Genomic DNA, 72,089 nt, shown 5'->3' with positions numbered 1-72,089 from the left:
AAAATACATTACAACATAAATAGAATGATATTTTTCACAATAATGCTAGGTATTTCTATACAGTCATTTTCCTTCGGGCTTGTTAGTTATGCTATCTAGGAAATATAACGAGCCTATAGATACTGGGCAAATTAAATACCTATGGAGCAGGGGTTACTCTCGATTCTAATTTATTGGTAGGGGGTCCAGTAAGCTCACCGCTTATATTTTACACCTTCATCCTGTTCTCTCAGAGGGAAGTATCATATTATTATTATTTTTTTTTTTTATTATTTTTTTTTTTATACTAGTCCTTTATATATTTGATTTTGCATTTCCCTATTATGGGTTTTTATATAATAGTCCCATTTATTTAGGAATGCCATCTTCCTGTTCTTTGTATCTCCCAATGCGTCATATTTTTCTATTACTAATTGCTGCCATATTTTGTTCTTAAGTGTGGCAATCCCCGGGGATTTTTTCTCTATCCATAATTTCGTGATTAGATTCCTTGCTAATAGTATCACCATAGCTATGTATAATTTAATTTCTCTCTTCTCAATGAGAGGGTTATATAAAAGAATTACTGTTTGTTTATCTATTTTAAAGTCAATACCAATTGTTTTTGAGATCCAAAATCCTATCTGATTCCAATATTGGATAATCTTTGGGCAGTTCCAAAAATAGTGTGTCAAGTCTGGAAATGGAAATGAACATTTTGGACCATTTATATCTTTTTGTCACTTTTATATAGTCTTTATGTATTATTCTATACTGGGATTCTCTTAGCTCACTAGCCTTAGTCGTTTGTTTAGCTAGTTTTATACTATACTTTAGTTGTTCCTTTAAATTGTCTATACATATCTCCCAGTTATTTTCCTCTATAATTTTACTACAGTTCCTCTCGGATGGCATATTTATTAATTTATTATAGATGAGGGTCATTTTATAGTTCCCTTTCTCATAATTCTTACATAGATCGGTTATTTGATTTTCACAGCAGTTATTTTTTGAATTTCTCTGTACTTTTTTTATATATGATTTTATCTGATGATAATAGAAGTAATTATCGCTTTTAACTTTATATTTATCATAAAGCTCTTGGCTCGAATAAATCTTGTTGTGTTGACTATATAGTATATCCCCAATTTTCTTAATTCCCTGTTGCCCCCAAGTCCTAAATGGATAAGCATTTCCCCTTTGAAATTTAAGATTGCCGCTAATGGGTAGATACCGGGTATACTTATAATTTACACCTAGGGTTCTACTTATCAATTTCCATGTTGCCAGTGAATCTCGGAATATAATATGGTTTTTAATTTCCCTAGGGATTTCATCTGTATCTGCATGCACCAAGTAAGCAGTTGCCATAGGTTTAATCATTGCTTGTTCAATTTCCATATTGGTGTATTTCTCTACTCCCATTAGCCATTCTAGATTATATCTTGCTAAAGCCGCCCAATTATAATACTTAATACTTGGGAGACCCCAACCCAGTTTTTTTGTTGGCATTTGTAGCTTTGCCATACTTATTCTTGATTTATTCCCTTTCCATAGAAAGTCTCTAATAGCTTTATCTAATAGTTTAAGGTCTTTAGATGGAATTCTTAATGGGAGCATATGTATAGGGTATAATAGCTTTGGAATAATGGACATTTTAATAATATGAATTCTACCCGTTAAGTTTAGATTGAGGTTAGTCCATAGTTTAAGATCTTTTAGTATATTTCTAATCACTATTGAAAAATTAAGTGTATATATTCTATTGGGGTCATTAGATATTTTAATTCCTAAATATGTCATAGAATCTATGACTTCGTCAAACATGTATTTTTTTTCCTTCCCCCCTTTACGGAGCCATAATATCTGTGACTTTTGTATATTTATTTTATACCCTGAATTATATCCAAATAGATTGATTTTCTCTAGGATCTGATCTATATATATTTCATGGTTTGATACATATAACAACAGGTCATCTGCGAACAAAGCAATCTGCAGGTGGGTTTTCCCTATCTGTATACCAGGTGATGTCTTTTTTAATAGGCGAATGAGAGGTTCGAGGGCTATGTTGAAAAGATGTGGGGAGAGGGGGCATCCCTGTCGTGTACCTCTATATAATTGGATCGATGATGATGTGTTACCGTTAATACAAATATAAGCGTCTGTTGGCGTATAGATAGCTGTGATGAATTCAGCAAATTTTCCCTCAATATTACCCTTTTCCATGGTATTAAACAAATGGCCCCACTCAACTCTGTCGAAGGCCTTCTCAGCATCTAATGACAATAAGAAGGCCTCCGACAGTTCCGCCTGCCCCTCTCTCTGCCAGTATGTCTGGATAACATGTAAGATATTTCTTATGTGTTTGATGTTCTCCCAGTCATGAAACCCACCTGCTCCTCCGATATGATAGACGGCAAGACTATCTTAAGTCTATCAGCAAGAATTTTCATCATAATCTTATAATCTACATTTGTTAGTGATATTGGGCGGTATGATTTGGTCTCTAATTGATTTTTCCCCGGTTTAGGAATAACTATCATATTGACTGTTTTGAAATTTGGTGATAGACTCTCTTGTCCCTCAAATATTGCTTCATAGAGTTGATGAAGCGGATTTAAGATTTTAGCTATTAATACCTTGTAGTATTCGGCTGGTAAGCCGTCTGGGCCAGATGCTTTAGATAAAGATAGGTTGTTTATAGCTTTCTCAATTTCTTTTTTTGTTATTTTTTCATTTAATATCATCTTTTGGTCTTCACTAATTTGGGGTAAATTAATCTGGTTCCATAGTTCTTGTCGTTTTAATTGGTTATCTCCCTTCGATTTATAAAGATTTTGATAATAGTTCTTAAAGCAATTAATGATTTTCCCTGTATCTTGATAAATTTGATCTTTATCCTTAATTGCCGCAATATAATTTTGTAGTTTTGGCTCCCTTAATAAATTTGCTAGCATCTTTCCTGATCTGTTACCCCATCTATAATATCTTGCTGCTCTCTTTTTTAGTTCTTCCTGAGCTTTCTCCAAATTCATTATATCTCTTTCTTTTTTTATGTTAAAATATAGATCTTTATTCTGGTTTGTTGGATTAATTCTATATTGTAGAAAAGCCTGTGCAACCTGATTGTTAATCCTATCCTCCTCTTTTCGTTTTTTATTTTTAATAAACTTCAATTGCTTTATCATTTCTGCCTTCATAACCACTTTAGAGGTCTCCCAGAAGAGTTGTGTATTTATTGCATGCTGTGTATTATTTATTTCAAAGTCGCTCCATTTTTCCTCTAAAAATTTTGTCCACTGTTCTGACTGATACAGATATTTTGGGTATCTAAAGTTATTAACATTACCGTAATTTTTCCCGTTTTTTAATATTAATATTACCGGTGTATGGTCAGATATTCCAAATTGTAATATTTTGATATCTTCTATATGGGCCTTGATTCTATGGGATATAAGAAAATAGTCAATCCTTGACATTGCTTTATTTGATCGTGCCACATGTGTGTATTCATATTCATCTGGGTTTTTGGCCCGCCATAGGTCGACCAATCCCAAGCTCTGGCACAGTTTCTGAATAGTCTTTTTTTCATAGTTAAACCTTGTTTTATCCTTTTTTACCGTTTTGTCTGTTCTTCTATCGATTATGGGGTTTGGGGTGATGTTATAATCCCCCATCATCACTATCTCATATTTAGCTTTATTCTGTATTAACCTCTGTATCTTATTCCAGAATTTATTTTCCTGCTTATTCGGGCCGTAGATATTACATATTGTGAATTTTTGTTCATTAATTGTTAAGTTAATAACAATGTATCTACCCAGTTTATCTTTATATACATTCTCAATATGATATTGCAGTCTTCTATGGAATAGAATGGCTACCCCACAAGATGAGCTATTATATGATGAAAATATTATTTCCTTAACCCAATCTGTTTTTAATTTGAGATGCTCTTTATCTGTTAAGTGGGTTTCTTGTATACATGCAATGTCTGCTTTTAGTTTTTTAAGGTGACTTAGTATTGCTTTCCTCTTAATAGGGGAGTTAATTCCCCCCACATTCCAAGTGATGATTTTTACCATTCTATCTCTATCTGAGGAGGGTGCCTATTTCGGGTTTTCTTTATTTGGGCCTTAAATAGTTCTAGTAAGATAGATCTAAACCCTCTTTTTGCTTTAATTCCTATTCCCCCTGCTCCTCTTGATATTAGAGGATATACTACAATATTTAGCCCACTAAATCTCATGGTGATCCCTAAGACTATATTCACTCCAACATAACAATGTAAGGTACAACAACTTATGCTATATATCAACAATTTTCCTCTAAAATGTTTCACTCTTCTTATAGTGTCTAGATTATACCTAGTACTTATAAATTTTTGCTTTGTGCATCTATACACCTCTATTATTTTATAATACATTTCTTCACATTCAATTCTTTGTAGACATTCTATATTATACATTTTTGCGTCCTTCTTATAGTGTTTAAGACCTTTTTCAGGAACATATAAAAACATTGTGGTTCTATGTGAGTTAGTGTTCTTATATTTTTGAAATTCTTCAACAATCATAACACTAAAAACCCCAAACACTTATGTGACTTATAACTTAGTGTACTTTCTATCACTCTGTGGATCTTCCACCATTCTACCTAATAGTAAGGATCTCAAACAGTGTCTAATGTTTTGTCTTATATATGTGAGTTCCCTCCGATAATATTTCATACTTCTAAAAAACCTTACTTTAATCCTTAGTGCCCTTTAAATTAATTTGTGTAACTTGTGTCTTAATCCTAATGTAGTTGCTTAATTCTTCCCTTACGTATATTTTTAAGTCTACAATCAACATTCTAAAGTGGGTTATAACAACATTGTGTTCCCTCCTCTGAAAATGCTCTTTTCCTACGTGTCTACTAAGCCTGTGCATCCTATTATTTATTGTGAATGGCATGTTTTACTGCCTTATATACTCTCATAGTTACAATTATTAAAATTATCATTCTATAATCACATAAGTCAAAATCTCTAAATAAATCTTCCATATTAATATAGTAAATCAGACTATTTATTCCTGTCAGGAATATGATAATAATGTTGTTGGAGAGATAGCAAGTCCATCTTATGTTCTTAATTGATAGGGGGTTAAATACTTGACAGTTCATCCTTCTGTATTATGTACCCCTTGATCAATGAACCGTATTGCCTCCTCTGGAGTAAAAAAATAATGCGACACCTCTCCTTGCTGTATTTTCAATTTTGCTGGGTATAATAGTGCAAATGATCTTTTTTCCTTTACCAGTCTCTGGCATACATCTGAGAATTGTTTCCTGCGCCTTGATAGATCTGCAGAATAATCTTGGAATATTAAGATTCTTTTTCCTTCAAATAATGCATTCTGTGAACTTCTAAATGCTCTCAGAATCTTAAGCTTTGCCTGGAAAGAGAGATATTTAATTATGACCACTCGTGCTTTATATTGATTTTGGGGATTAGGGTTGTGAGCCCCTATGCGGTGTGCCCTTTCAACTTGGAATAATTGAGCGTTGTTCTCTATGCCCAGAATTAGTGGTAAGGTTTTTTCAGCAAATTCTATCAGTTGTGCAGATGTAACTGACTCAGGCAACCCCACTACCCTTAAATTGTTCCTCCTTGAGTGGTTTTCAATTTCGTCAAGTTTATCTCTTAATTTCACATTTTCTTGTTCAACAACTTTTACTCTATTTTGCAATATATTTTGAGTGTCCTCAGTATCTGATATTCGTTGTTCTATAGCTGATAGTCTAATTGTTGTTTGTTGCATCTCTTGAACCACTTTATCTAGGCTTTTTTGTACATTGTCTATTTTTTGGATAAGGTTATTAAGCTGTTCAGACAAAGAGTTCATATTACTATTGCCTTGCATATGCTCAAACATATTATCCTCATTTGTGTGCATAGAAACATTGCTTAGGTTACTTAGGGTACTAACATTCCCCTTGGCTTGTTGTTGTTTTTCCACCCCTTTTGCTTTTGGAGCCATTTTGGCAGGGTTTAAGTATTTTTCCATTAAATTTAGGTCTTGCTGGTATTGACCTTTTTTAAGCTCAGTAATAAGTCGCTGCAGTCATAGATGCACTATATGGGAATGGTTTAATGTAGTTCATCTGCTCCCAGCTTAAAATGTTTTCTTAAGTTCAGCATAAGTGAATTCTTTAAGTTATAGCAGTGTGTCTATGTGGGGGGAGGTGCAATAGTATTGTACTGTTAGTTTCCCTTTTAATTTACCTTTGTATCCTCTTTCAAGTGTGTATTATGGAGTGCTACCTTCCACTGGCCTTTTAACCCCTTAGGGACCAGACTTCGTTCTATTCGAAGTATTGTGAATGTTATTTTCACCCTTCTCTTCTCCTGCAGCTAGGGTATAAAGCCCCTCGTTCCACCATAAACACACTCCTTTCCTCTATCACAGCCGCAGTTGATTTTTACAGCGCAGTATAATAATAATAGAAGACATAAAGGTTGTATGCGCTTACCGTTTTCCGGCGACACTAGTTGCTACTCTCCCCCCAAGTTCTGATGCTCTTCTCCCCTTGTTGGTGCTCTGTGGCGGTGGACGCTAGTACTGGCGTCTAAACACTCTAGGCGATCCTGTAGCGTATGGCAGCAAACAAGGAAACAGCTGTCCTGTTGTTATCCTTCCGGTCGTACAACTTTACCAATAGATCCGCTTCTCCTTTAGCCTAGGTGTCCCTGTCTCAAGCCTTATCTGCGGGGTCTTCCTCGGAGACTGTTTGATCCGTGCAGCTCACTCCAGCTCCGTGAGCCGCTCGTGCTCCTAGCTCCGCCTCTCTGGAAATCACTTTTGGAAGAAGAACTACAGGCAGAAAGATATAAGCAGGTTGATAATTCCAAGGAAGCGACAACGCGTCCACTGCTCCCGCCTGAGGATCCCTGGATCTGGACAGATACCTGGGAAGTTTCTTGTTTAGATGAAAGGCCATCAGATCTATTTCTGGAAGTCCCCAGATTTGAACAATCTGAAGAAATACCTCTGGGTGAAGAGACCATTCACCCGGATGTAACATCTCACGACTGAGATAATCCGCTTCCCAATTGTCTACACCTGGGATGTGAACCGCGGAGATTAGACAGGAGCTGGATTCCGCCCATAGAAGTATCCGAGATACTTCTTTCATAGTCTGAGGACTGCGAGTCCCACCTTGATGATTGACATACGCCACGGTTGTGACATTGTCTATCTGAAAACAAATAAACGATTCTCTCTTCAGAAGAGGCCAGAACTGAAGAGCTCTGAAAATCGCACGGAGTTCCAAAATGTTGATTGGGAATCTCGCCTCCTGAAATTCCCAAACCCCCTGCGCTGTCAGAGATCCCCATACAGCTCCCCAACATGAAAGACTCGCATCTGTTGAGATCACAGTCCAGGTTGGACAAACAAAAGAGGCCCCTTGAATTAAATGATGGTGATTCAACCACCAAGTCAGAGAAGATCGAACATTGGGATTTAAGGATATTAATTGTGATATCTTTGTATAATCCCTGCACCACTGGTTCAGCATACAAAGCTGGAGAGGTCTCATGTGAAAATGAGCAAAAGGGATCGCGTCCGATGCAGCAGTCATGAGACCTAGAATTTCCATGCACAAAGCTACCGAAGGGAATGACTGAGACTGAAGGTTTCGACAAGCTGAAACCAACTTCAGACGTCTCTTTTCTGTTAGAGACAAAGTCATGGACACTGAATCTATTTGAAAACCCAAAAAGGATACCTTTGTCTGAGGAATCAAGGAACTCTTTGGTAAATTGATCCTCCAACCATGTCTTTGAAGAAACAACACAAGTTGATTCGTATGAGATTCTGCAGAATGTAAAGACTGAGCAAGTACCAAGATATCGTCCAAATAAGGAAATACCGCAATACCCTGTTCTCTGATTACAGAGAGAAGGGCACAGAGAAACTTTGGAGCTGTTGCTAGGCCAAATGGAAGGGCAACAAACTGGTAATGCTTGTCTAGAAAAGAGAATCTCAGGAACTGATAGTGATCTGGATGAATTGGAATATGAAGATATGCATCCTGTAAGTCTATTGTAGACATATAATGCCCTTGCTGAACAAAAGGCAGAATAGTCCTTATAGTCACCATTTTGAATGTTGGTATCCTTACATAACGATTCAATATTTTTAGATCCAGAACTGGTCTGAAGGAATTCTCCTTCTTTGGTACAATGAATAGATTTGAGTAAAACCCCAGACCCCGTTCCAGAACTGGAACTGGCACAATTACCCCAGCCAACGCTAGGTCTGAAACACATTTCAGAAACACCTGAGCCTTCACTGGGTTTACTGGAATGCGTGAGAGAAAAAATCTTCTCACAGGCGGCCTTACCTTGAAACCTATTCTGTACCCTTGTGAAACAATGTTCTGAATCCAAAGACTGTGAATCGAATTGATCCAAATATCTTTGAAAAATCGTAACCTGCCCCCTACCAGCTGTCCTGGAATGAGGGCTGCACCTTCATGCGGATTTGGGAGCTGGTTTTGACTTTCTAAAAGGCTTGGATTTATTCCAGACTGGAGAAGGTTTCCAAACGGAAACCGTTCCTTTAGGGGAAGGGTCAGGCTTCTGTTCCTTATTCTGATGAAAGGAACGAAAATGATTAACAGCCCTATATTTACCTTTAGATTTTTTGTCCTGAGGCAAAAAGGTTCCTTTCCCCCCAGTAACAGTTGAAATTATAGAATCCAACTGTGAACCAAATAATTTATTACCTTGGAAAGAAAGAGAAAGCAATGTTGACTTAAAAGTCATATCTGCATTCCAAGATTTAAGCCATAAAGCTCTTCTAGCTAAAATAGCTAAAGACATATACCTGACATCAATTCTAATGATATCAAAAATGGCATCACAAACAAAGTTATTAGCATGTTAAAGAAGTTTAACAATGCTATAAGCATTATGGTCTGACACTTGTTGCGCTAAAGCCTCCAACCAGAAAGTGGAACATCAGCCAAAGAAATAGCAGGTCTGAGAAGATTAACTGAACATAAATAAGCCTTCCTTAGAAAGGATTCAAGCTTCCTATCTAAAGGATCCTTAAACGAAGTACTATCTGCCATAGGAATAGTAGTATATTTAGTAGAGATAGCCCCATCAACTTTGGGGATTTTCTCCCAAGACTCTAATCTATCAGATGGCAAAGGGTACAATTTCTTAAACCTTGGAGAAGGAGTAAATGAAGTACCCAGACTATTCCATTCACTAGAAATTACTTCTGAAATAGCATCAAGAACTGGAAAAACTTCTGGAATAACTACATGAGGTTTAAAAAACGAATTTAAACGCTTAGTAGATTTAGTATCAAGAGGACTAGGCTCCTTCATATCTAATGCAATCAACATTTCTTTAAGCAAAGAACGAATAAACTCCATCTTAAATAAATATGAAGATTTATCAGTGTCAATATCTGAAGCAGAATCTTCTGAACCAGATAGATCCTCATCAGAAACAGATAAGTCAGAATGATGGCGGTCACTTAAAAATTCATCTGAAATATGAGAAGTTTGAAAAGACCTTTTACGTTTACTGGAAGGAGGAATAACAGACAGAGCCTTCCTAATAGAATTAGAAAAAAATTATTTTACATTAACAGGGACATCCTGAACATTAGATATTGAAGGAAAAACAACAGGTAAAGGATTATTACTAATGGAGACATTACCTGCATTAGAAAGTTTATCATGACAACTAACACAAACTACAGCCGGAGGAACAGTTACCAAAAGATTACAACAAATGCACTTAACTTTGGTAGAACCAGCATCAGGCAGCGTCTTTCCAGAAGTAAATTCTGATCCAGGGTCAGGTTGTGACATCTTGCAATATGTAATAGAAAAAACAACATATAAAGCAAAATTATCAAATTCCTTAAATGACAGTTTCATGAATGGGAAAAAATGCAAAATAAACAAGCCTCTAGCAACCAGAAGCAATGAAAAAGTGAGACTTAAAAATGTGAAAAAAGGTGGAGACAAGTATGATGCCCACATTTTTGGCGCCAAGAATGACGCCCACATTATTGGCGCCAAGTACAACGCCCATTTTTTTTGGCGCCAAGTATGACGCCACATCCTCTGGCGCCGAAAACGACGCCCACATTTTTCGGTGCAAAAAAAAACGTCTGTAACACACATACGTCAAAAAATGACGCAACCGTGAACAAACTTCCGGCGTCAACTATGGCGCCGGAAATGACAAAATTTTGCGCCAAAAAAGTTTGCGCCAAGAATGACGCAATAAATTGAAGCATTTTCTTTTTTTAAGGTAAGAAAAAAATATTTATTCATATGCATTATCCCAAATAATGAAACTGACAGTCTGAATGAAGGAATACTGATTATCCTGAATCATGGCAAATATAAGTTTAAACACATATATTTAGAACTTTACATATAAAGTGCCCAACCATAGCTTAGAGTGTCATAAATAAAATAAGACTTACCCTAAGATACTCATCTACATATAGTAGATTGCCAAACCAGTACTGAAACGAGAATCAGTAGAGGTAATGGTATATAAGAGTATATCGTCGATCTGAAAAGGGAGGTAGGAGAAGAAATCTCTACGACCGATAGAGAACCTATCAAATAGATCCCCTAGAGGAAGACCATTGTATTCAAATAGCCAATACTCTCTTCACATCCCTCTGACATTCACTGCACTCTGAGAGGAAAACCGGGCTTCAGCCTGCTGCGAAGCGCATATCAACGTAGAATCTAGCACAAACTTACTTCACCACCTCCACGGGAGGCAAAGTTTGTAAAACTGAATTGTGGGTGTGGTGAGGGGTGTATTTATAGGCATTTTGAGGTTTGGGAAACTTTGCCCCTCCTGGTAGGAATGTATATCCCATACGTCACTAGCTTATGGACTCTTGCTAATTACATGAAAGAAATAGTAATTATCACTTACTTGGCAATCAAATGTTAGATCACAAACACCCCCTTGAAGATTCTCAATATGCATCCTGGGGTGTTGGAGACAAAATTCTGCACTATTTTAAGACAAGTTAACAGAATTTCAAGATATTATGAGCTAACAGACACATGTGATAATTTAACACAATGGCTCACTGGATTTCCTTTGAAGACTAGATATACATTAGGCTGCCTAACATAAACACATGTTTTGCATTGCAACTTTGAAATTCATTTTAAAGTACAACTTATGTTTAATTTTCAGTGGTATACCTCAGTATTGCATAAAAATGTATATTTGTGGATATAAGAAGAAATCAATGTAAATTGTTTAATCAACTTGTTTCAAAATGGATAACATATTCTTATATTTTTCAAGCATCAAATAAGTACATATATAATTGGTGCTTTAAATAATATCATATGTTTTATACACTCAGCAAGAGATATACAGATATGAAATATTTATATGGGATAATAAACCAATATAGATATAATTATATGAAACTACATCTGATTGCTGAACTCAAGGTATGTATGTGATATTAAGATGATAACTGAGAAAGTAATTGAGTCCATGATGAAGGTATTATAATCCTTTTAAATCTTTTCATAGAAAATATGATTTTTAAATGCATTTTTAAGATATTATAAGTGGAGTATATTCATATTTAATCTTGAATTCCTCAGAATAAATGATATTAAATGGACCATATATGGAACATATAAATATTAAAACTAGGAGATTAAAAGTATATAAAAACAGGCATTTGATAAAAATATATATAAGAACTGTATTTACTGTATAGCAGTGTTGAAAATGAAACTGTTTGTCTTTGTCTGCTGCCCCCAATGGCCTAAATCCAGAATTATAACCAAAAGGAATTTGGCTTTTAAAAAATGGCATTTCCCAGTAGCCAATCAGAGAAGAGGGCGTATCCAAATCTATTGAATGATTAAGAAATGGGGAGTATAGACATATTTGGATATTAACTGAATTCTCAAACTGGTGAACTGGTAAAGTATAAGCAATTGTATATTTAATATTTTAAACAAAGGGTATTCTAAAGTTTTAGCTAGATTGTAGTAAGTATACTGGTATTAAATATTAATGTTTAGAAAGAATTTTGTATTTTAATATCATAACATAATTACAGTTATTGCTACATATATATTTTAGAATTTGCCTTATTGCAGCTAAATAAGAGGTTATTTCAGTTCAGATAAATTGGCATATCAATTGGATGTTAAAGTATTTTGTTATATTGTGTAGCTAAGCATTGTTAAAGTTAATGGTCCATACTCTGGTATTTTATTGTGGTATTTTAATGCAATTATTGTAAGTAAAGTTAATTTTAAGGGTATATCTTTTATGATCTTAGTAAAGAATATTATAACAGCATAAGCATGCATAATTTGATTCATAATCTGGTCTCTATATAAATATATTGCAATCTGTATATAAATTTTAACTAATCTAAAGAATTTAGGAATAAAAATTAATTTCAATTGTTTTGTATATATATTTTAATTGGAGGTTATTTTAAAGTATAAATAAATTGTATTATAACCCTGGTATATACTGACAGGATCATAAAAAAAACAACTATCCTCTATAGGAATAGTAGTTCTTTTAGCTAGAGTAAAGATAGATCCTTCTACTTTAGGCACAGTGCGCCATGAGTAACGAATGAAGTCAGCAATAGGAAACAGGGGAAGGGGAAAAAGAAACCCCCGGCTTATCCCATTCCTGAGCTATAATTTCAGACATCTTGTCTGGAACAGGAAAAACATCCACAGATCAGAGAGAATCATAAACTCTATTAAGTTTAGTAGATTTTTTAGGATTGACAGCAACCAAAAGTTCAGAGTCGTCCAAAGTAGCTAGAACCTCCTTCAGAAGCAACCAGAGATGTTCAAGCTTAAATATGAAATTAACTTCTTCCGATTCTAAAGAACCCCCCATCATGTCAGAGTCTGAGATCTCACCTTCAGAAGCTACTGAAGTATCCTCCTCATCAGACATTTGGGAAAGGTTGATCAGGGCAGATTTAGAGGGGTCAGAAACCTTACTAGCAGAAATATGTTTGGATTTCCTCCGATGTAGGGAAAGCAGATAAAGCTGCAGACACAGCAGAAGTTATCTGCGCAGCAAAATCCCCTGGCAAAAAAAACACCCCCAGGAGGTTGAGAGGAACCACTGGGCACTGCATGTGAAACTACCATAGCTTGGGACGTCTGAGGAGAAAGCTGAGGCATATCCTGAACAGCATTGTCCTGAGCGACATATGGCTCAGAAGGGAGTAATTTGTCTTTAAACTTTAAGGTCTTAGATAAGCAAGTGACACAGAATTGCACAGGGGGTACAAACTGAGCCTCCAGACAAAGTAAACATTTAGCAAAGGAAATAGATGTCTTTTGGTCTGAGTCCATAATAACAGAGCTGATTCACAAATGAATAAATATATAAAAATATATACAATTTTAATATTACAAGTACGGTATATAGAGCAGACACTATTTGCAGCAAAAAGTAAAAGAATCTTTTAACAAAGTTTTCCTCACACCTTTATACCTCAGCTAGCTGAGGAGTCTTACTGCACCAGGACCAGAGCTCACTAGAAACTGTAAAGGAGACTCCTAGATTCAGATCCGCTTTCAGAGATAGTAGTCAAACTTGGAGAGCAGAGAGATTAAAAAGATCCTGTTGATCAGACTAGTAGCCGACACAGATGAAAACAACGTAATCGCTACACTGCCTAACTCGCTCCGCTCTATATGAACTAAAACGGAAGAGCGAATGAGTCACATGATTGGAGCAAGAAAAGAAACTGTGCCACAGTAAAAGCGCGTGTTTCTGACCGATCTAAGAAAAATAAGTTAATCACTCTTTTAATCCCATCATGATTACTACACTGATTTACTCTGCAGAATAAATAAATAAATAATTAAATAATGCATATCTACTCGACCTATTAACCCTTCAGCCAGCCTCTCATAAATGTTAAGGGTAAAAAATTTAACCCCTTAATGTTTCACATGCCAGTGCCTGCCAAAAAAAACTGCCCAAAGGGTAACCCATCTATAAGGTTAAAACTTGTCCCAGATGTTGATCAACAAGAGGATTTAACCTCCCAAGTGCTGTCCTTCAATACCTAGAAGGCAAAGGCACTTACCTGTGGATACAGCTGCAGGTGTGATAGATAATCCACTCTCTATCAAAGACAACCTTGCCGCTTTCTAACTGCTAATAGCCACCATTCCTCTTACTAAAGAAATTGACATAGACACAGCATAACCCCAATCCTTGCTTGCAGTGAAAAGTACCCATAAAAGGATGTAATATCTTCAGACACCATCTTCGCACATCCTCCATTGACAGAGGCAAAGAGAATGACTGGGGATTATGGGTACGAGAAGTGACACTTAACAGCTCTGCTGGGGTGCTCTTTGCCTCCTCCTGCTGGCCAGGAGTTGAATATCCCACTAGTAATTGAAATGAAGTCGTGGACTCTCCATGCCATAAGAAAGAAATAGAGCATACAAAGTAAACATGATACGTTTGGTTAGACCAATTCTTAAGGGATAGGAAAGATTCAGCTAAACTGTCAAGGATGATATTTACATCCCATAAAAACTAAATACTTGGATCTTCGGAAAATGAAGAAATGGAAATGTAAGGGTTTTCTCCACATTTTTGCTCCATTGACTTCCATTAGGGAATAAGTTAGTGAATGCGTGATATTGTTAGTAAGCTAATTGCGCGTGTGGGGTTAGCGCGAGAGCGATAACCTTTTAGTTCCAACTCGTAATACCAGCGCAACCAACATGCGCAAAAAGCTTACTTCTAGCGCAATTAGCGCTCTAGCGAAAGTGCTAAATATTGCTCCACTCATAATATGGCCCTAAATAAATATATAATAATGAACATGCCATTGCAAAGTTATTTCACTATGCATAATTAAAATGTGTTTTTCTTTTAGAAGAAAAAAAAAGTTAGTTTACTGTCCCTTTAAGTTCCCAATTAAACAAAAGAAAGCATGGAAAATCCAAAATTCAACTGCACAATAGTTATTATATTATTTTCTGCGGTACTAGAGTTTAAATTTAGAATTTCAATGCTTTGTAACTTTTGAATGGGAGATTAAACTCTGATATTAAAAGGAGAGAAACATTGTTTTTGTTTCTTTTTTAAAATAAATTACAGTTTTTTTGTAAAACAGATTTTCCAGTACTGAGGAAAAACAATTTTGTTTACATGCTTGTAAGGTTTCCCAGTGTCCACCAATAAAGCAGTGGGTATATCCTGCTTATTGGCAGTTGAGCAAACACTCCTTAAAATGAAGGTACATTTTCATGAATGTGTGTCCAGTTTTAAAAAAAATACTATTAAAAACAGGGGCACTTTCATTCATGAAAGTTTATATTGCAGCAGTTTTTAGTCAATTTGAAAAAAGACTATACCCCAGGTAAGAAAAATATTTCCTAAATATGTTTTTTCTCAAATATGAAACTGACAGTCTGCAGAAGGAAATACATGAACTTGACTCATGGCAAATATAAGTACAATACATATATTTAGAACTTTATATTAATGCATAAAGTGCCAAACCATAGCTGAGAGTGTCTTAAGTAAATGAAAACATACTTACCGAAAGACACCCATCCACATATAGCAGATAGCCAAACCAGTAAACGGTTATCAGTAGAGGTAATGGAATATGAGAGTATATTGTCGATCTGAAAAGGGAGGTAGGAGATGAATCTCTACGACCGATAACAGAGAACCTATGCATTAGATCTCCCGTGAGGAAAGCCATTGCATTCAATAGGTGATACTCTCAGTCCCTTTACGTCCCTCTGACATTTACTGTACTCTGAGAGGAATCGGGCTTCAAAATGCTGAGAAGCGCATATCAGTGTAGAAATCTTAGCACAAACTTACTTCACCACCTCCATAGGAGGCAAAGTTTGTAAAACGGAATTGTGGGTGTGGTGAGGGGTGTATTTATAGGCATTTTGAGGTTTGGGAAACTTTGCCCCTCCTGGTAGGATTGTATATCCCATATGTCACTAGCTCATGGACTCTTGCCAATTACATGAAAGAAACTTACCTTTTTCTTCTTCCAAGCCGGGCCAGTGCTCCCCCGCCTGCTTCTTCCTGCTGTTCTTACACAGCAATGACGAAACCGGCTTCCTCCAATCACGGAATGGCCTTAGGAAATGTTTGCTCTGGGGGGGAAGCCATGATTGGAGGAAGCCGGATTTGTCATTGCTGACGTAAGTACAGAGCAGCTGCGGCGGGAGATCGCCAGCCTGGCTTGGAAGAAGAAAAAGGTATTTTAACAAAACCGCTGCAATGTAAACTTTCTTGAATGAAAGTGCCCCTGTTTTTAATAGTATTTTTAAAAACCGGGCACTCATTCATGAAAAATTACCTTCACTTTAAAGTGAATGTCAATTTTGATGCTAAAGTACTCGGTTTTTAAAAATTCGATTAAAAACAGGGGCACTTTAATTCATCAAAATTTACATTTCACTCCTGTTGAAAAAAAAACAACTTACCTTTAAATCTTCACAGCAGCTCCAGCTTCCTCCGGTCGTTGCAAGCCATTTCTGACGTCAGAAATGATGGATAGGTCATCCTCCAATCACGGCTCCCCCCCCGGGGGAATCAGTGTCTGATTCAACGATGTGATTGGAGGAAGCCGGATTCCTCATTTTAGACCCAGGAAGAGGCTTTGCGACAGGTGGAGGAAGTGAAATGTAAATTTTGATGAATTAAAGTGCCCCTGTTTTTAATCGAATTTTTAAAAAACGGGCACTTTAGCATCAAAATTGACATTCACTTTAAGGACTAGATCTACACACTAAATAAAGCATTCCCTGCAAGCTTCCAAATACAAATGAAAGCATTAGCTTAAAGTGAGAGTAAAAACTTTGTGATTAGACAATCCTTCTACAGCTGTGTAATAAATTAATACATTAGGAACATCCTGCAGGATTCTAATGGGCTGGGAGGTATGGTCCTCTATTTGCTTACAGACCCTCAAGTGCCCAAGTTTGAAGAGACTGGCTGAACCGTGCCCACAACCCACCTACAACTCACCCATAACTCTGCTCCTCCCTGCGTGACTGCATCCCTCCCACACCAGCTCTTTAACCCCTCCCCAATCCCAGAAAAAAGCATGTGGCAAATGTTGGAAGGCATGTGTTAGGTAAGTATGAAAGTTTTTTAAATAGACTAATACTATGTTAATGAGATTGTTATCCAAGACCCAACTCCTCCTACCATTTGCCTTATTTGGAGGAGTTAGGACTTGTTATCGGAGAAGACACTGCTAGCCACAGTAATTTTGTTACCAAAACATTCTTTGTTTTATAACTATTATCACTGCTGATGCCATTTATGGACGGACATGTGGCAAGGTAAGGTTTGTGAATCCAGCCATGTTCATTGAATTCGTAGAAATGGTAAACTCAGACTTTATTTGATTAAATAGAGCATGAAATTTTAAACAACTTTCCAATTTACTTCTAGTTATCAATTTTGCTTAGTTCTCTTGGTATCCTTTGTTAAAGAGTAATTTTAGGTGAGCTCAGGAGTGTGCATGTGTCTCTAGCCATCTGGCAGCAGTGTTTATACATAGATACAAACACTGCTGCCATAGACTGCTAAAGACATGTGCACGCTCCTGAGCTACTATCAAGCTACCTAGCTTTACTCTTCAACAAATTATATGAAACGAACAAAGCAAATAAGTAAATTTGAAAATTGTTTTAAATCACATGCTCTATCTGAATCATGAAAATGTTATGTTGACTCTAGTTTCCCTTAAAATTACAAGAAAAGGAGGCAAAATACATAAATGTATACTGCAAAGCTGAATAATTAAACATTTTATTTTACATTCTCAATGTGTTTACCGTCTCCTTTGCCTTCTTTTCATGCAAAATTTTAAACATGTTTAAATAGTGCTCTTTCCTATACATTTTAGACATTTTTGGGGTTTACTGTTCCTTTAATTTTTTATTAAATCAGCTCTCATTGGGTGTACCCCTTAAAAGTCATAGACGCAGCAATGAAGCAAATGGAAAGCAAAACTATTCTTTTTATTTGTCCCTTTTGGACTAGCTAGATGATATAAGAAGTAGTGTGCTGTTTTTGGTAGAAATTAAAAATAATATATAAAATTATTAAATTTAAAAATATAAAAAACAGTTTCTTATTGTAACAGTAACAAACACGGTGGTGGACAATGAGGAGGGGGGTTAAGAGAGCTGTTTGAATGTTTGTCTATAAAATTCCCGGTAGAGGAGTTGATGATTTGTAAGAAAAAAATGAACAAAGGTTTGGAGATCACATGTAGCATTATGTCAGTTTGTGAGCATTTAGTAACTATACACAGAATCAATAAAGATTTTACATTATACGTGAGCAAGGTGTGGGCCATAATTGGAGGCGCTACATCGTCAAGGACTGAAGTTAGATGGAAATTGTACTTAGGTGTCACACACACCAATATCTTAAACAACAAAAAGTATAAAAATCCCACAATGTGACACAAACTAATAAATCAAGTTTTACAAAAAAAACTCAGTATTACACGGACACACAGGGCAACAATACCACACATAAAACACACGAGTACACAAGTCTGACTGTGCTTCATGGCAATAACATATGTAAAATATACAGCCCATTCTGTGTCTATTGGAGCTTCTTTGATGTGCAGATAGCAGTGACACACAATGTACCCAGCATTTAGTTCACACTGAAAATAACATTTAGGTTGCGGGCTAATCTGTAATCTGTGCCTATTGATTAGAGATAAGAAATGCAAATATATTTCTTAGCATGAGATATTCTTGGAGGAAAAATACATCTAAATTTTAATTAAGTTACCATGACAAATCACAAAGAAATTAAGTCACAAACGTTTTCTAAACTTGCTGTATTTTTATAAGTAAAAAAAAAAAAAACTGCAGGAAGGAGGTATCTGGCATATGTCTTTTATCTTGTGTAGTCTGTTTTAAAGATATATGTTGCCAATCGGATTTATATGTGTTGCTTCTCACAGATTTAATGGAAAATAAAAGTCACATACTATTTAAATAATATTTAATATGGTCTTATTCATAAAAAAGCAACTTTTGTTTCACATTCTTTTTGAAATTTTATATTTTATATAAAATTTCATAGACAGACATTGATTGTGTTAATAAAACATATTTATTTAATAAACAATAGTGATTTATAATATATATATATATTAAAAACATATAACCCGACAAAAAGCGTTTACTCAGTGTTTCTTCTTTGAGGTCTAAATTAATTAAGCTGCACAGTCACATACAAATTTTTTTTATTTCTTTTTGAAGTATTTCATTATAAATGAAGATATTATGTCCTTGAAGGGAGTATCCGAATCAGACTTGGTCCTTGGTATGTGGCACAGACGGCGAAGGGTTGGAGATCGAAGAAGCAGATTGTGTGCCAGACCCACACAGCTAGATGAGAACCAGTAAAGTGCCATGGACTGCAGGACACAAGAAAAAAAAAACAGAAAATCAGAAGAGTTAAATATTAGTTATGTGACCAGATTAAATAACACATTCTAACATTTTCTGTGCTACAAAGTCTTTTCCACTCAAAAGCTGGACTGTTTTTTTGGAGAGTCAAAGCTGTCTCACTTAAATAATAACTTATACTTATATCCTTATTCAAGGTGAGGTGTTTTTAATCATGTTTTTAACCCCTTCACCCAAATAGACGTATATATACGTCTTGCGGTACTTTGCTCATCGTACCGCAAGACGTATATATACGTCTGAGCTTCAGAAAGCTCCAGCAGTCTTGGCTGTTAAATTATAGTTGAGAGCTGGAGTTCCTGAGCTCCAGGCATCTGCCCGCATATGGAACCGGAGTGTGATCGGTGCTCCGTTTCCATATGAGGGCAAATGCCTGATAGTTACACAAAGTGAGTAAGCGATCAGCTGTTGATGCCGGGGGGAGGGAATACGGGAGGCGGGTGGGTGACCCAGAAGCGGAGCGGGGAGGTATTGGGAGGGCCTTACACCGCAGAAGAAAAACAAATTAAGGGACAGGGAGGGATGGGGCAGCAACACTACAGAAAAAGGGGTGTGGGGGGGTCCCTAACTTGCGGGCATGGGTGGGAAGAAGTTGTGGGACCACTACACTACAGAAAAAAAAAAAAAAAAAACAGCTACCAGAACCTAAGATGGCAGCACTAGTTAAAGGGTAGGGTTAGAGAGCTGTTTGGGAGAGATCAGGGAGGTGGGAGGGTAAGGGGGGATTCTACACAGCAGAAAAAATAAAAGAAAACAATTTTTTTTTTTTAAAAGCCATAAATTTGTATATTGGCAGACTGCCAGTATTTAAGATGGGTGGGGGGGACCAGTGGGGGGTGAGGGATCAGGTAGGGATCAGGGGAGGGACGTGTCAGGTAGAAGGGTAATCTCTACACTAAAGCTAAAAATGAACCTTACAAGCTACCTAATTAATGCCAGGTATAATAGAAGTGTGGAGAACAGCTGCAATTAGCAGCCTTCTAATTACCAAAAAGCAATGGAAAAGCCATGTATGTCTGCTATTTCTGAACAAAGGGGAACCCAGAGAAGCATTTACAACCATTTGTGCCATGATTATACATGTGGTATGTATATAATTTCAGTGAGAAACCCAAAGTTTGTGAAAAAATTAACAATATTTTTTTATTTGATTGCATTTGGCGGTGAAATGGTGGCATGAAATATACCAAAATGGACCTAGATCAATACCTTTGAATGTCTACTTAAAATTTTATATATATAGAAAAGTAATTATTTTTTTTAAAAAAGCTCTATTTCTGTTTAAAAGGAGTGATAGAAAAAATGCTAAACAAATTCCGGAATTTTGGGCAAGTTTTTCTCTGAAAGTCCCGGTAGTGAAGGGGTTAAATTAAGTAAAAGTATCAATTAAAAAAAAACATAATTTATGCTTACCTGATAAATTTATTTCTCTTGTGATGTATCAAGTCCACGGATTCATCCTTACTTGTGGGATATTCTCCTCCCCTACAGGAAGTGGCAAAGAGAGCACCCACAGCAGAGCTGCCTATATAGCTCCCCCCTTAGCTCTACCCCCCAGTCATTCGACCGAAGGCTAGGAAGAAAAAGGAGAAACCATAGGGTGCAGTGGTGACTGAAAGTTTAAAAATAAAAATATATATGCCTGTCTTAAAAAACAGGGCGGGCCGTGGACTTGATACATCACAAGAGAAATAAATTTATCAGGTAAGCATAAATTATGTTTTCTCTTGTAAGATGTATCGAGTCCACAGATTCATCCTTACTTGTGGGATACCAATACCAAAGCTTTAGGACATGGATGAAGGGAGGGACAAGACAGGAACCTTAAACGGAAGGCACCACTGCTTGTAGAACCTTTCTCCCAAAAATACCCTCCGAAGATGCAAAAGTATCGAATTTGGAAAATTTGGAAAAAGTATGAAGCGAAGACCAAGTCGCCGCATTACAAATCTGTTCAACAGAAGCCTCATTTTTAAAAGCCCATGTGGAAGCCACAGCTCTAGTAGAATGAGCAGTAATCCTTTCAGGAGGCTGCCGTCCAGCAGTCTCATAGGCCAAACGGATGATGCTTTTCAACCAAAAGGAAATAGAGGTAGCCGTAGCCCTTTGACCTCTCCGCTTACCAGAATAAACAACAAACAAAGAAGATGTTTGACGGAAATCTTTAGTTGCTTGTAAGTAGAATTTTAAAGCACAAACCACATCAAGATTGTGTAACAGACGTTCCTTCTTAGATGAAGGATTAGGACACAAAGAAGGAACCACAATCTCTTGATTGATATTCTTATTAGAAACAACCTTAGGAAGAAACCCAGGTTTGGTACGTAAAACCACCTTATCTGCATGGAAAACAAGGTAAGGGGAATCACATTGTAAAGCAGATAGCTCAGAAACTCTTCGAGCCGAAGAGATAGATACTAAAAACAAAACTTTCCAAGATAGAAGCTTAATATCTATGGAATGCATAGGTTCAAACGGAACCCCTTGAAGAACTTTAGGAACTAAATTTAGGCTCCATGGTGGAGCAACAGGTTTAAATACAGGCTTGATTCTGACCAAAGCCTGACTAAATGCTTTAATATCTGGGACATCTGCCAGACGTTTGTGAAGTAGAATAGACAAAGCAGATATTTGACCTTTAAGAGAACTAGCAGATAATCCCTTCTCCAAATCATCTTGGAGAAAAGACAATATTCTAGGAATCCTAATCTTACTCCACGAGTAACCTTTGGATTCACACCAATAAAGATATTTGCACCAAATCTTATGATAAATCTTTCTGGTGACAGGCTTTCTAGCCTGAATCAGGGTATCAATGACCAATTCAGAGAAACCACACTTTGATAAAATCATGCGTTCAATCTCCAAGCAGTCAGACGCAGAGAAATTAGATTTGGATGCGTGAACGGCCCTTGAATTAGAAGGTCCCACCTCATTGGCAGAGTCCACGGTGGAATCGAGGACATGTCCACTAGGTCTGCATACCAAGTCCTGCGTGGCCACGCAGGAGCTATCAGAATTACCGAAGCTCTCTCCTGCTTGATTCTGGCAACCAGACGTGGGAGGAGAGGAAACAGTGGAAATACATAAGCCAGATTGAAGGACCAAGGCACTGCTAGAGCATCTATCAGTACCGCCTTGGGATCCCGAGACCTGGACCCGTAACGAGGAAGTTTGGCATTCTGACGAGACGCCATCAGATCCAATTCTGGTGTGCCCCATAGCTGAATCAGCTGGGCGAATACCTCCGGATGGAGTTCCCACTCCCCCGGATGAAGAGCCTGACGACTTAGAAAATCCGCCTCCCAGTTCTCTACTCCTGGGATGTGGATTGCTGAGAGATGGCAAGAGTGATCCTCTGCTCACCGGATTATTTTGGTTACCTCCATCATCGCTAGAGAACTCCTTGTTCCTCCCTGATGATTGATATAAGCTACAGTTGTGATGTTGTCCGACTGAAACCTGATGAATTTGGCCACAGCAACCTGAGGCCACGCCTGAAGCGCATTGAAAATCGCTCTCAGTTCTAAAATGTTTATCGAGACCATAAGCCCTGTGCTTTCAGGGAGTTCCAGACTGCACCCCAGCCTAGCAGGCTGGCATCTGTCGTTACAATCAGCCACTCTGGCCTGCGGAAGCACATTCCCTGAGACAGGTGGTCCTGAGACAACCACCAGAGAAGAGAATCTCTGGTCTCCTGGTCCAGATGCAGTTGAGGAGATAAGTCTGCATAATCCCCATTCCACTGTTTGAGCATGCATAGTTGCAGTGGTCTGAGGTGTAGACGGGCAAAAGGAACTATGTCCATTGCCGCTACCATGAGTCCGATTACCTCCATACACTGAGCCACTGATGGCCGAGGAATGGAATGAAGAGCTCGGCAAGTGGATAAGAGTTTTAACTTTCTGACCTCCGTCAGAAATATTTTCATTTCTACCGAGTCTATCAGAGTCCCTAGGAAGGAAACTCTAGTAAGAGGGAAGAGAGAACTCTTTTTTATGTTCACCTTCCACCCGTGAGATGTCAGAAAAGCCAACACAATGTCTGTATGAGACTTGGCTAGCTGGAAAGTCGACACCTGAATTACGATGTCATCTAGATAAGGCGCCACTGCTATGCCCCGTGGTCGTAGAACCGCCAGAAGGGACCCTAGCACTTTTGTGAAAATTCTGGGAGCCGTGGCCAACCCGAAAGGAAGGGCCACAAACTGGTAATGCCTGTTTAGAAAGGCGAATCTTAGGAATTGATGATGATCTCTGTGAATAGGTATGTGTAGATATGCATCCTTCAAGTCCACGGTAGTCATATATTGACCCTCCTGGATCAGAGGTAGAATAGTCCGAATAGTCTCCATCTTGAATGATGGAACTTTGAGGAACTTGTTTAGAATTTTGAGATCCAAAATTGGTCTGAAAGTTCCCTCTTTCTTGGGAACCACAAACAGGTTTGAATAAAACCCTAGCCCCTGTTCCTCCTTTGGGACTGGGCGAATCACCCCCATGGTATGTAGGTCTTCTACACAGCGTAAGAACGCCTCTCTCTTTGTCTGGTTTACAGACAATCGAGAAATGTGAAATCTCCGCCTTGGAAGGGAGCCCTTGAATTCCAGAAGATATCCCTGGGACACAATTTCTAAAGCCCAGGGATCCTGAACATCTCTTGCCAAAGCCTGAGCGAAGAGAGAGAGTCTGCCCCCTACTAGATCCGGTCCCGGATCGGGGGCTACCCCTTCATGCTGTCTTAGAGGCAGCTGCAGGCTTCTTGGCCTGTTTACCCTTGTTCCAAGCCTGGTTAGGTCTCCAGACTGACTTGGATTGGGCAAAATTCCCCTCTTGCTTTGTAGCAGAGGAAGCTGAAGCGGGACCACTCTTAAAGTTCCGAAAGTAACGAAAATTATTTTGTTTGGCCCTCATCTTATTTGATCTATCCTGAGGGAGGGCATGACCTTTCCCTCCAGTAATGTCTGAAATAATCTCCTTCAGTTCAGGCCCGAATAGGGTCTTACCTTTGAAAGGAATGTTCAAAAGTTTAGATTTAGATGACACATCAGCAGACCAGGACTTAAGCCATAACGCCCTGCGTGCTAAAATGGCAAAACCTGAATTCTTTGCCGCTAATTTAGCCAGTTGAAAAGCGGCATCTGTAATAAAAGAATTAGCCAACTTAAGTGCCTTAATTCTGTCCATAATTTCCTCTAATGGAGTCTCCATTTGAAGAGCCTCTTCTAGAGCCTCAAACCAGCAAGCAGCTGCAGTCGTTACAGGAACAATGCACGCAATAGGTTGGAGAGAAAAACCTTGATGAACAAAAATTTTCTTCAGGAGACCCTCTAATTTTTTATCCATAGGATCTTTGAAAGCACAACTGTCCTCGATAGGTATAGTTGTACGCTTAGACAGAGTAGAAATAGCTCCCTCCACCTTAGGAACTGTCTGCCATGAGTCCCTTATGGTATCAAATATGGGAAACATTTTCTTAAAAACAGGAGGGGGAGTGAACAGAATACCTGGTCTATCCCACTCCTTAGCAATAATATTAACAATCCTCTTAGGGACTGGAAAAACTGTGTAAACAGGAACCTCTAAGTATCTATCCATTTTACACAATTTCTCTGGGACCACTATAGGGTCACAATCATCTAGAGTTGCTAATACCTCCCTAAGCAATAAGCGGAGGTGTTCAAGCTTAATTTAAAGGCCGTCATATCAGAATCTGTCTGAGGAAGCGTCTTTCCTGAATCAGAAATTTCTCCCTCAGATAACAAATCCCTCGCCCCTTCAGAGCATTGTGAGGGCATATCAGAAACGGCTACTAAAGCGTGAGACGGCTCAGCATTTTTCCTTAACCCAGAGCTGTCCCGCTTTCCTTGTAAACCAGGCAGTTTGGATAAAACCTCAGTGAGGGTTGTATTCATAACTGTGGCCATGTCTTGTAAAGTAAATGAATGTGACGCACTAGAGGTACTTGGCGTCACTTGTGCGGGCGTTACTGGTTGTGACACTTGGGGAGAGCTAGATGGCGAACCCTCATTTACTTCTGACTGAGAATCATCTATTGCTCTATTTTTAAGTGCTAATATATGTTCTTTATAATTTATAGACATATCAGTACATTTGGGACACATTCTAAGAGGGGGTTCCACAATGGTTTCCAAACATACTGAACAAGGATTTTCCTTGGTATCAGACATGTTAAACAGGCTAGTAATGTAACAAGCAAGCTTGGAAAACACTGTAATCAAAGTAAATAACACTTAGAAATAAAATGGTACTGTGCCTTTAAGAGAAAAAAAGCTGCACAAGTTCTGCAAAACAGTGTAAAAAAGCAGTAAACTTAACAAAATGTTTACAGTAGTATCTTACAGCCTTAGTAACTTTGCACAACTATGCAAATAAACAATTAACCCCTTAATGGCAAAACCGGATTGAAAAAACATCAAAACCGGTAAAAAAGACTTTCAAGCACCTTGCCACAGCTCTGCTGTGGCGCCTACCTGCCCTTCAGAACGATTTATGGGGAAAAAACCTCCTTTACAGCCTTCAAACACAGCAGGAACCTCTAGAAAAGCAGTTGGATGACTCTTAAGGAAAAGAAAATGCGCAACTGAGGCGCGAAAATAGGCTCCTCCCACCTAACTCAATGTTTTGAGGCCTATTAGAAAAACACCTGAGTGTCTCTTAATAGACCATGTGCGTTAAAAAACCCTAACACAAGCCACAATGACCCCTTCAGAAAACGTTATAATTGCATCATTTACTGAACAAACAAAAAACGGTTTTTCCTAAAAGTGTCCCCAGTAACAAATGAGCCCTTCAAGCAAGCTGAAATTCCTATCCAAGTGTCTGAATACAGCTTACCCTTTCCCCATGGGGATATTGCCAGCCTTTTCTAGAATAAACACAGTCTGTCTAGAAAAACATAGACTGAACATACCTTAATGCAGTTTAGCCTGCAAACCATTCCCCCAACTGAAGTTTTCCTGTACTCTTCAGCCCTTGTGAGAACAGCAGTGGATCTTAGTTACAAAGTGCTAAGATCATAATCCTCCTTGCAGAAATCTTTATCTCTTTTTCTGCCAAAGAGTAAATAGTACACACCGGCACCATTTAAAATAACAAACTTTTGCTTGACAAATAAAAAACTAACATTTTTGTCACCACACTTGCGCTCTGCACTTCCTAGTTACTAGGAAGAGTAGGCAAAGAGAATGACTGGGGGGTGGAACTAAGGGGGGAGCTATATAGGCAGCTCTGCTTTGGGTGCTCTCTTTGCCACTTCCTGTAGGGGAGGAGAATATCCCACAAGTAAGGATGAATCCGTGGACTCGATACATCTTGCAAGAGAAATAAAGGTTTTCTTCTCCCCATGTATTTTTATACCACCAGGAACTGAATGATTTAGCATATAAAATACAGGTACTTACCGAAGGTACACTAGCAGCAATTGGAATCATTAATACAGAGATTCCTCGAATAAAATTGGTTATAATCTTCTGAAATCTTGACAGTTCTACTTTCCGCAAAGCAAAAATCTGGTAGAACAATGAGAAAGATAAAATAAACAAAAAAACACTAAAACTGTGGATCGCTATCTACATGAGCATTTTTACTAATATTAGCAACTTTCAACACTAAATAACGGATTCATACACCTAGCCAGGAACCGGCAATATGAAGTGGTGGGGAAAAAACAGAAACTAATCAAAAAAGTCAAAATGAAAAAAATTATTAAGCTTTTGGTAGAAAAATATACAAAAATATGCATTGTTTCCATTTTTTTTAAAAAAAAAAACCCAGATTTGTCATCAAGTCCATAACAAAAACAAGGCGTCCCCCTTTTTATAGGTGGGAACATGTGTTGATTTGTGAAGAACTTTCCTGTTCCTCCTTTATGACAGGGACTACACCTTTATTTATCTATACTAATAGAGTAAATGTCAGGGCCTTGTTAAGGCTATTCAAGATATCAAAAATATGTTGAAGGATTTTTCTTTAAAAGATGCTGAATCATCAAATGCCTCTACCAGGCTGATCTTCCTTACACGCTGCTCCTCATTTGCTGCACCTCTCTGCCAGTCCCTTCAGTGGCTTCCTCTAACCTCCAGAATAAAACACAAAATCTTGAATCTGACATTCAAAGCTGTTAATTGCACTGCTCCCCCTATATCTCTGACCTTGTCTCACTCTCTAGACACTCTCCCTCTCGCCCCTTCGCTCTGCTCATGAGCTCCTTCTTACCCCTTCTCTGACTACCTCCTCACATTCCAGTCTACAATAATTCTCCAGATTGGCCCCTATCGTGTGTAATGCTCTGCACTTTCAAGTGCTCCTTAAAGACTGTACTGTTCAGGGATGCATACAATATACACTAACATTTATATCTCAGGTCATCTCCTCTTTTTGTCATCCCCTTGAACTATGGTTTCCACCTCGGCCATGTTTTCCTGGACACTTATGAGTTATGCATGCTGCAGGGTAAGCGGCGGGAACATATATTGGGCCTCTAGACATCACATGCTTAGTGCTGATGAACAGCACAATACATTTCCCTCCCTCCCTGCATGTGTAACTCATAAGTGTCCAGGAAAACATGGCAGAGGTGGCAATCCTACCTTAAACCCTCTTAGCATGTAAGCCTACAAGCCCAACTGTTTGTAGATCACCTTCATGAGAGCTGATTTACAACAGTGCAACTCTTGGCAGGGCCCTTTATCCATTTGTCTCCCATAATTGTAACCTTGCATATTAGACCCATGTTTACAGCACTGCGGAATCTGTTGGCACTGTACTACAATAATAATAATAATAATAATAATAATAGTACTGTTATGCATTTTCTAGAGATTAAGCTAAAAAAAACAAGGGGTTGATTACAATCCTTTGCACAAAATGTTTTCTAATTATTTTTATACAAAATTCCCCATTAAAGTCTATGAGATTTTTATTATATCATTTGATAAGCTTTTCTAAAAGATTGTGATCGCACCCCAAGTGTCTTACCAGGATGCTTCACGAAAAAGGTAAAAAATGGAATATTAACCTGTGTCATTGTTGTGCTGGTGAAGAGCACTTTCTCAAAACACATTCACTCTATGGCAGGGCTTTTCAAACCTGTCCCCTGGCCTCCTTAACAGGCCAGATGTTCAGGATATCTGAATAGGAGCACATGTAAAATATTTAGCCAATTAGTAAACATGGTTATTAACCTGCTCTCACCCAAGATTATCCTGAAAATCTGGCCTTCATTAATTTTAATGTAACTACTGTGTGACATATCCACAATGCATATTCAAATGTCTTGTACTTATTCAATGTTCCAATGAAACCTTTAGTATAGCTAAGCCTTGCCTTATGAAACAATAGCAATCAGGATATCAACATACATGGTTATCTTTTCACTTGGCTTTGCCCATATGTAACCCAGGGTATATCAAAGGTATTAATCCTCAGCAACTATTCTACTTGTAGACATCAGAAGAGCATGTAACTTGCTATCTTGTGCCTTAATATCAATATATATTTTATTTTTTTGGGGGGAGGGGGATGTTGTGATTGGCAATTTAAGCTAATTGGCTTTACAAAATCTCTCAAAAAAGCCATGTTAATTTTAGGCTCAAGCCTTTCACCACCCAATTCAGCTCACACCTTTTTCAAGCTCATTCCTTTTCTCTAATTTACGTATCAGTCCTGGTAAGCTGGGTTGTGGTGTTCACAGTGAAGGGTAAGGGTCTGAAGAGAGTCCAAAGTAGACAGTTTTTAACGTCAAGGCCCCAAAGTCATTCAGCTTTCTCCTAATATGCACCTTAATGCTGAGATTTTAGATGGTGCTTACGTCGCAATGTCTCAGGAGATCCCATACTGAATGGCAAAGATGTTGATGTCAGGCAGATATGCTTCTGTCCTTTTTAGTTTGTAAAGAAGCACGTTAGCATAGTAAGGAACAAACAAGAATTTCTTAGACACTTGGTTGTTTTTACAGTTACCCACTGGAAGCCTTTGCACCTTGCCATGTCCTTCCAGCCAAGTTTCTGCCTACTCTATGTATTACATCCATCAACTGCATACTTTGCCATAGCATATTTAAGTACTTCCCAGTGTTGTTTCCATAGTGTGACCACTGGCTGTAGTGGACTCAATTGTGATCTGATTTATCTCTTACCACTTCTTATGCTCCCTCCCTGGCTTCATCCTATCTAGGTCTGTTATATACAAGTATTACGGACATGTCTCTGTGATTTTTTTATTTACGTTGATAATATATTCAGTAGTAATTTGAGCAGTTTGCTTAATCCCATTATAAGAAAAAGGAGATTAGGGTACTAAATGAACAGTTAGCCATAATTAAATCATCATAGACTAATACAGTTCAAAGGTAGAGTCCAGCACCCCTATGTCACAGTAAACGCTGTAAGAGGACCGCCACCCCCACTAATTCAACAATAGCACCGAAACAGCAGCACATTTAGATAATTTCTTCACTTTATTATCAAAAGACTCATACCACAACGTTTCGGGAGTCACCCCTTAGTCATGTGAATACAAAATCATCACACCTGTATCACTATTTATACTCTGCAGGTGTCCACCTCACCTATACTACTCTAACACCCTCCACTGATAACAAATAGAACTACAATCACCTATACATCATTTAATTCACTCTATAAAAATCACTTGACTTTCTAATCAATTCATATATTATTACATAGTTAAAAAAATACTGACCAATCCAAATCCTGATTTAGGCCCTTAGGCTCGAGTGCCTCAGTCAGGGTTTGGATTGGTCAGTATTTTCTTAACATTTAGGGTTCAAAGTAATAATATATGAAATGATATATTAAATGATGCATAGGTGATTGTAGTTCTATTTGTTATCAGAGTAGTATAGGTGAGGTGGGTGTGTACACCTGCCGAGTATAAATAGTGGTACAGGTGTGATGATTTTGTATTCACATGACTAAGGGGTGAAATGTTGTAGTGTGTCTCTTTTGATAATAAACTAAAGATATTTTCTACATGTGCTGCTGTTTCATTGCTATTCTCATCATAGACTAGTCCTAATATCAGTACCATCATGTACACAATGTACTCAAGACTTGTTGAGCATGTTGCCTTCTCCAATTTTCAACAAAATAAAAATCAGTTTATTCTTGCAACCTTTACATTTCATCTAAATTCTCTAGGCAACTCTTAAAGGAACATTAAACCCAATTTTTTTCCTTTCATGATTCAGATAGAGAATACAATTTTAAACAACTTTCTAATTTACTTCTATTATCTAACTTGCTTCATTCTCTTGATATTCTTTCCTGAAAAGCATATCTAGATAGGCCCAGTAGCTTCTGATTGGTGGCTGCACATAGATGCCTTATGTGATTGGCTCACCTGTGTGCATTGATATTTCTTTAACTAAGGATATCTAAAGAATGAAGCAAATTAGATAATAGAAGTAAATTGGAATGTTGTTTAAAATGATATTCTCTGTCTGAATTATGAAAGAAAAAGTTTGGGTTTAATATCCCTTTAAATGCCCCTTCCTGCTTTTCTATTAAAGGGATAGAAAGGCCAAAACTAAAATGCAGGTGCATGTTGATTTTGAATAGTAACTTTTTTATAATATACTTCCATTGGCAAAACTGCTTCTAGTAAAAGTTAATATTGATTTTCAGTGGCATATACACATATGCTGCGAGCACCTTGTGCACCAGCATTAAAAACACCACACCTTCTAAGAGACTCAGTGGTGGTTTGTATGACACAAATTTGAGGGTTAGTGAAAATAACTTGAATATCTGAACGGTATATTACCTCTACGATCAGCAAGTTGAGGATCCCTAATGAAATGGGAAGTATCCAGGTAGAATCTGGCATTGTAAGATCAGGAAACCAGAGTGTTCCGCCTTCTGCCAGATGGTTGTGCACAGCCTCACCTGTGAGTACAATATTTAGTACACAGTTGACTGACAAACTTTTTAAAAAAATACACGTTAATTTACCTCTGGGTCATTGTAAAACAATAGATTAGCTTCTACAAAACACCCCAAAATTTAAACGAAATTTAGTTTTTAGTAATTAAAATACAAAAGCAATAACTCAGCAATATCATATTCCCCCATAACCCATCTTTATCCTCATAGAAAAAAGCTTTATATTGCAACTCATGAACAAGCAAATACCACTGTAGTTATGTTATGTTAAGGGGAGAGTTAACACCTTGAGATTTTAATATAAAATGTTTAGTTATGCTGTGCATAGAACAACCATGCAATATACTTATTTGTCCCCATTCTCATTTAATTAAGCGCTGACAATTTTAGTCATTCTTGAAATGCACACTAAAGACTTATCAAAGTTAACCCTGCTACATATCTTTCCCTAATTGGTAACAATTTTGAAATAATGAACCCTGGCTAGCCTTGTTGTCTGCAGACTCAAACCTTGATTGGCTCCTCAAAATAAGGCAAGTAGTGGGTGGAGTTTAGTTATTGAAAAACAAATGCAACAAACAAGATGTTCATTTGTTTTAAAAATCTTTAGACAATTCATTTCTGTAGCAAGACAACAGAAATGTCTTCTAATGACAAGATATGTACTTGTCCCTTTAACATGAGTTACATTTTTAGATACTAACATAACTCCTCTTGAACGCGGAAAGATAGGCAAATATTTAAACAAAGCTAGAGAAAAAACTGCAGTTAGATGGAGCATATGGGGAAATCTACTATTTTCTTGGTTTTGAAGAAAAGAATACATTGATGTGTTTTAAAGACGTAAAGCAAGGTTAGGCATGCACGCATGGCGAGAGAAATATGGAACTTTAAGTACTGGATCCTTATAACTTTCATATCAATGTTCTAGTAAAATTCTAGATTGTAATATTTTAATTGATTTAAAAATGTTACGATGATCTAAACAAAAATCTGTTGATTTTTAATTCAAAACAACAACAAAACACTGCTATTGTTGTATTTTTAAAAATATCTCAGCTTTCCTTTTCACATATATCACCAAAGGGTACTTAACCATTTCGGGGGGGGGGGGGGGGGGGGTCCTATTGTGCTATCCTGGTGTCTAGTGGCAGAGGAGGAACTGCTATGTATCCAGCCAACACACCCAGAAGACTTTAACAATGATCTGACCCATACTTAATGTATCCAGACAGGGAGACTTGCAACACTGCATGTCTTAGTACTTATGGGACTTCATAAAGGAATTCAAGAATGCCTGAGATATGCCTAAGGCTACCCTTATAATAATAATAAAGCTTCAGGAACAAATATGGGCAACATTATGGTTCTTTTCAAACTACAAAATCTGTTTTAGTTTTTCAGAACTTCTGTCAACCCTGTTTTCTCCCTTCCCTCTTCCCCTCCACCCATTTGTGGCAATTCTTAATTAATGATAGGAGTCAACATTCAGCATAACATTGCATCTTCAGCAAGGACTTGAATTTGCGCCGTTTAGCATTTAGTTGTGAAAGTAAGCTCTCATCACACAATCATTTTGGGCACTGGATGTCTAATTTTCTCTACCCCCTTACTCATGCACACAAGTCATTCAGGGTCATTAAAGTGCCATAAAACATGTTGAGATCTGTGCATATCCTAAAAAGGGCTAATTAAGTAAAAATAGTTTGCATAAAAAAATGTCTAAAAATTGCTGGCAAGTATTTTGAAATCATTTTCAAAAATAAGTAACAATACTTAAATAGCCATGCAGTCTGGAGCTGTCTGCTCCACCACCTCTTATCAGTGTTTAGACACAGGCATTGCATTTCAACTGAGTTCACAGCTTCTAGCCATGCTCCATCAGATAATCGCTGTGCACTTTGGCATTCTACCAAAACAACAATGGATATAGATACAGCCATAGAAGGAAATGTGTGGGGGGAGTTAGAGCTGTACAATTCACAAACTAAAAAGAAAGGGTTAATGGTGAGGCACTGCAGTATTAATTTGCATGTAAAGTAATTAAAGTACATATATTTTTGTCTCTGTCCCAACTTGTTTATGTCCATTTCAGGTAATTAATCATATGCCCCAGGAGTTCAAAATGTATCAGCCTAAGATGAGTCACTATCCTTTACTGGAATCTACAACAGATTTTTTTGGGCACATGGTGGGGTCTTTTCAGTGGACAAACTGAGTTTCTGAGAACAGGACACTCTTAATTTGTGAAATAATAACTGTTCTACTTCCAAATATATTTGCTATTTATATTCATTATTTAACCAAAAGTGATTCCCTAATGAAACTGACATTTCTTAGACTTGGAGCAAGTTCACCCTCTTTGCACTTGTAGTTTATTTAAAACCAGACATGTGAATATACAGATGACAAATGAAAGTACCCAAGGACTTGGTCGTCATGTTCAAAGTTTATACCACAAAATTGTATCATTTACCTGAACTGGAACCTGCCCCATATAAACTTAAATTCCGCAGAGCAATGGAAACAAAGACCCACATAGGGATCTGGATCCAGATTAGTAGACTGGCTTTAAATGGATGACAATTGTCTCTCACATACAGCCCTGAGATAATTCGTTGCAGGTTCTTCCTGAAATAAAATCTGGAAAAAAATAATTAAACACATATTTTAGAATATGCTCATTTTATACTGGCACTACAACAGCTACAACACAAGCTTTGCCTTACGATAACTAGCCTCTACAAAACAACATACTGAAACAATAACATCATTTATGTAAGAACTTACCTGATAAATTAATTTATTTCATAGTGGCAAGAGTCCATGAGCTAATGACATATGGGATATACATTCCTACCAGGAGGGGGCAAAGTTTCCCAAACCTCAAAATGCCTATAAATACACCTCCCACCACACTCATACCTTAGTTTAACGTTTAGCCAAGTAGTGAGGTGTAAAAAGGAGTAAAAAAGCATACAAAAAGAGGAACTGGAAAAAAGAATGTGCTTTTATACAAAAGAAATCATAACCACCAAAAAATAGGGTGGGTCTCATGGACTTTTGCCACTATGAAAGAAATTAATTTATCAAGTAAGATCTTACATACATGATGTTTTCTTTCATGTAAGTGGCAAGAGTCCATAAGCTAGTGACATATGGGATATAATACCCAAGATGTGGAAATCCACAGAGTCACTAGAGAGGGAGGAATAAAATAAAAACAGCTATTTCCGCTGAGAAATTAAATCCAAATAATAAATAAGTTTTCTTTAAAAATTTCAAAAAACTCAAATCATAGGCGGTAGAATCAAACAGACAGCTGCCTGAGTAATATTTCTACCAAAGACTACTTCTGAAGAAGCAAATACATCAACATTGTGAAATTTAGTAAAATGTATGCAAAGAAGACCAAGTTGCTGCTTTGCAAATCTGATCAACTAAAGCTTCATTCTTGAAAGCCCAAGAAGTGGAAACTGATCTAGTAGAATGAGCTGTAATTCTCTGAGGCGGAGACTGCCCCGCCTCCAAATAAGCCTTGTGAATCAAAAGAAATGGCAGAGGCTTTCTGACCTTTCCTGGAACCATAGAAAATAACAAATAGACTAGAAGTCTTTCTGAAATCCTTAGTAGCCTCAACATATTTCAAAGCTCTTACCACATCCAAAGAATTCTTAGGATTAGAACACAAGGAAGGAACAACAATTTCCCTACTAATGTTGTTAGAATCGACAATTTAGGCAAAAGTTTAAACAAAGTCGTAAAACAGCTTTATCTTGATGGAAAATCAGATCAGGAGACTCACAAGAGAGAGCTGACAACTCAAACTCTAGCAGAAAAGATAGCCAAAAGAAATAACACTTTCCAAGAAAGTAGTTTAATATCCAAAAGAATGCATAGGCTCAAAAGGAGGAGCCTGCAAAATCCTTAAAACCAAACTGAGACTCCAAGGAGGAGAAATAGATTTAATAACAGCTTTGATACAAACCAAAGCCTTAACAAAACAGTGAATATCAGGAAGTTTAGCAATCTTTCTATGAAATAAGACAGAAAGAGCAAAGATTTGTCCCTTCAAAGTATTTGCAGACAAACCCTTATTCAAACCATCCAGAAGAAACTGTAAAATATTAGGAATTCTAAAAGAATGGCAAGAAAAATTATGAGAGGAGCACCATGAAATATAGGTTTTCCAAACCAGATAATAAATCTTCCTCAAAACAGACTTACAAGCCTGTAACATAGTGTTAATCACTGAGTCAGAGAAACCTCTATGACTAAGAACTAAGCATTCAATTTCCATACCTTCAAATTTAGAGATTTGAGATCCTGATGGAAAAATGGCCCTTGAGACAAAAGGTCTGGCCTTAACCGAAGTGGCCAAGGCTGGCAGCTGGACATCCGGACAAGATCCGCATACCAAAACCTGTGAGGCCATGCTGGCGCTATCAGAAAAACATGAGATTGTTCCATTATGATCTTGGAGATTACCCTTGGAAGAAGAACTAGAGGCAGAAAAATGTAAGCAGGTTGGTAAAATCAAGGAACTGCTAAAGCATCCACCATCTCCGCCTGAGGATCCTTGGATCTGGAAAGATATCTGGGAAGTTTCTTGTTCAAACGGGAGGTCATCAGATCTATTTCTGGAAGACCCCACATCTGCAAAATCTGATGAAACAAATCTGAATGGAGAGACCACTCCCCGGATGCAAAGTCTGATGACTGAGATAATCCGCTTCCCAATTGTCTACACCTGGAATATGAATCACAGAAATTAGACAAGAATTGGACTCCGCCCAAGAAAGTATTTGAGATACTTCTTTCATTGCTAAAGAGCTGCGAGTCCCTATCTGAGTATAATCCCTGCACCATTGATCCAGCATGCAAAGCTGCAGAGGTCTCATATGAAAACGAGCAAAGGGGATCACGTCCGATGCTGCAGTCATAAGACCTAAAACCTCCATGCACATAACCACTGAAGGGAATGATCGAGACTGAAGGTTCAGACAAGCTAAAACCAATTTCATTCGCCTCTTGTCTGTTAAAGACAGAGTCATGGACACTGAATCTATCTGGAAAGCTAAAAAGGTGACTCTTGTTTAAGGAATCAATAAACTCTTTTGTAAATTGATCCTCCAACCATGCCTTTGAAGAAACCACAATAGTTGTTTCGTGTGAGATTCTGCTAAATGAAAAGACTGAGCTAGTACCAAGACACCGTAAAAATAAGGAAACACTGCAATACCCTGCTCTCTGATTACAGATAGAAGGGCACCAAGAACCTTCAAAAAGATTCTTGGAGCTGTCGCTAGGCCAAATAAAAGAGCGACAAATTGGTAATGCTTGTCTAGAAAAGAGAATCTCAGAAACCGATAGTGGTCTGGATGAATTGGAATATGAAGATAAGCATCCTGCAAGTCTATTGTGGACATAAAATGCCCTTGCTGAACAAAAAGCAGAATAGTCCTTATAGTCACCATCTTGAAAGTTGTGACTCTTACAAAACGATATAAAAACTTCAGATCCAGAACTGGTCTGAAAGAATTCTATTTCTTTCGGACAATGAATAGATTTGAATATAAACCCAAACCCTGTTCCTGGAGAGGAACTGGTACAAACACCCCTGAAAGCTCTAGATCTGAAACACATTTCAGAAAAGCCTGAGCCTTCACAGGATTTGTTGGAACATGAGAAAGAAAAAATCTTCCCACGGGAGGTCTTATTCTGAAACCTATTCGATACCCTTGAGACACAATATTTTGAATCCACTGATTCTGAACAGAACCTGTCCAAATTTCCTGAAATAATTTCAATCTGCCCCCCATCAGCTGAACTGGATTAAGGGCCGTACCTTCATGCAGTCTTGGGGGCTGGATTTGGGGGTTTTTAAGGCTTGGCCTTATTCCAATTTGAAGATGATCTCCAATTGAAAATAGAGGCCTTAGGGGAACGAGTGTTTTTTTGTTCTTAATTCTGACGAAAGGAACGAAAACGATTAGAAGCCTTAAATTTACCCTTAGACTTTTAATCTTGGGGTAAAAAAAACTCCCTTCCCCCCAGTGATAGTGGAAATAAAAGAATCCAATTGAGAACCACATAAATTCTTACCCTGGAAAGATAGAGATAGTAATCTAGATTTAGACACCATTCAGCATTCTAAGATTTAAGCCATAAAACTCTTCTACCTAAAATAGCTAAAGATATAGATTTAACATCAATCTTAATAATGTCAAATATAGCATCACAAATGAAATGATAAGCATGTTGAAGCAGAAGAACAATGCTAGACAAATCAGAATCTTCTACCTGACGAGCTAAACTGTCCAACCAAAAAGTTGAAGCAGCAGCCATATCAGTCATAGAAATAATAGGTCCAAGAATATAACCAGAATGTAAAAAAGCTTTTCTGAGATAAGTTTCAATCTTTCTGTCTAAAGGATCCTTAAAAGAAGTAATATCTTCCATAGGGATAGTAGTAGGTTTGGCAAGAAGTAGAAATAGCCCCATCAACTTTAGGGACTTTTTCCAAAAACTCTAAATTAGCCACAGGTAAAGGATACAAATTCTTAAACCTAGAAGAAGGATTAAAAGAAGAACCAGGATTAGACCATTCCTTAGTAATCATATCAGAAACAGCATCTGGAATAGAAAAAACCTCAGGAGCAACCTTTGAAGGTTTAAAAACAGAATTTAAACATTTACTGGCTTTGTTATCAAGAGGACTAGACTCTTCAATACCCAAAAGTAACCAACACTTCCTTTAACAAAGAACGAATATAATCAATATTAAACAGATATAAAGATTTGTCAAATTCAGAGTCTGATTCAGGATTCAGCAGAGGATATTTCAGTATGTTGTCGGTCAATACAAACTTCATCAGATTTATGAGAAGTTTTCTAAAAGACCTTTTACGTTTATTTGAAGGCGGAATAGCAGACATAGCCTTTTCTATAGCTGCCGCAATATAATTCTTTATATCTGCAGAAATATCAGGTACATTAGATGTTGAAGGAACAACAGAAGATGTATTTGTACTAATAGAAACATTATCAGCATTCAACAGCTTGTCATGACAAATGCCACATAATTGAGCTGAAGAAATAACTTTAGCTAATTTACAACAGACACACTTAGCTTTGGTAGAACTGTGTTCAGGCAGCATCAGACTGAGACATCTTGCAAAATGTACAAAGAAAAAAAAACAACATTTAAACAAAATATCCAATTTCCTCATATAGCAGTTTCAGGAATGGGAAAAAATGCTTATGCTAAAGTAAGATGCAGAAAAATAAGCATCATAGCTCTTAAAAATATAAAGAGAACCAAAAGCATTAAAGGAAGAGGGATTATATACAAAATAATTTTGGCGCCAAGTATGACGCATGACGCAAAAGGAAGTGAAACATTTTTGTCGCCAAAGCTAACACCAGGAAATTATGCAATTTGCTTCATAACAAGTGCGACTTTGCACCAAAAGAACTAACGTCAACAAAGATACAGGAAATGACGAGACTTGCGTCACCATAGACGCAACTTCGCACCAAAAAAAAAAATTTCGGGCCAAGAATGACGTCATAAAAAAACGGCATTTTGCGTCCTCGCGTGCCTAGTTTGCCCACAAAAATTTTTGAAAAACAAAGTCAATATGAAAGGACTGGAACCCCAGGTAAGAAAAAATTAAAATAATCATCCCAAACATAATTTCCATACTGAAACTGAAAGTCTGCAAAGAAGGGAAATATACATAGACCTGACTTATGGCAAATATAAGCAAACACATATATTTAAAACTTTACAATATAATATAAAGCACCAAAAATAGCTGAGAGTGTCTTAAAAAATGATACATACTTACCAGAAGACACCTATCCACATATAGCAGACAGCCAAACCAGTACTGAAAAATATCAGCAGAGGTAATGGTATAGTAGTATAAAGTTGATCTGAAAAGGGAGGCAGGGGATGAATCACTGCGACCGATAACAGAGAGCCTTTGAATAGATTTCCCATGGGTGAAACCATAAAATCAATAGGCGATATTCCCCTCACATCCCTGTGACAAACACTGTACTTTGAGAGGAATTGGGCTTCAGAATGCTTAGAAGCACCTATCACAGAAGAAATTAAGCACAACTAACTTCACCACCTCCATAGGAGGCAAAATTTGTAAAACTAAGGTATTAGTGTGGTGGGAGGTGTATTTATAGGCATTTTGAGGTTTGGGAAACTTTGCCCCCTCCTGGTAGGAATGTATATCCCATATGTCAATAGCACATGGACTCTTGCCACTTACATGAAAGAAAAGTAAATGCACTCCATATATTTTTTTACCAGGAGCAAACAATTTAATTCCGTTGTCCAGTGGAAAAATTTTGAGGGTGCTGTAATATTGTTTTTTTTTTCCTTTCAGAAAGGGACATGAGACAAAACGTTCTCATTCTATTGCAGATTCACGTGTATGTTCCTGGCTTTGCTAGGAACACTTTGGGCCTTTTGAAATTATTTAGTTAATGAAATACACGATTAAAATAAATAATGTGAACTTATTATAGAGAAAGTTACATAGGATAGTTGATCTAAAGCTCTCCTCTCTTGCTAGGTTAAGAATTCTTGTCAGTACTGCAAAGTCCCATAATGAATTTAAAGGGATAGAAAGGTCAAACATGAAATGTGCATGGATGCATTCCAGCTTGAAATAGAAGAGTTTATGCCATATACTTTCATCAGTAAAAAAAAATTATTATTGTTTTTCAGTCGTATAGGCACGTTTCCTGTGAAGGCCTGTGCACCTGTATTCAAAAACTACATTTTCTCAGAGTCAGCAGTGACTTGAATGTCACACATGATGTCTTCAGAAGCAATACACACCACCTATAAAAGCTCTCTAAGAAAATGTAGTATTTCAATACTGGTGCACAGGCCCCCACAGGATATGTGCACATGCCACTGAACAGTAATAACTTTTACTAGAAGCATTTTAGCTAATGAAAGTATACTGCAAAAATGCTTCTATTTCAAATTCACCTGTGCACATTTCATATTTGACCATTCTATCCCTTTAATAAAGGCAAACTTTAGCTTGAAAACGGTTTATCTCCCTATGAAGAGTTCTGGATGTGAAGGAGAGATCCATGTTGCAATATATAGCTCAAAAAAGCCCCCAAACATTTTGTGCGATTTCTCTCCATGTAGACGAGTTTTTGATCATCAAGCCCATAATCTTTCAAGAGGGAATATGTTCACTGAATCCTATATTGGTAAAATTGTCATCCTTTTTACCCTTAGCCCTAATTTTACGTGACACATTCAGCTAAGTGCTTAACACACTAAGCTGTCCCAACATCCTCGTAGAGAATCAAGTTATTCATTAACTCTTGTGCACCTTGTGTTTAACCCCTTAATGACCGAGGACGTGCAGGGTACGTCCTCAGAAAAAAGGCAGTTAACGCCTGAGGACGTACCCTGCACGTCCTCGGTGTGGAAAGCAGCTGGAAGCGATCCTGCTCGCTTCCAGCTGCTTTCCGGTTATTGCAGTGATGCCTCGATATGGAGGCATCCTGCAATAACCTTAGATGGCCATCCGATGCAGAGAGAGCCACTCTGTGGCCCTCTCTGCACCGGACATCGATGGCCGGTATCGTTGGTGGGGTGGGAGCCGGTGTGGGAGGTGGGTGGCGGCCATCGATGGCCCTGGTCTTGTGGAGGGGGGCGGGATCGTGGGCGTGGAAGTCCGGGCGCGCGCCGGGGCAGGGACCGGGTGGGGACCGCTGCACTACAGAAAAAAATGTGTCCCAAAATAAAAGTGGGACCAATAATTAAAAAAAAAAAAACCCTTAGGCGTTATTTAGGTGGTGGGGGTTGATCTATTGGGGGGGGGAAATAACACAACAGAAAAAATAAAAAAATAAAATAAACATTTAATTGTGCAAACTGGGTACTGGCAGACAGCTGCCAGTACCCAAGATGGCCCCCAATAAGGCAGAGGGGGAGGCTTAGAGAGCTGTTTTGGGGGGATCAGGGAGGTTGGGGGCTAAGGGGGGATCCTAAACACAGCATATGTAAATATGCTTTTTTTTCCTTTAACCCCTTAAGGACCAAGGCCATTTTTCAATTTCTTTCCCTGAAGGACCAGGGCTATTTTTAAATTTCTGCGGTGTTTGTGTTTAGCTGTAATTTTCCTCTTACTCATTTACTGTACCCATACATATTATATACCGTTTTTCTCGCCATTAAATGGACTTTCTAAAGATACCATTTTTTTCATCATATCTTATCATTTACTTTAAAAAAATGATAAAATATTAGGAAAAAATGGAAAAAAAACACACGTTTTCTAACTTTGACCCCCACAATCTGTTACACATCTACAATCACCAAAAAACACCCATGCTAAATAGTTTCTAAATTTTGTCCTGAGTTTAGAAATACCCAATGTTTACATGTTCTTTGCTTTTTTTGCAACTTATAGGGCCATAAATACAAGTAGCACTTTGCTATTTCCAAACCACTTTTTTTCAAAATTAGCGCTAGTTACATTGGAACACTGATATCTTTCAGGAATCCCTGATTAACCCTTGACATGTATATATTTTTTTTTAGAAGACATCCCAAAGTATTGATCTAGGCCCATTTTGGTATATTTCATGCCACCATTTCACCACCAAATGCAATCAAATAAAAAAAATTGTTCACTTTTTCCCAAATATTTTCACAAACTTTAGGTTTCTCACTGAAATTATTTACAAACAACTTGTGCAATTATGGCATAAAATGGTTGTAAATGCTTCTCTGGGATCCCCTTTGTTCAGAAATAGCAGACATATATGACTTTGGCGTTGCTTTTTGGTAATTAGAAGGCCGCTAAATGCCACTGCGCATCACACGTGTATTATGCCCAGCAATGAAGGGGTTAATTAGGGAGCATGTAGGGAGCGTCTAGGGTTAATTTTAGCTTTAGTGTAGTGTAGTAGACAACCCCAAGTATTGATCTAGGCCCATCATGGTATATTTCATGCTACCATTTCACCGCTAAATGAGATCAAATAAAAAAAAAAACGTAAAATTTTTCACAATTTTAGGTTTCTCACTGAAATTATTTACAAACAACTTTTCAAAGTATGGCATAAATGATTGTAAATGCTTCTCTGGGATCCCCTTTGTTCAGAAATAGCAGACATATATGACTTTGGCGTTGCTTTTTGGTAATTAGAAGGCCGCTAAATGCCACTGGCGCATCACACGTGTATTATGCCCAGCAGTGAAGGGGTTAATTAGGGAGCATGTAGGGAGCGTCTAGGGTTAATTTTAGCTTTAGTGTAGTGTAGTAGACAACCCCAAGTATTGATCTAGGCCCATCATGGTATATTTCATGCTACCATTTCACCGCTAAATGCGATCAAATTAAAAAAAACGTAAAATTTTTCACAATTTTAGGTTTCTCACTGAAATTATTTACAAACAACTTTTCAAAGTATGGCATAAATGATTGTAAATGCTTCTCTGGGATCCCCTTTGTTCAGAAATAGCAGACATATATGGCTTTGGTGTTGCTTTTTGGTAATTATAAAGGCCGCTAAATGCTGCTGCGCATCACATGTGTATTATGGCTAGCAGTTAAGGGGTTAATTAGGGAGCTTGTAGGGAGCTTGCAGGGTTAATTTTAGCTTTAGTGTAGAGATCAGCCTCCCACCTGACACATCAGACCCCCTGATCCCTCCCAAACAGCTCCCTTCCCTTCCCTCCCCCACAATTGTCCCCGCCATCTTAAGTACTGGCAGAAAGTCTGCCAGTACTAAAATAAAAGGTATATTTAAAATTAAAAAAAAAAATTGTATTGCATATTTACATATGCAGCTGTGTAGGACCCCCCGTTAGCCCCCAACCTCCCTGATCCCCCCAAACAGCTAACCCTTCACCTCTACCTTACTGGGAGCCATCTTGGTTACTGGCAGCTGTCTGCCAGTACCCCTGTTTTCAAATACAAATGTGTTTTTTTTTAATTTTTTTTATTATTTTTTTATTTTTTCTGTAGTGTAGCTTCCCCCCCCCACACAGACCAATTACCCACCCGCTCCCAGATCCCTTAGATTTACTTTTGTTGGGGATTTTATCCCCCCTTACTGCCACTCATATAGCATGTATTGCTGTAGTGTAGCGGTTCCCACCCGCTCCCTCCCCGTGCACGCGCCCGTCCGCCACCCCCTGTGCACGCCGCTGCATCCCCGTGCGCGCTCCCGACTATCCCGCCCCCCGATCCCGCGCCCCTCTCTCTTCAGTTTTTCATCGATGGCCGCCCACCCCGCCTCCCACGGTCAGCTCCCACCCACCAACGATTGCGGCCATCGATGCCGGTGCAGAGAGGGCCACAGAGTGGCTCTCTCTGCATCGGATGGGGGAAAAAGGTTATTGCAGGATGCCTCGATATCGAGGGCATCACTGCAATAACCGTAAAAGCGGCTGGAAGCGATCAGGATTGCTTCCAGCCGCTTTAATCCCCAAAGTCGTACAGGGTACGTCGCTGGTCTTTAAAGACCAGGTTGTGTGCGACGTACCCTGTACGACTCGTGTCGTTAAGGGGGTTAAAAAAAAAAAAAATCTTTATTTTAGTACTGGCAGACTTTCTGCCAGTACTTAAGATGGCGGGGACAATAGTGGGGTGGGGGCGGCAAGGGCGCTGTTGGGGAGGGATCAGGGGGGGGGATGTGTCAGGTGGGAGGCTGAACTCTACACTAAAGCTAAAATTAACCCTGCAAGCTCCCTACACACTACCTAATTAACCCCTTCACTGCTAGCCATAATACATGTGTGATGCGCAGCAGCATTTAGCGACTTTCTAATTACCAAAAAGCAACGCCAAAGTCATATATGTCTGCTATTTCTGAACAAAGGGCATCCCAGAGAAGCATTTACAACCATTTGTGCCATAATTGCACAAGCTGTTTGTAAATAATTTCAGTGAGAAACCTAAAATTGTGAAAAAATTAACGTTTTTTTTAATTCGATTCGCATTTGGCGGTGAAATGGGTGGCATGAAATATACCAAAATGGGCCTAGATCAATACTTGGGGTTGTCTACTACACTACACTAAAGCTAAAATTAACCCTAGAAGCTCCCTACATGCTCCCTAATTAACCCCTTCACTGCTGGGCATAATACACGTATTTTGCGCAGGGGGGCATTTAGCAGCCTTCTAATTACCAAAAAGCAAAGCCAAAGCCATATATGTCTGCTATTTCTGAACAAAGGGGATCCCAGAGAAGCATTTACAACCATTTATGCTATAATTGCATAAGTTGTTTGTAAATAATTTCAGTGAGAAACCTAAAGTTTGTGAAAATATTTGTGAAAAAGTGAACAATTTTTTTTATTTGATCGCATTTGGCGGTGAAATGGTGGCATGAAATATACCAAAATGGGCCTAGATCAATACTTTGGGATGTCTACTAAAAATAAATATTTACATGTCAATGGATATTCAGGAATTCCTGAAAGATATTAGTGTTCCAATGTAACTAGCGCTAATTTTGAAAAAAAGTGGTTTGGAAATAGCAAAGTGCTACTTGTATTTATGGCCCTATAACTTGCAAAAAAAGCAAAGAACGTATAAACATTGGGTATTTCTAAACTCAGGACAAAATTTAGAAACTATTTAGCATGGGTGTTTTTTGGTGGTTGTAGATGTGTAACAGATTTTGGGGGTCAAAGTTAGAAAAAATGTGTTTTTTTTTCCATTTTTTTCCTCATATTTTATAATGTTTTTTTATAGTAAATTATAAGATATGATGAAAATTATGGTATCTTTTGAAAGTCAATTTAATGGCGAGAAAAACGGTATATAATATATGTGGTTACAGTAAATGAGTAAGAGGAAAATTACAGCTAAACACAAACACCGCAACAATGTAAAAATAGCCTTGGTCCCAAACGGACAGAAAATGGAAAAGTGCTGCGGTCATTAAGGGGTTAATAAACAGCATATGTATTGATTCTTCTATGGGATATCTACTTTTAAAAGGTCCCACAGATTCAACATTTTTACCAATTTTTATACTTGCAATATCTGAAAGCACACACACAGACATAAGATTCATCTGTTTATTTTTGTATAGCAGAACAAGGCAATTACTAAAGGTCAGCACAGTCACTTTGACTTACAAGGATGAGTTTTAAATGTTAAACAAAAAAAAAATCTAATAACTCGGAGAGCATTCAATTTGTGGTATGCTTGTCCAATAGTGGAAAATTAAAAAGAAATAAGCAAAAAGAACGTTGTGGGACTTTTTGTTTTTACGAACAAGACATCCGTCACTTAGGGATAAAGGAAGGGAAGGTACATCAAAACACATTCTGATATATACGACTCTCAGGGCATTTTTTCTGGTTTGTGACTATACCTAAAGAAGTTACCGTTTGATTTTAAGGTGTAAAACAGAACTTACTTAGCAACTTTATCAGACCAGCCATGTTGCTTTCCATAAACAGCCACTTCATAGCGGAGTTGTTTTGCTAAGCTGTCTATTTCAGTCTGCAAATTTTCCACCTAGCTGGGGCCAAAACAAAAAAAGGTTAGAGAATGACAATAGACTTGAATTTGTTCGTTTGGAAAAGTGGTCAGAATTGTAAGTGTTCTAGCGCTCATATAAACAGAACACATGCACATTAGTATTAGTAATGCATAAATGCATGCTCTGACAAATTAAAAAAACAAACCCAAAAATAATATGTTGCTTCGGCACAGTAAATACTGATGGATTGAAACCAGGGTCCTTGTTGTTGGCTTCATTTAATAATCATATCCATCCTATCCTATTCTGAGATCACAATTTAGTAAGAATAAATTAATAATCTTTTTTTTTTAAATGCAAATCTTTATTGATAAACTCAAAATAGTTACAGATATAGGTACAAAGTAAACTGTATATATCAAGTCCTTCAAGAGAGTCTCTGATGGCATAACTAGTGATCTTGAATTTGCAAATGTCTCTGAGACAGTGAGTTGCCATCCCTCCGATGGAGGGGAAGATTGTCTCCAGCAGGACGTATAGTTCATTTAGGTCTTGAGGGGTTTTTTTTGCATTTGTTTTAACATTTTTTAACTATAGTTCTAAACAAACAATGTAGAACAGTTTGAAAAAGAACACATTTATCTTATAACATTCACAATCTGTTTCTTTTAAAGGGTAGAGGGGTAGGGCTAAGGGTAACCAGGGGTGGTTTCAGTTCTAGAGGGGGGGAGGCATTAAGGAGAAATGGGGGCAAGCCGTTCTCTAGGGGAGAGGGTGAATAGGGAAAAAGAGGGTTGTTGGGTATGTAGTGTGTCGGGGAGTGTTGCTGTGTCTCTCTGGTTATTGAATTAAATTAAAGCGAAATGCCTTCCCATGTAAGAAACATTTGTGTAGATCAGGTTTTCCTATCTTAAAATAATGGTATCTTTCAAGTTAAAGCTGAGTAGTGATTAATTTCCTCCAGTCTGAAAGACTAGGGATAAAGTCTCCATCTTTTGGGAATCAGTGTCATTGCTCCATTTAGCATTATAATGAAGAGTGATTTATCTTGTATGCTATTGAATTTTGGAAGACCATGGTAGAGCAGTAGTGCTGAATTGATATTTCTAATTTTTTGTTAATTTCAGCGAAGACCTCTCTCCAGAAGCCCTCTAGCTTGGGGCAGCTCCACCAAACATGTAGCATTGATCCCTCACATCCGCAGCCCCTCCAGCACTTCCCCATCGTGTTGGGGTATATCTTTTTTTCTCTTTGGGGGGTTAGGTACCATCTGCTCAGAAATTTGTACTGAGCTTCTTGGGTTCTGGCTGAGATTGAGCATTTTTTAGTGATATCGAAGATTTTACTCCACATTTTAGGTTCAAATTCTTGTCCCAGCTCCTTATGCCAGCCCTGCACATACGAGGGGAGGTTGTTGAGACAATTATGTTGGAGCAGATCATAGATGTGTGAGATAAGGTGTTTTGGCGGGATGATTATATGCAAAGGGTTTCAAATGGTGTCAGTGGTCTGAGGATCAAGGGTTTGTGTCTATGTGAGGCAATATAATGTGAAAGTTGAGCACAGTGAAACTAGGAGGTAAAAAGGCTAGGTTCCAATCTTTGAGGTCTTGTTGTGTTTTTTAGTTTATTCTGGGCCAATACATTGCAGATGGCTATTCTGCTTAATGGTAGTGTATGCTTAGCTAGTGTTGCAGGGGTTTGAACGCCCATAGTCGGGTTATCACGTATCGGGATTAGAGGGGAAATTGGGGATGAAATGTTGCTCTGTGTAGCAGAGATTTTGTCCCAAATTGTTACAGTCTCTTTTATTAGTGGGTAGGAGGCAGGTAAGGGAGGTCTATGTTTCTGTGGGATCCAGGCTAGGGAACCCAAACTGCAACAGTTTAGAATGTCTGCGTCAAGTTTTACCCATGCCTTATGATATAGGTTTTGACACCATTCAGTGATTCGCTGTAGTAGGATGGCCTGTCTGTACGTATGTAGGTTTGGCAAGCCCGTCCTGCCTGTAGAACGGGATTTGTATAGTGTGTGTTTGTTTATTCTGGGTTTTATTCCCTGCCAGATGTATTTTTCTATTGCATTTTGTATGTATTGGATGTGTGGGTTGGTGAAATAGGAATAGTTTGTAGAATATATAAAGCTCTAGGTAAAATATTCATTTTGACTATGTTAATACGTCCTAGCCATGAAATGTTTTTCTTTTTCCAACGTAATAGGTCAGTGACTATTACTTCTTTAAGTTTTTTGTAACTGGATTCAATTAGGCCTTGCAGAGTTGGTTAATGATTATTCCTAGGTAGCGGATTTCAAACTACTTTTATGGGACTGGCTTTCTTAATTAGGTTAAAGTTTGTTTGGGGTCCGGTAATGTTTTGTTCTGGATTTGTTTAGGTTGAGATGGAAGTTGGAGACTGAACTGTACTGTTTAATCTCCTTTAGTACTTCAGGTAGTGATTGTATGGAAATTAATAATATTCTTAATAACATTAATCATTCCCTATATTTCCCACACGTTTCAGCAACAAAAGCTTGCAATTTTAGTCTTTTTTTAAATATTTTTTTTTTTGTCTTGTCATGACTTTTCTTCTTTTAAAAAAAAAAAAAAAAGCTTTACTAAAGTTAAAGCAAACAATATAAACAAATCACTGGAAAGAGAAAATCCGTATGACTGAGACCGACTGAAAGAAGGTCACATTACAAAGTTGTTTGCGATGACACGATACATAACAGTGAAATACAAAGAACAAAAACAACATAAGATAAATATTATGCAATGCTGTTCTAGCAGGAAAGCATTAAAGTGTCAGCTGTAAAGGAGTTGGGATATATAATAAACGTTCATTAATAGGATAATCATTCGGCTGACTGATTCCAAGCATATCTAATGCTATCTGGTTTTGCAAGCTGTTGGACAAGTGGTTGAGGAGTTATATATGCATTTGGTCTAGAGTGCTTGTGGGTACAAGAGGGGACGTGAGGAAGATGAAGTGTATTCAGGTTGTGGTGGTGCTTGATTTAGATATTCTTCCCAGAGGAACAAAATGGATTGATAATCATCCAAGACGTTTACTGTGTGTGTAGTGGTGTTTTTCTAGCTGGAGAGAATGGGAGGTTATCTCTCTCCAAGTGTTAACTGATGGGAGGTGCAGTGATTTCCAATTTTCGGGATAAGTTTTTTTGCTGAGTTGACCATAATGGTCAGCAATGTGAGTCTCAATTTACATTTAATACTTTTTTATTGATGTTTTGACAATATAAATCAAGAATATATATATAATATATATATATATATATATATATATATATATATGATATAACAATATACATGAATAATGGAATAAAGTATCAAACACGTGGTGTTCTTCAGTATCACAGAAAGAAGTAAGGTGTTGATGACAAAGTTGGTGGAGGCTCCTCGTGGGCATTAAGTTATAAAAAGTCCACAAATAACAGTGGATTTAATGTGATGTTTGATCTTGATATGAAGAGTTTGCATGGTCTAAAATAGACATGAATCTAGTGCAAAGCTTAGTTACAGAATTAATCACTGAGAGCGAGCCGACTCTTATGGTTTAACAAATTGCCAGTTAAAGAGAGGAGGAAACTAAGGTTAAAGATGCAAAGAAGGAAGAAATTTGGGATAACATGTGAGGGGTGCAAGGAAAGGAGAAAAGGGTGAAGAGTGAGGCATGTTACAGTCCTTTAGTTGTAATAATAGTGTCAGGAACCAGCCTCCAGACTAAAAAGAAAAAGAAAAGGTCTGGGAGGCATTCTGCTCTAAAGGGCTGTGCAGGGATTTGAACCTGTGGCTCTGTGCTTACTACTCTGTTTGCTTGTATGTTGAGCCACAGCCAGTTCTAGCAGTTTAGGAGTTTCAAGTGCAATAGCATGCAATTTAAAAGATCTGTGAAATGAGTACTTGTCTTACTTGTAATTACACCTGTGCAAAACACAGGTGCTCTCAATTTTGGATTTACTCAGAACCAATCCTGTACAAAACCTCCCTATTTAAGGCTGGCTGTTAGGCTGCATATTGTCTTGACATTGTTTCTGTTTTGTTACAAGCCAGAACCAGTTTCCTGTACTTCAGTACATTTTTGGAGAAAGACTTCACCTTGAAACCTGCTACCTGTTTACAAGGTTGTTTCCTGCTTTGTGCAATTCCCGCACTTCAGTTATTACCAGGACAAAGACGTAACCTTTAAACCTGCTACCTGTTTACAAGTTTGATTCCTGCCTTGTGCAATTCCTGCACTTCAGTTATTACCAGGAGAAAGACTTTCCTTTTGAATCTGCATCTGTGCTTACTTGTTTGTTCCTTTCCACTCCTGGCGTATGTGGACAAAACATACCTGAATAGTATATATTAAAAATACCCTGCAAGTATTTGCTTAATCAAAGTATTTTGTTATTTAAATAAACCTGATATCTTTTCAATCTATATGGCTTCTACTAATCTTCATTTAAAGCAACTGTTCCAGACAATGAGGCTCTCACAAAATTATCCTGAGACAGAACATGACAAATAGTATGGGAGTTTACATTGAGTTATGGAGGTTCATAAAGAAATAGTGAGAAAGATTGAGCTGGGGAGAGGCTGCCAGCATATTAATTATCGGTGCTGAGTGAGTGGTTGTGGTAGAGTTTTTAAATTTATGAAATGTCCTCCAATAGAATTGTATATCATAGAACATGTTTAAATTTTGTACCAAAAAAAAAAAAAAAACAACATATTTTTTCCAGAGACAGAGTATCAGTTACATGTTTTATCCATTCAGGAATGGAAGGGGGAACTAGTGATGTCCATGCTTTTGCAATTAGGAGCCTAGAAGAGTTAAATGAGAATTGTAGTAATTTGAGTCTTATTTTACATGGAAATTTAGGGTGGGTATTGAGTAAAGCAGTCTTAGGAGTAAGTATGAATGAATCATTAAAAAGTAATTTGAGAAATTTCTCTACTGACGTCCAAAAGGTAGAGAGGCACAGGCAAGACCACCAAATGTGAATCATTGTGCCCCTAGTGCCACACCCCCTCCAGCATCTGTATGAGGAATTGGGATAGATGCTTCTAATATGAGAGGGTGTTGAATACCATCTTGTGATAATTTTATAGTTTAGTTCAATTAATTTGGTAGGAGGTGGAAGATTTGGTATTGTTTATAACCTGTTTCCATTCCAGTACGTCTAAATCTTCCCCTATTTCTTTATGCCATTGTTGGGCTTATGGGGGGTGTTGTTAGTTTATTCTCATCTAGAAGTAGTTTTTTAGCTAGGGTAAGAGTATGATGCAACAGATCTATTGACACACAAAATCTGGGGGTCGATCCGATAAAAATCGTCGCCCGCAAAAGCCGGCGACGCCAATATTTACGCTGATTTTGGTATCACATATACGGCGTAACCTAGAAGTTACGCCCGTATATTTCTGCCGTCGCCCGTGAGTTTTTTTGGGCCATAGGCAGGTATACCAAACCAGCGCAGTTTGGTATCCAATATGCAGCGTAAGGACTTACGTGGCGAAAATGGAGAAATCTTACTCCATTTTTCACCTCGCCACAAAAAGCAGCCGTAAGAAGCCTTACGCTGACTATTGGAGCCCCGTAACTCCCTAAACTAGCTAGAAAATAAACCTAACACCTAACGCAATTGCGCAATGTCTATCTACCTGTCACCCACGATCTGATAAATAAAACCTAACACCTAACGCATGCGCAATGTCTATCTACCTGTCAATCGTGATCCCCCCCCCCAAAATCCCTAATAAAGTTATTAACCCCTAAAACCCGCCGCTCCCGGACCCCGCCGCCATCTACATAAACTAACCCCCTACTGTGAGCCCCTAAAAACCGCCGCCATCTACCTTATCTATCCCCTAATCTGACCCCTTACACCGCCGCCACCTATATAAAAATTATTAACCCCTAATCTAATCCCCCTATACCGCCGCCAGCTATATTAATATGATTAACCCCTAATGTAAGCCCCTTACATTGCCGCCATCTCTATTAAAATGATTAACCCCTAATTTAATCTACCTACCCCGCCGCCAGCTATATTATCTATATTAACCCTAAGTATATTATAGTTATAGTTATTACATTATATATATTAACTATATTAACCCTAATTATATTAGGGTTAATATAGTTACTATAGTATTTATATTAACTATATTAACTCTATCTAACCCTAACACCCCTAACTAAATTTATATTAAATTAATCTAATTCATATTATAAACTAAAATAAACTAAAATATTCCTATTTAAAATACAATTCAATATTTACCTATAAAATAAACCCTAAGATAGCTACAATATAATTAATAATTACATTGTAGCTATGTTAGGGTTAATATTTATTTTACAGGTAAATTGTTAATTATTTTAACTAGGTATAATAGCTATTAAATAGTTATTAACTATTTAATATCTACCTAGTTAAAATAATTACCCAATTACCTGTAAAATAAATCCTAACCTAAGTTACAAATACACCTACACTATCAATAAATTAAATAAACTACAAATATCTATCTAAAAATACAATTAAATTAACTAAACTAAATTACAAAAAAAAAAACACTAAATTACAAAAAATAAAAAAAAGATTACAAGATTTTTAAGCTAATTACACCTATTCTAAGCCCCCTAATAAAATAATAAAGCCCCCCAAAATAAAAAAAAATTCCTGCCCTATTCTAAATTAAAAAAAGTTCAAAGCTCTTTACCTTACCAGCCCTTAAAATGCCCCAAAGAATTCAGCTCTTTTGCATTTAAAACATATACAATACCCCCCCCCATTACAACCCACCACCCACATACCCCTATTCTAAACCCACCCAAACCCCCCTTAAAAAGGCCTAACACTACCCCCCTGAAGATCTCCCTACCTTGTCTTCACCACACCGGGCCGGACTCCTCATCCGATCCGGGCGATGTCTTCCTCCAAGCGGAAAAGAAGAATCTTCCTCCTGGCGACGTCTTCCTCCAAGCGGCAGCAAAGTCTTCTTCCTTCCGGCAGCATCTTCCATGAAGCGGCATCTTCAATCTTCTTTCTTCGCTCCGCCACCGCGGAGCATCATCCCGGCCGACCGACTGAACGACGAATGAGTACCTTTAAATGACGTCATCCAAGATGGCGTCCGCCGAATTTCGATTGGCTGATAGGATTCTTATCAGCCAACGGAATTAAGGTAGAAAAATCTGAACCAATCACCAATCAGATTGAACTTGAATCTGATTGGCTGATTCAATCAGCCAATCAGATTTTCTACCTTAATTCCGATTGGCTGATAGAATCCTATCAGCCAATCGGAATTCGACAGACGCCATCTTGGATGACGTCATTTAAAGGAACCTCATTCGTCGGGAAGTCGTTGTGCCGGAAGGATGCTCCGCGGCGGAGGAGCGAAGTAAGAAGATTGAAGATGCCGATTTGCTTGAAGACGTCGCCGATGGAAGAAGACTCTCTGCCGCTTGCTTCAAGACATCGCCCGGATGGAAGAAGACTTCACTGCCGCTTGCTGGAACACATCGCCCGGATCGGATCAGGAGTTCTGCCCGGCGGGGTGAATACAAGGTAGGGGAGATCTTCAGGGGGGGTAGTGTTAGGTTTATTTAAGGGGGGGTTGGGTTAGATTAGGGGTATGTGGGTAGTGGTTGTAATGTGGGGGAGATGGATTGTTTTTTTTTTGCAGGCATAAGAGCTACGTTTTCTTTGGGTCTTGGCCCCCCACAAAAGGCCCTTTTTAGGGCTGGTAAGGTAAAAGAGCTTTGAACTTGTTTAATTTAGAATAGGGTAGGGAATTTTTTTATTTTGGGGGCTTTATTATTTATTAGGGGGCTTAGAATAGGTGTAATTAGCTTAAAAAATCTTGTAATCTTTTTTTATTTTTTGTAATTTAGTTTTTTTTTTTTTTGTATTTAGTTTAGTTTATTTATTTGTATTTTTAGATAGATATTTGTAGTTTATTTAATTTATTGATAGTGTAGGTGTATTTGTAACTTAGGGTTAGATTTATTTTACAGGTAATTGGGTAATTATTTAACTAGGTAGCTATTAAATAGTTAATAACTATTTAATAGCTATTATACCTAGTTAAAATAATTAACAATTACCTGTAAAATAAATATAAACCCTAACATAGCTACAATATAATTATTAATTACATTGTAGCTATGTTAGGGTTAATATTTATTTTACAGGTAAGTATTTAGATTTAAATAGGAATATTTTAATTAATAATATTAATATTAGATTTATTTTAATAAGAGTTTAGTTAGGATGTTAGAGTTAGATAGGGTTATTATACTTAATATATATATATATAATATAATAACGATATTAACTTATTAACCCTAATATAATTAGGGTTAATATAGTTAATATAGCTGGTGGCGGTGTAGGGGGATTAGATTAGGTGTTATTACATTTATTATAGGTGGCCGCGGTGTAGGGGGATGTAGATTGTAGGCAAAAAGAGCAGTTTACTTTGTGACAAAGCCCCGCCAAAAGTCCTTTAAGGGCTGGCAAAAGAGCTGTTACTTTGGGGCATGCCCCGCAAAAAGCCCTTTAAGGGCTGGCAAAAGAGCTGTTACTTTGGGGCAATGCCACGCAAAAAGCCCTTTTCAGGGCTATTTGTAGGGTTAGACTTAGGTTTAGTGTAGGGATAGTTTAGTATTTTAGTGGTTAAATAATTTAATATAGATGGCGGCGGGGTAGGGGGATTAGATTAGGGGTTAATAATTTTTAAAATAGCGGCGGGTAGGGGGCTCACCTTAGGGGGGTAGGTAAGGTAGATGGCGGCGGTGTTAGGGGCTCACTTTAGGGGTTATAGATTTAATATAGCTGGCGGCGGTTTAGGGGTTAATAACTTATTAGGAGCGGCGGCGGTTTAGGGGTAATACAGATTTATTGTTAGGATAGTGAGGGGGGATAGCGGATAGAGGGTTAGTACGTGTCGGGCTATGTTAGGGAGGGCGTGTTTCGACAGTGCGGGTGATTTAGACTTTAGTCAGGTTTTGTAGTGCGCCGGCAGTTTCTACACGTGCCGCAAGTCACTGGGCGACGCCAGAAATTTGTACTTGCGCAGATTTCTGACATCGCTGTTTTGTCAGACTTACGGCACGTTAGCATCTGACGGCGACATATATGGGATAGCTCTAGTTGCGAGCTGAAACTGCGGGCGACGCGGGTTCCCTCGCTTGCGCCGCAAACTGCGATCTATATCGGATCGCGCCCCTGGTGCACAAGGGGTTAAGGGTCTTGTTAAGTAAATGTTTTTTAAAGGATGATGAATAAGGGAACAAAATCTAAGATCCTGTATACATTTGCTGTGTTGCATATTTATACCTACATAAAAGTTTCTTTAAAACATTAATAATTGAAAAAATGTAATGTCCTATAAACAGATTTAACAGGTTAAAGAGAATTAGATCTTAGTGTTTGAAATGCTTCAACAAATTAACTATTTCATTATTTTCAACCACAAAATACAAAAAAACAATAAAGAGTTTGTACTCACCATTAGATATTATGTACATCCTGATACACAACAAAGGAAGAGTGACTGCTGACCTTAATACTATAGTAGTGCAAACAATATTCAGCCACCAGGGCATCCCCGTAGTTTCCTGAAGATTAATAAGCAGCTTTTCAGCCAAATGAACAGGTGTAGAGTCTGTTAAGCTGTCATACCAGCCGAACCCATGGTGTTCAGGGCCTGTAGGACGCAACTGAGCAAGGGAAGCGTCCGACAATAGAGAGTTCTTTGTGGCACAGACCCTATCTGACTTGGGGTATGTGAGAGAATCTTAGTCCTGTAGATAGTTGAGAAAACTAGATGGGAGATTTGTATAATGCGTCAAACCTTGGTTGACGATTTTAAAATTTAGAGTCCCACAAGCTCTTGAGTGCGCATATCTAGAAACAAGCAGCATTTGATCACTACGGACTTCATTGAGGGATGCTTCGGAAAGAGCGTTCATCAGAGACAGAAAAACATCCTCAGAAACAAGCTGCAAAAGGAAAGAAATTATTAATTTATTTATTTTTTAAAGGAAATGTAACTAAGAAAAACAAAAACAACATAATTTATTAAGAACTTACCTGATAATTCATTTCTTTCATATTAACAAGAGTCCATGAGCTAGTGACGTATGGGATATACATTCCTACCAGAGGGGCAAAGTTTCCCCAAACCTTAAAATGCTATAAATACACCCACCTCACCACACCCACAAATCAGTTTAACGCATAGCCAAGAAGTGGGGGTGATAAGAAAAAAAGTGCGAAGCATAGAAAGATAAGGAATTGGAATAATTGTGCTTTATACAAAAAAATCATAACCACCACAAAAAAGGGGGGAGCCTCATGGACTCTTGTTAATATGAAAGAAATGAATTTATCAGGTAAGTTCTTACATAAATTATGTTTTTCTTTCATGTAATTAACAAGAGTCCATGAGCTAGTGACGTATGGGATAATGACTACCCAAGATGTGGATCTTTCCACAAAAGAGTCACTAGAGAGGGAGGGATAAAATAAAGACAGCCAATTCCTGCTGAAAATAATCCACACCCAAAATAAAGTTTAACAAAAAACATAAGCAGAAGATTCAAACTGAAACCGCTGCCTGAAGAACTTTTCTACCAAAAACTGCTTCAGAAGAAGAAAATACATCAAAATGGTAGAATTTAGTAAAAGTATGCAAAGAGGACCAAGTTGCTGCTTTGCAGATCTGGTCAACCGAAGCTTCATTCCTAAACGCCCAGGAAGTAGAAACTGACCTAGTAGAATGAGCTGTAATTCTTTGAGGCGGAATTTTACCCGACTCAACATAGGCAAGATGAATTAAAGATTTCAACCAAGATGCCAAAGAAATGGCAGAAGCTTTCTGGCCTTTCCTAGAACCGGAAAAGATAACAAATAGACTAGAAGTCTTACGGAAAGATTTCGTAGCTTCAACATAATATTTCAAAGCTCTAACAACATCCAAAGAATGCAATGATTTCTCCTTAGAATTCTTAGGATTAGGACATAATGAAGGAACCAACAATTTCTCTTCTAATGTTGTTGGAATTCACAACTTTAGGTAAAAATTCAAAAGAAGTTCGCAACACCGCCTTATCCTGATGAAAAATCAGAAAAGGAGATTCACACGAAAGAGCAGATAATTCAGAAACTCTTCTAGCAGAAGAGATGGCCAAAAGGAACAAAACTTTCCAAGAAAGTAATTTAATGTCCAATGAATGCATAGGTTCAAACGGAGGAGCTTGAAGAGCTCCCAAAACCAAATTCAAACTCCATGGAGGAGAAATTGACTTAATGACAGGTTTTATACGAACCAAAGCTTGTACAAAACAATGAATATCAGGAAGAATAGCAATCTTTCTGTGAAAAAAGAACAGAAAGAGCGGAGATTTGTCCTTTCAAAGAACTCGCGGACAAACCCTTATCTAAACCATCCTGAAGAAACTGTAAAATTCTCGGTATTCTAAAAGAATGCCAAGAAAAATGATGAGAAAGACACCAAGAAATATAAGTCTTCCAGACTCTATAATATATCTCTCGAGATACAGATTTACGAGCCTGTAACATAGTATTAATCACGGAGTCAGAGAAACCTCTATGACCAAGAATCAAGCGTTCAATCTCCATACCTTTAAATTTAAGGATTTCAGATCCGGATGGAAAAAAAGGACCTTGAGACAGAGGTCTGGTCTTAACGGAAGAGTCCATGGTTGGCAAGATGCCATCCGGACAAGATCCGCATACCAAAACCTGTGAGGCCATGCCGGAGCTATTAGCAGAACAAACGGAGCATTCCCTCAGAATCTTGGAGATTACTCTTGGAAGAAGAACTAGAGGCGGAAAGATATAGGCAGGATGATACTTCCAAGGAAGTGATAATGCATCCACTGCCTCCGCCTGAGGATCCCGGGATCTGGACAGATACCTGGGAAGTTTCTTGTTTAGATGAGAGGCCATCAGATCTATCTCTGGGAGCCCCCACATTTGAACAATCTGAAGAAATACCTCTGGGTGAAGAGACCATTCGCCCGGATGCAACGTTTTGGCGACTGAGATAATCCGCTTCCCAATTGTCCTACACCTGGGATATGAACCGCAGAGATTAGACAGGAGCTGGATTCTGCCCAAACCAAAATTTCGAGATACTTCTTTCATAGCCAGAGGACTGTGGAGTCCCTCCTTGATGATTGATGTATGCCACAGTTGTGACATTGTCTGTCTGAAAACAAATGAACGATTCTCTCTTCAGGAGAGGCCAAAACTGAAGAGCTCTGAAAACTGCACGGAGTTCCAAGATATTGATCGGTAATCTCACCTCCTGAGATTCCCAAACTCCTTGTGCCGTCAGAGATCCCCACACAGCTCCCCAACCTGTGAGACTTGCATCTGTTGAAATTACAGTCCAGGTCGGAAAAACAAAAGAAGCCCCCTGAATTAAACGATGGTGATCTGTCCACCACGTTAGAGAGTGCCGAACAATCGGTTTTAAAGATATTAATTGATATATCTTCGTGTAATCCCTGCACCATTGGTTCAGCATACAGAGCTGAAGAGGTCGCATGTGAAAACGAGCAAAGGGATCGCGTCCGATGCAGCAGTCATAAAGACCTAGAATTTCCATGCATAAGGCTACCGAAGGGAATGATTGAGACTGAAGGTTTCGACAGGCTGTAATCAATTTAGACGTCTCTTGTCTGTTAAAGACAAAGTCATGGACACTGAATCTATCTGGAAACCCAGAAAGGTTACCCTTGTTTGAGGAATCAAAGAACTTTTTGGTAAATTGATCCTCCAACCATGATCTTGAAGAAACAACACAAGTTGATTCGTATGAGACTCTGCTAAATGTAAAGACGGAGCAAGTACCAAGATATCGTCCAAATAAGGAAATACCACAATACCCTGTTCTCTGATTACAGACAGTAGGGCACCGAGAATCTTTGTGAAAATTCTTGGGAGCTGTAGCAAGGCCAAACGGTAGAGCCACAAATTGGTAATGCTTGTCTAGAAAAGAGAATCTCAGGAACTGATAATGATCTGGATGAATCGGAATATGCAGATATGCATCCTGTAAATCTATTGTGGACATATAATTCCCTTGCTGAACAAAAGGCAATATAGTCCTTACAGTTACCATCTTGAACGTTGGTATCCTTACATAACGATTCAATAATTTTAGATCCAGAACTGGTCTGAAGGAATTCTCCTTCATTGTACAATGATGAGATTTGAATAAAACCCCATCCCCTGTTCCGGAACTGGAACTGGCATAATTACTCCAGCCAACTCTAGATCTGAAACACAATTCAGAAATGCTTGAGCTTTCACTGGATTTTACTGGGACATGGGAAAAGAAAAAATCTCTTTGCAGGAGGGTCTCATCTTGAAACCAATTCTGTACCCTTCTGAAACAATGTTCTGAATCCAAAGATTGTGAACAGAATTGATCCAAATTTCTTTGAAAAAACGTAACCTGCCCCCCTACCAGCTGAACTGGAATGAGGGCCGTACCTTCATGTGAACTTAGAAGCAGGCTTTGCCTTTCTAGCAGGCTTGGATTTATTCCAGACTGGAGATGGTTTCCAAACTGAAACTGCTCCTGAGGACGAAGGATCAGGCTTTTGTTCTTTGTTGAAACGAAAGGAACGAAAACGATTGTTAGCCCTGTTTTTACCTTTAGATTTTTTATCCTGTGGTAAAAAAGTTCCTTCCCACCAGTAACAGTTGAAATAATAGAATCCAACTGAGAACCAAATAATTTGTTTCCCTGGAAAGAAATGGAAGTAGAGTTGATTTAGAAGCCATATCAGCATTCCAAGTCTTAAGCCATAAAGCTCTTCTGGCTAAGATAGCAGAGACATAAATCTAACATCAACTCTAATAATATCAAAAATGGCATCACAGATGAAATTATTAGCATGCTGGAGAAGAATAATAATATCATGAGAATCACGATTTGTTACTTGTTGCGCTAGAGTTTCCAACCAAAAAGTTGAAGCTGCAGCAACATCAGCCAATGATATAGCAGGTCTAAGAAGATTACCTGAACATAGATAAGCTTTTCTTAGAAAAGATTCAATTTTCTATCTAAAGGATCCTTAAACGAGGTACCATCTGATGTAGGAATGGTAGTACGTTTAGCAAGGGTAGAAATAGCCCCATCAACTTTAGGGATTTTGTCCCAAAATTCTAACCTGTCAGGGCGGAACAGGATATAATTGCTTAAAACGTTTAGAAGGAGTAAATGAATTACCCAAGTTTATCCCATTCCTTAGCAATTACTGCAGAAATAGCATTAGGAACAGGAAAGACTTCTGGAATAACCGCAGGAGCTTTAAAAACCTTATCCAAACGTATAGAATTAGTATCAAGAGGACTAGAATCCTCTATTTCTAAAGCAATTAGTACTTCTTTAAGTAAAGAGCGAATAAATTCCATCTTAAATAAATATGAAGATTTATCAGCATCAATCTCTGAGACAGAATCCTCTGGAACCAGAAGAGTCCAAAGAATCAGAATGATGGTGTTCATTTAAAAATTCATCTGTAGAGAGAGAAGATTTAAAAGACTTTTTACGTTTACTAGAAGGAGAAATAACAGACAAAGCCTTCTTTATGGATTCAGAAACAAAATCTCTTATGTTATCAGGAAACATTCTGCACCTTAGATGTTGAGGGAACTGCAACAGGCAATGGTACATCACTAAAGGAAATATTATCTGCATTAACAAGTTTGTCATGACATTTAATACAAACAACAGCTGGAGGAATAGCTACCAAAAGTTTACAGCAGATACACTTAGCTTTGGTAGATCCAGCAGGGCAGAGGTTTTCCTGTAGTATCTTCTGGCTCAGATGCAACGTGAGACATCTTGCAATATGTAAGAGAAAAAACACATATAAAGCAAAATAGATCAAATTCCTTATAAGACAGTTTCAGGAATGGGAAAAAAATGCCAAACATCAAGCTTCTAGCAACAGAAGCAAATGAAAAATGAGACTGAAATAATGTGGAGACAAAAGCGACGCCCATATTTTTTGGCGCCAAATAAGACGCCCACATTATTTGGCGCCTAAATGCTTTTGGCGCCAAAAATGACGCCACATCCGGAACGCCGACATTTTTGGCGCAAAATAACGTCAAAAATGACGCAACTTCCGGCGACACGTATGACGCCGGAAACGGAAAAGAATTTTTGCGCCAAAAAAGTCCGCGCCAAGAATGACGCAATAAAATGAAGCATTTTCAGCCCCCGCGAGCCTAACAGCCCACAGGGAAAAAAGTCAAATTTTTGAGGTAAGAAAAAAATATGATAATTAAAGCATAATCCCAAATATGAAACTGACTGTCTGGAATAAGGAAAGTTGAACATTCTGAGTCAAGGCAAATAAATGTTTGAATACATATATTTAGAACTTTATAAATAAAGTGCCCAACCATAGCTTAGAGTGTCACAGAAAATAAGACTCTTACTTACCCCAGGACACTCATCTACATGTTTGTAGAAAGCCAAACCAGTACTGAAACGAGAATCAGTAGAGGAAATGGTATATATACGGAGTATATCGTCGATCTGAAAAGGGAGGTAAGAGATGAATCTCTACGACCGATAACAGAGAACCTTATGAAATAGACCCCGTAGAAGGAGATCACTGCATTCAATAGGCAATACTCTCCTCACATCCCTCTGACATTCACTGCACGCTGAGAGGAAAACCGGGCTCCAACTTGCTGCGGAGCGCATATCAACGTAGAATCTAGCACAACCTTACTTCACCACCTCCCTTGGAGGCAAAGTTTTGTAAAACTGATTTGTGGGTGTGGTGAGGGGTGTATTTATAGGCATTTTAAGGTTTGGGAAACTTTGCCCCTCCTGGTAGGTAGGAATGTATATCCCATACGTCACTAGCTCATGGACTCTTGCTAATTACATGAAAGAAAAATATAATTTCAGTCTCTTTGTTTGTCATCTTCAGATAGCAAACTAAACAACGGTGACCTGTCTTCCATTTCTACATATGGTGCAAGATGGTGAAGCTTTAACTTTGTGATTTAGTTTTTTTTAAAAGGGACACTAAACTACAGAGCACAAATACAATGGTACGAGTTTCCACCCACACTATTGTTTTGCTGCTTGCAGATCATTTTAGAGTTCTCTTTCTTTTTTTTTTAATCTATTCACTACCATAAATTTCAGAGAATGCCCAAAGTACCGGACAATTTTTAGCATTTTTGCTTTCACTCTGTTTACACACAAAAAATTACCAAAAAAAGTTAAAAATAAATAAATATATATATATATATATATATATATATAAATATATAATTATACTGTATTTATATGCTAGGCAGCGCAAACCTTTTATTCTTTCTGATATATATATATATATATATATATATATATATATATATATAATTAATTAATTGTCACATTCCACACAAACCTGTAGTCTTCAAACTGTAAAAATAAATATCTCAAAATGTGTCCATTAGCATCAGCCAAGACAATCAAGTATATACAGTATTGTTCTTCATCTGCAGCTATATCTAAAATGATGCAATGGGGTAGCCCTCATTTGGTATAGCGCAGGGGTGTCCAAACTTTGCTCTCCAGAGGTTTTGGAACTACATTTCCGATGATGCTCAGCCAGCATTTTATCTAGCTGAGCATCATGGGAAATGTAGTTTCCAAACCTCTGGAGAGCAAAGTTTTGGACACTCCTGGTATAGCAGAACTGCCCAAATTGTTCCCAAAACTATATATACATTTAAACTAGACAACCCAAGGTACTGATCTAGGCACATTTAGTATATTTATGCCACCATAAAAAAAGTGTTATCTTTTTTACAAGCTTTGGGTTTCAAACTAAAATTCTTTACTGCCGTCATAAGACAAATGCTCGTAAAAGTTTCTCTAGGATCCCCTTTGCTAAGAAATGATAAACATGCATGACTTTGCCTTTGATTTTTGGAAATTAGAAGGCGATAATTGCAGCTGCGCACACTCACCTCTGAAATTCCTGGCAGTGAAGGGCTAATCCGTTAGGCTGTTAAGGGTAAAATGTGTTGTAGTGTTGTGATTACCCTCCCATCTTACACCTACCAACTCCCTGATCCCTCCCAACATCTCTCTTCCTCCCCCTCCCACTGGTCACATCATCTTTGGTACTGGCAGTCAGTCTGCAGTGAGAGGTTTTGTTTGTTTGTTTTTTAATAATTTATTTTCTGTAGTGTAAGGGATCCCCCTCACCCTCCCTGATCTCTCATAAATAGCTTTCCCCTGCACCTCCATATTTGTTACTGGCAATATGCCAGTGTGCAGTCTGGGGGGAGGAATTGTGGGGGGGTTTACATTTATTTATTATGTTTCCTGTAGTGCACAGTGATCCCCCACTCCCACTTCAAGCGATCTCACTGTGGGGCCCCCGCCTCTCTAAATATCCCCTTTTCCATAGTGTAGGCACCGATCCCTCCCTCCTCCCCTTCAGAGTGTGTGCTGTCTGTGTCACTGTCTGTAGGGGCCATCTGGCTTTCATATAGCTGCAGGCATGTGCCACATTGTTGGACTTAGGTACTTACGTCAACACAGTACTCTACGCAAAGTACAGTGTGATGTAGAAACAGTGTCCAATTGGCACAAGGGGATAAACTCCTTACTGGCACACAATAAGTCAAGCTCCACATTTACTGATCAGGCAATGTTGCCAACTTTTTTACAGCTGTATTGTGCATGATAAGAGTACGAACTTTACAATGTTGCAGGGGCTGCAATGCTATATATTATTAATGTGTTTTAGAATAGATTATATATGTCATGAAACACATTTAAATGTTTATAAAATCTGCATAAATGTAAACTTTTTTTGCACTGTATTGTGTTTGCAGTGTTCTCCCCAGGACCTTTGTAGCGGGAGCACCACCGGTTGATTTTACTGACCACCCCAGCTAAAATATTAGCCAATATTAAGCTAAAATTACCTAATATTAAAAAATATATAATTAGTAAATTAATATGTGCTTTGGATAGCAGAACATTATATAATATTAGAAAATATTACACTGCCTACAAAAAAATTGTCTGTGGAAAAACACTGGTGTCTTACCCAAATCACGCAATACAGCTGTGAAATGATCTGTGAATGTTCACTGATTCTTGTAGAGTACAAGAAAGGTAAAATCTGATATTACAAATAAGAGCACAATCCTGATTGAGGCATTTCTAATAGCTGGTGGAAAAATGAAGGAGCTGCAAACGGAATAAGTATTCGGCTTGTAAACACATTCCACACTGAATTACAATCAGATGACTGGATTCTGGTGTGTTTCACATCTGAGAGGTATCTCTTTTGCACCAGATTCATGTGATTCAGGGACAGGACACAGTAAAAGGGGAAATGAATCAGTTATTGGACACAAAAAGTTTACAAAACAAATAACCTTTTATTCTGTCTTTTCTAGATTATATTATGGATAAAGTTTATTATGTTTCTTTTTAAGATACCATGTTTCACTACAACATCCCTTTAACAATTTCTCTGAAGATTCTCTCTCCTCGCTGTAACTAAGTATTTTAAAGGGATATGAAACCCAAATTGTTTTCTTTCATGATTTAGATAGAGCATGTATTTTAAGCAACTTTCTAATTTACTCCTATTATTTTTCTTCTTGGTATCTTTATTTGAAAAAACAGGAATGTAAGCGTAGGAGCTGGTCCATTTTTGGTTCAGATCACTGGGTAGCACTTGCTGATTGGTGGCTACATTTTGGTTGTTATAAGGAGTGGGATTTTTACAATAATTTTAGCACTATCTAAACAGTGATGCATTACAAGGTCACAGATTAATAGTTACTGGGTTAGCAAGGGACTGGGAGTTATTCAGACTATGGTCAGTTTCTTTACTCCTTAAACTGATCTGGAGCACAGCCACAGGTTCAATCAAGAGTGGAATATCAAATGGTAGATCAGCAGAACATTGTCATCAGGAGTTTCATTAGTACTAGTTTAACACTTTTGTAGGATTCAGACACATAGTTCTGTGCAAACAATAGTGCAATAATAAATAATTGCAGCACATTAGACCATTTAATGATTGCTTCTTTATGCCATTTAAACAGAAGAAGGTTTAATACTTTTTGGGGGTCAGTGTATAGTTGAATTTTCATTATAAGAAAATAGAGGAAACCAGGACTATATGGGATGTTTTTTATGTTAACACACCAACACACATCATTCAGGGATGGAAAAATTATCACTGTTTATTAGTCAGAGGTTAAAAGCTCCATGACTAAGTGCCGCAGGGCACGAAATGCGTAAGAGTTAAATCTCCTTTCTTCAGACGCTTGTGTTTCTAAATTAATTTTTAAATAAAGCTGTATATTTTTTTACTTTTGAGCTACCTGAGTGCTGCCGCTTCTTTTTCTATTTGTGCTTTCGGCTTGCTCACTCCATTTGGATGTGCACCGCGCCTAACAGTTTTGGACTACCCGACTTACCCGTAGTTGCCTCATTATAGTGCTCACCCCGTCACCACGCTTGCACAACGGATGATCGGATCCGAAATTTGAGCCTTCTTTCTTCACTTGTTTGTTAAAAGCTATTAGCCCTGAGGAAAAGGTTACTAGGTCACTTAAAGGGCCATGATACCCAAATGTTGAAACACTTGAAAGTGATGCAGCATAGCTGTAAAAAGCTGACTAGAAAAATATCACCTGAACATCTCTATGTAAAAAAGAAAGATATTTTACCTCAAAATGTCCTAAGTATTCAAACCCCATTGCAAAGGACTTTAAGCAGCAAATCAATATGTCTGTCCCGGGACAGCTAAGGAGTGAGCTTTCATGCACACTCATATTATTTCCCTATTCAGTTTAAGGAAGTTTACTATGAAATCTCATGAGAGTTAAGTGGAAATCTCATGAGATCACAGTAAAAGAGTTCATGACCTTAGCACTGCTGATGCTGATTGGCTGCTGTTCATTTCTTTATTTATTTTTTACCTGCAGCTGGGCAGCAGCTGAGTATAACTTTTTACACAGAAAATTGTGAGGTAAAATATCTTCCTTTTTTACATAGAGGATGCTCAGATGATATTTTCCTGTCAGCTTTTTACAGTTATACTGCATCAGTTTCAAGTGATTTAGCATATTATTACTATCATTTATTGTATAGCGCCGCCCAAATTCCGTAACGCTGGGTACAATGATAGGGGTATACAATGACAAAGATTTTTGATAAAATACAAAACATAACAAAACTAAACAAATCTAGTACAGGAGGAAGAGGGCCCTGCTCCGGAAAGCTCACAGTCTATAGGTTTAGGGTGCAGAGACATAAGGTTGGGGTAGCTTGTTACATCGGTTGGTAGTTGCAGCATATGAGTATTATGTCCCCTTTAAAGGGACAGTAAACACCAGAATTTTTGTTGTTTAAAAAGGTAGATAATCCCTTTATTACCCATTCCCCAATTTTGCATACACCAACACAGTTATAATATACTTTTTACCTCTGTGATTACCTTGTATCTATGCCTCTGCAAACTGCCCCCCTTGTTTCAGTTCTTTTTGACAGTCTTGCATTTTTAGCCAATCAGTGCTGACTCCTAGGAGCTTCACATTCCTGAGCTCAATGTTATCTATATGAAACACATGAACTAACTCCCTCTAGTGGTGAAAAACTGTCAAAATGCTTTCAGATTAGAGGCAGTCTTCAATGTCTAAGAAATTAGCATATGAACCCTCCTAGATTTAGCTTTCAACTAAGAATACCAAGAGAACAAAGTAAAATTGGTTATAAAAGTCAATTGGAAAGTTTTTTTAAATTACTTTCCTCTATTTAAATCATGAAAGTTTTTTTTGTTTTTACTTTAGTGTCCCTTTAATGGTCAAGATAGGGAAAAGTCCATTTTTTTTTTTTAACTCAACCGGGGCTAGTGGACGAGTGGAAATGTCAAGCTTTGTACACACACTACAGCAACAGCCTATTACTGCTTAGTTATACCATCTTAAACAACTATTATCAGATACTTTATCTTAAATGTACTTCTAATATATTTTTATTTTAAGAATGGACTGGTTTCCCTAATACATCGGATAATGTACAAAAATATTGTGTATTAATTTTGATTTGCAAATGTTCATTGATTATGAAAGTAAACATTATGTAAATTTAATCAAAAGAGGGCGCAGTCACTAAACTTTACCATGCAATATTTGTACAAACGTTTTACTTTTTTCTAAAGCATTAGACAGTAAAGTGCCGTAGTAACATGACAATAAGCAGAAAACCTACCGGGATCCTAGGTTTGAAGCAAAATGCACTTGTAAAATGAGTACCTGTAATTCCACAACTCTACCACTAGATGGAATCTTAATTACCTTCCTAGGATTCTCGCGTAATTCTTCACTTGGTGTTTGGTACGTTACGATTTTCAGTAAAAAAAAAATGACTAAAATGACATTTACAGTAATCGCTCACACATTGACACCCGTGTGGATGCTATATCTATGGGATACAAAGTTACAGTCTCGCATATTTACTGCACATGTGATCACTTCCGTATGCGACCTGTTAGGTTTTTTTTTCCAGCGCAACTTTATTTAAACATATTTCTTTACAGAAAGTTAAAATGCTTTTTTTCTTTCTTTATGTGAAGCGGCTTCTCAGATTACATTATTTGCTAACAATATAAACATAGTGTGTTGTAATTTAGAAATGCTAAAGACTATTTACAATATTCCTTTATACAATAATAAAACAGAAAACGTGTTGAATGCCAACAGGTTATCAGTGGCGTCACTAGGGTTGGTGTCACCCTTTGCGGTAAGTTATGGTGTCACCCCCCCTCCCCCCAGAAAGCAGACCACACACAAACACAGGCACACACACATACAAACACTCAGACACACTTAAAAACACACAGATACACACACCAAAAACACTTTGACCACACACAAAAAAAACACTCAGGCACACACACAGAAACACACAGACACACACACAAAAAAGCTCAGACACACACAGGCCTGGACTGGCGGGTCGGCATGCCGGGCATTTGCCCGGTAGGCCGCATGGTAGTTTAGCCCCGCCCACTGCGACGTCACGCCACATCATAGAAAAAAAATTGACAACTTTTTTTTTTTTTAATACTTTTTTTTTGTAATATATTTAATAAATAAATCTTGAAATGTATGTGCAGTGTTACATTTATTATATGTAAGTCACTCATCATATAAGTCTCTCTGGGTAGGCTGTGCGGCAATTGCAAATTACTCAGATCAGCCCGGCCCGCAATCAGGATGAATGGATTCTTTGAGGGCCGCCAGCGCGGCCGCCCGCACCATCTACAAACATTCCGAATCCAGATTCCTGGGCCTCCCCCCCCCAGTCTGATTTGCCACACACTGTCCGCAAATGCGCACTGCTTCCGGCCCCTGTGAGTGACATCGGAGTCTGACAGACGTCACAGGGGCCCGGAAGCAGTGCGCATGTGCGGACAGTGTGGCCAATCAGAATGGGGGGGAGGGCCCATGAAATCTGGATGGAATCTTTGATGGCGCGAAGACTGGTAGACACACGCCCTGCACGCGGCTTACACACTCATGCCGCGTGCCGGGTCCTCCACATGACCATGTCAGGTTGGAGGCGGAGGGGCAGGGAGCTGCTGGAGCAGGTGGCGACGAGGGCAGGCAGGCCGAAAATAATGTCTGCTCTGGCCGGGTCCTAAAACTTACACCAAGACCTGACCTCCCTCCATCATCATGGTCTGGATTGGGCCCGGCCAGGCCGCATTCACATATTCCATGAGCCGAGGCCGGAGGGGGAGAGCACTGCAAGCAAATAGCAATCATGATTGGACTGAGGAGGCTGCGACTCAGCAGGTGGCCGGCACTGGCAGCAGGTAGGTGACTGACCGAGAGGTTCTGGTGAATGGTGATGGATGGTCTGGTCTAAGAGGAGCCTTAATATATATATATATATACACAATATTAATATTATTATTTATATATACACATACAGTCACTTATACAGTAGTATGATGATTAATTTGTAGTTTACACACGACTACAGCTTAGTAAGTGGGTCGGTAAGTGATCTTTCAATCATTTCAGTCCGCCTCAGCAGGTACTAACACTGGGCCTGGCTGGGCCGGGTAACATCCAGAATCAGATCACACAGTTTAACCCCTTGTCTGCAAGAAAAGGCTGCAGTGTATTCCAATGTAGTATACTGTCGCCCCCTTTTGCGACATGGGGTTAATTTTTTCTTTAAATGTTATGTTTTCCTAAGAGCTCTGTAGAGGCGAGGAGGGTTATGTGGATGGGCTGGTATTATTGATTTACAGCCCTTAGCAATGATGTCTGCACTAGTATGTTTTTCACATTCCTAATTATTGAAGGTTTCTTCCTTATCAAGTTTAAAATAACAGATGAAATAAACTTAGATGTGTAAAAAAAAATTATAAAAAATATATTTTATATATATATATATATATATATATATGCACACACATATTTATATATATATATATATATATATACTATGTGTTTGCATGTTATATATATATATATATTTATATATATGTGCGTGTTTTATATATATATATTATATATATATATATTATATGTGTGTGTGTGTTATAATATATGTTATATATATATATATATATATATACATACATACATGCGCACACACAATAGGCATGTATATATGATTTTCTTTATGGTACCTTCTGCTTTCAATAGTATATAGAACTCTATAGTCCATCCTTTATGGTGTGCAAAACTGGTTTGCCATTGATTACTCCTACCAAAAAGTAATTCCATTCAGTAGGGCGTCTTTTCTTGGAGCTCTAAAAAATTGTTGCACCTGTTCTAGGCTGAATTGATGAGGATGTTGGTGACCTTAATGGAAATGTCTAGTCAAAATTAAACTTTCATGATTTAGACAGGAGCATGCAATTTTAAGCACCTTTATAATTTACTTCTATTATCAATTTTTCTTTGTTCTCTTGGTATCCTTTATTTCAATTTAAGCTTAGGAGCCGGCTCATTTTTTGGTTCATCACCTGTTTAGAGCTTGCTGACTGGTGGCTACATTTAGACACAAATCAGAAAGTGCTACCCAAGTGGTGAACCAAAAATGGGCCGGCCCCTATGCTTACATTCTTGCTTTTTCAATTAAAGATACCAAGAGAACGAAGATAAATTGATATTAGGAGTAAATTTAGAGAGTTGCTTAAAAATTGCTGCTCTATCTGAATCATGAAAGTTTAATTTTGACTAGACTATTCCTGTTAATAGAGTCTGAAAATTAAACTATTGCTATTTGGGTTTTTTTGTGCATTTTTGTTTAGTTTGTATATATCTGATTATAGAGTTTAGAATTTGTTGGGGGGGGGTGGGCGCCAATTTTCTAATTTTGCCCTGGGCGCCAAATTGCCTAGAAAACATAATTTATGTAAGAACTTACCTGATAATTCATTTCTTTCATATTAGCAAGAGTCTATGAGCTAGTAGCGTATGGGAATACATTCCCTACAAGGAGGGGCAAAGTTTCCCAAACCTCAAAATGCCTATAAATACACCCCTCACCACACCCACAAATCAGTTTAACGCATAGCCAAGAAGTGGGGGTGATAAGACAAAAGTGCGAAGCATAAAAAATAAGGAATTGGAAAAATTGTGCTTTATACAAAAAAAAATCATAACCACCACAAAAGGGTGGGCCTCATGACTCTTGCTAATATGAAAGAAATTAATTTATCAGGTAAGTTCTTACATAAATTATGTTTTCTTTCATGTAATTAGCAAGAGTCCATGAGCTAGTGACGTATGGGATAATGAATACCCAAGATGTGGATCTTCCATGCAAGAGTCACTAGAGAGGGGAGGGATAATAATAAGACAGCCAATTCCGCTGAAAATAATCCACACCCAAATAAAGTTTAAATCTTATAATGAAAAAAAACTGAAATTATAAGCAGAAGAATCAAACTGAAACAGCTGCCTGAAGAACTTTTCTACCAATAACTGCTTCAGAAAAAGAAAACACATCAAAATGGTAGAATTTAGTAAAGTATGCAAAGAAGACCAAGTTGCTGCTTTGCAAAATCTGATCATCCGAAGCTTCATTCCTAAACGCCCAGGAAGTAGAAACTGACCTAGTAGAATGAGCTGTAATCCTTTGAGGCAGAGTTTTACCCGACTCTGACATAATCATGATGAATTAAAGATTTCAACCAAGACGCCAAAGAAATGGCAGAGGCCTTCTGACCTTTCCTAGAACCAGAAAAGATAACAAATAGACTAGAAGTCTTTCGGAAATTCTTAGTAGCTTCAACATAATATTTCAAAGCTCTAACTACATCCAAAGAATGCAATGATCTCTCCTTAGAATTCTTAGGATTAGGACACAATGAAGGAAACCACAATTTCTCTACTAATGTTGTTAGAATTCACAACTTAGGTAAAAATTTAAAGAAGTTCGCAACACCGCCTTATCCTGATGAAAAATCAGAAAAGGAGACTCACAAGAAAGAGCAGATAATTCAGAAACTCTTCTAGCCGAGAGTATGGCCAAAGAAAACAAAACTTTCCAAGAAAGTAATTTAATGTCCAGTGAATGCATAGGTTCAAACGGAGGAGCGTTGAAGAGCCCCAGAACCAAATCAAACTCCAAGGAGAGAAATTGACTTAATAACAGGTTTTATACGAACCAAAAGCTTGTACAAAACAATGAATATCAGGAAGATTAGCAATCTTTCTGTGAAAAAGAACAGAAAGAGCAGAGATTTGTCCTTTCAAGGAATTGCAGACAACCTTTATCCAAACCATCCTGAAGAAACTGTAAAATTCTCGCGAATTCTAAAAGAAGCCAGGAAAAATGATATGAGAAAGACACCAAGAAATGTAAATCTTCCAGACTCGATAATATATCTTCCTAGATACAGATTTACGAGCCTGTAACATAGTATTAATCACAGAGTCAGAGAAACCTCTTGACTGAGAATCAAGTGTTCAATCTCCATACCTTTAAATTTAAGGATTGAGATCCTGATGGAAAAAAGGACCT

At 37.9% G+C, this 72,089-nt stretch overlaps 1 protein-coding gene across 1 annotated transcript; it reads right to left on the bottom strand.

Moving 5' to 3' along the window:
• Positions 1-19,311: 19,311 nt before the first annotated feature.
• On the bottom strand, positions 19,312-68,866 carry LOC128647377 (cytochrome c oxidase assembly protein COX18, mitochondrial). The gene is given in 8 exon segments (XM_053700162.1): positions 19,312-19,502; positions 26,978-27,085; positions 31,362-31,483; positions 33,957-34,123; positions 45,918-46,022; positions 55,508-55,709; positions 55,857-56,004; positions 68,750-68,866. Coding segments are annotated over 8 exon segments (1,143 nt in total). The 3' UTR covers positions 19,312-19,328.
• Between the last annotated feature and the right edge of the window lie 3,223 nt (positions 68,867-72,089).

The sequence above is a fragment of the Bombina bombina genome, chromosome 2, assembly GCF_027579735.1.
Source record: "Bombina bombina isolate aBomBom1 chromosome 2, aBomBom1.pri, whole genome shotgun sequence".
Taxonomy (NCBI): Eukaryota; Metazoa; Chordata; class Amphibia; order Anura; family Bombinatoridae; genus Bombina; species Bombina bombina.
This window is presented reverse-complemented; position numbering and strand designations above follow the sequence as displayed.